Source organism: Populus trichocarpa, chromosome 6, assembly GCF_000002775.5.
Source record: "Populus trichocarpa isolate Nisqually-1 chromosome 6, P.trichocarpa_v4.1, whole genome shotgun sequence".
In the NCBI taxonomy this organism is placed as follows: Eukaryota; Viridiplantae; Streptophyta; class Magnoliopsida; order Malpighiales; family Salicaceae; genus Populus; species Populus trichocarpa.
Window position 1 is genome coordinate 15178966 of NC_037290.2, and position 72089 is coordinate 15251054.

The window sequence follows — 72089 nt, forward strand, 5'->3', positions numbered from 1 at the left end:
TTTTGAGGAGGACGTTGATGATATTGGTAACCGTTTTGAGGATGAGACCATAGGCCATAGGGTAGGTTTTCGGTAGGTTAGAAGCACAAGGGATTTTAGGAATAGAATTAGGGGCCAATTTGGCCAAAGTGGAAATTTCCGTAACTTTAAGGGACATGATGATGTAAATGGTGATTTGGATGTTATCAAACTGAAAATACCTATTTTGCAAAGAAAAAACAATCCTGAGACGTATTTGGAGTGGAAGAAAACGATGGATTGGATTCTTGATTGCAATAACTATTCGGAGGCAAAGAAGGTGAAAGTGGTAGTTATTGAATTAACATATTACGCACTGATTTGGTGGGATCAGAATGTGATTAGTAGGAGGAGTGGAGAAAGGCCAGTAGCGTCGTGGGAGGAGATAAAAGTGTTGATGGACAAGATGGACCTAGAGGAGAATACCTATTTGAAGGAAAAAACAGTCCTGAGATGTATTTGGAATGGGAGAAAAAGATGGATTGGATTCTTGATTGCAATAACTATTTGGAGGCGAAGAAGGTGAAAGTAGTAGTTATTGAATTCACATATTAAGCACTGATTTGGTGGAATTAGAATGTGATTAGTAGGAGTGGAGAAAGGCCAGTAGCGGCGTGGGAGGAGATGAAAGTGTTGATGGACAAGATAGACCTAGAGGAGCTTAAGATACCTAAGAAGCATGAAGGACAACATCTAACTCATCTTATCCAAGTCCAAAAAGAGCCCAATTTGTGTGGATCAAAGGGTTGCCAGATCTGATTTTCTTGGCTAAAAAGAATTAATTAATGATTCTCTTAGTTTAGGAAGTAAATTAAATTGACAGGTGTAAAAAAGAGATTTTCTTAATTAATTGTCCATGCAAAATAAGAAAACCAAGCACAACAAGAAAAGAATACTTCTTAATTAATTCCACATTCAGATCAGATTCCCTAGTCTATTTGGGCCTACTTAGTAGTGGCAAATCTGATTCTAGCATATCTAGGATATTTGATGCGAACCTCATGATCACATGGTCACACGGTCACACAACCCACACGCAAAGACACCAATTCCCGGAAAGCCAAGTAAATCAGGTTTGATAGGAGAGTGACACAAAGATAACTTGTACCTAGGCACCAGCATTATTGGAAACGGAGACCTCCACCCAACGAATATTGATTCCCGAACGAGAGGTATAAGGATGACGCCATGAAGGCCGTTGTTCTTTGATAAGTCATTTTCAGTGCTTTAGAGAACTAAGGAAGGGAGATTATCACACCAACACACAATAAGTGAAGCAAAGAAGTTTATTGATCTGAAAATTGCGTAACCTTACATGTTTGGTTATGCCTTTATTTATACTGACTCTAGACTTAAAGAAACCCTAATGGACCCCCCTTAGGTGGACTTAAATGAATCCCACTTACAGTTGACCCAAATAAGTAATAATAACCCAAAAACTCAGAAAATAATAAAATAATAAAAATCCAAAAATTATCATGCTAAATATGCTAGAATCAGATTTTCCACCCTTAAAAAGTCTTTAATAAACTAGGTAAAATCTGATTTGAAAAATTTGTGTTGCTGCCCCCCTTTGATGTCCTTGATTAGCTTGGATTTTGATGTGGACCAGCCCAGAAACACCAGCAAGGACCCATTACATGTTCCAAATGGTCCAATGACTCGGTCCAAGACAAAGGCATTGAATGCATTGGTTTTGAATGTTTCAACCAAGTCAGAATTGAAAGGTCCATTAGAGTATCAAGAGGAGACCCTAGTACATCTTATCCATGTGCAAGAGGGGTCCAACATAACCTTATTTGGGCCATGAGGTGAGGACAGCAAAGGAAACAAAAGAATCCTTCTACAACTTGGAAACAACATGGGTGGCTACCTTTTCCTTTTGTTTCTAGGATTAAGGGGCTGAATGGAAGGCTATAAATAAGCCTTGAATCAGTTCTATAATATTTTACTTCCTTCTCTTCTTCTCATGACAGAACATGGATTTAATATTATGGGATTTGTTTTATTTTGTTAGCTACAGATCAAGGCTTGTTTGGGCTTAATTAATACTTTGTTTTCAGTTAGGATCCAAGGTTTGTTTGGATTAAGTTATGGGCTTCTCAGTTTAGGGTTTTGGGTCAGTTTTAAGTGGACCTCATTTAAGTCCACATAAGGGGTCCATTAGGGTTAACTTTTCAAGAACTATTTAAACTCCTGTAAGCCAAAATTTCGGCAGCTTGGATGATAATTACTTCTGAATTTTTTAGTTTTAACGTGTGAGAGTGATTCTTGCATTCTTCAGTTCTTGAACGAACTGAATCTGACTTATCGAAGATTAACTGGCTTCGTGGCGTCATTCTACTCAATCCAATAGTGTTGGTGCCTTGGGGCAGGTTTCCATTGTGTCACACTCCTATCAGACCTATTTCGGCTTTCCGGGATCATATCTCAATCTTGATTGTGGGTTGCGTGACCACGTGATCACGAGGTTCGCATCAGTTGGTATCCGAGCTAGGCTCCGAAACAAGGTCACATCCTTCTGTTATTTTCATTTTTTTGTTGTTTTTTTAGTATTATAATACTAAATATTGAAGTTTTGGTCATTTCGAGATCGTCTGGTCTAGGTTTCAATTCTGTTATGTAAAAATTGCGTAACAAGTTAGATTTGCGTCAAGTTTCAAAACGTGATCCTTACTGTTTAGTTTTGTCCAAATCTTTTTGTTTCTATTATATTTGGGTTATCTAGGAGTCAAGTAACTGTTTTTCCTAATATTCGCTTCTGTTTTATTTCGTGTCTTCGTTTCGTAGACAATTCGTACGAATTTGCATTTCTACTCGCAAAATCGTAATCGTAGTTTTGTTTTGCTTTGTTTTCAGTATATTTATTGATTCTTGAGTCTGAAAATTATAATTAGAGTGCGCTGCGACGGCTACTGACTTTGATTTGTTGATTTCAGTTCCTAAAGAACCAAAAGAAAGCAAGTTGTGAGGTAAAAGGCATTGTGAGCTTATTAGAGTGAAAAGCCTTGATTTTTTTGTGTGATACACGAGAGGTGTGAGGATATATTTTGTGCTACTAACCAAATTTTGCAGATTCAAAGAATGTCTGAAAACAACGAATCAGCTACACAAAACGTTGACGCAGCTTTCCAATTGCGAGCCATAGGCCAGCAACTTGAGCTATTGTCTAGAACATACAAGGATCTGAAAGATGAGGTGAATTCAATAAAGCAACAGAATCGTGGGGCTGATCGCCGAGGAAATACGGTCTGTATGGCCGTACGGAATGTCAGATCTGATTTTGAAGAGTTTGTTGATGAAAACGCAGATGTGGGTGAAGATGACTATGATTTTGCATCTGCTAGCCAAGGAATCAGGTCTGGACCAAACAGGGCAAGGGGGAATGTGAATTTCCGTGGCATGGGCACTTATGAAGATATGGATGGGGACTTGGACACCATTAAACTGAAAATTCCTAACTTTCAAGGTAAAAACGATCCTGAGGCTTATTTGGAGTGGGAGAAAAAGGTAGATTGGATTTTTGATTGCCATAGCTATTCTGAACAAAAGAAGGTGAAATTGGTGATAATTGAGTTTACGGAGTATGCATTGATTTGGTGGGATCAAATTGTAATCAGTAGGAGGAGGAATGGGGAGCGACCCGTTCAGACTTGGGGGGAGATGAAAGTCTTAATGAGGAGACGATTTGTGCCAAACCACTATTACAGAGACTTCTATCTGAAGCTCCAAGGTCTGAATCAAGGTTATAAGACAGTAGATGAATATCACAAAGAGATGGAGATAGCAATGATTCGGGCCAATGTTGTTGAGGATAGAGAAGCCACCATGGCTAGGTTTCTTAATGGGTTGAATCAGGACATTACCAATGTGGTTGAGCTACAGCACTATGTGGAGCTAGAGGACATGGTTCACATGGCTACGAAGGTGAAGAGACAACTTCGGAAGGGACATGCTCGACGAGCGTTTAATTCGGGCTCTTCATCATCTTGGAAGCCGAATCTAAAGAGAGAGGCTACTGTCCGGCCAAGATCCTTTGTTCCTTTTAGAACTGAACTACCAAAGGCTAAAGTTGAGGTTCCTCCTGATGCCAAAGGTAAATCTGAAACTCAACCTAAACGTACCCTTGATGTTAAATGTTTCAGGTGTCAAGGACATGGACATTGTGCTTCAGAGTGTCCAAACAAGAGAATCATGATGATTAGAGATAATGGTGATATGGAATCTGAAAGTGACACATCTAATTGTGAAGACATGCCACCATTGGAGGATAGTGATGGGGATGAGTTAGCATTACCGGTTGGAGAGTCCTTGGTTATAAGACGAACACTTCAGGTTCAGGTAAAGGAAGATGAAATTAATCAACAAAGGGAGAACATCTTCCATAGGCGTTGTTATGTACAAAGCAAGGTGTGTGGTTTAATTATAGATAGTGGAAGCTGTGTTAATGTTTGTAGTACCACCCTTGTTAGTAAACTGAATTTGTGTACTGTTAAGCATGCTAAACCATATAGATTGCAATGGCTGAATGATAGTGGTGAAGTGAAAGTGACTAAACAGGTTGTGGTTCCATTTTCGATTGGGAAATATGTTGATGAAGTTCTGTGCGACGTGGTACCAATGCAAGCAAGTCACATCTTGTTGGGGAGACCATGGCAATATGATAGGAAGGCAATTCATGATGGGTTTAAAAATAGGTATACCATTGTAAAAGATGGTAAAACCATCACTCTTGTACCTCTTACACCCAAACAGGTGTATGATGATCAAATAAAGCTAAAAAGTGAGCATGAGGCAATGGGGAGAGAAAATCAAGGTGAGGAACAAGGGGAGAGAAGACCATCAGATTCGGCTAGAACTCAAACCACTACAACCCATTCGGCCACCCATCCAAACACAAACAAATATTCAACCAACACTCCAAACAAATCAAACCATTCGACCACAAGTCAAAAACACCCAAATCTGGCCGAGAGTGGAGGTAAAACAAGACGAGAGAAGAAAGTCAGTAAGGGTGATGAGAATTGTGTGGAAAAAGTAAAGAAACAACCCAATTTTTATGCTAGAGAGGGTGAGGTTAGATCTGCATTTTTCACTAACAAGCCAATGATTTTACTTGTGTACACAGAGGCTTACTTTAATACTAATGATCTTGATCATATTGCGCCTAGTGTTGCTATTGCTTTGTTGCAGGAGTTTGATGATGTGTTCCCCGACGATACTCCTAGCGGATTACCACCATTGAGGGGGATAGAGCATCAGATTGATTTCGTACCCGGAGCTTCAATTCCTAACCGACCAGCCTATAGAAGCAATCCCGAGGAGACGAAGGAGCTTCAAAGGCAAGTTGATGAGCTGATGGAAAAGGGCTACATTCGTGAGAGTATGAGCCCGTGTGCTGTACCCGTGCTACTTGTGCCTAAGAAGGATGGAACATGGAGGATGTGTGTTGATTGCCGAGCCATCAACAACATAACGGTAAAGTATAGACACCCCATTCCTAGGCTTGATGACATGTTAGATGAGTTACATGGATCCTATATTTTCTCTAAAATCGACTTGAAAAGTGGGTACCATCAAATTAGAATGAAAGAAGGTGATGAGTGGAAAACAACATTTAAGACTAAGCATGGTTTGTAATGCCGTTTGGACTTACAAATGCACCTAGTATGTTTATGCATTTAATGAATCATGTGTTGCGTGCATTCATAGGTAAGTTTGTGGTTGTGTATTTTGATGACATTCTGATCTATAGCAAGAACTTAACTGAGCATCTTGATCATTTGCGTAATGTACTTAGTGTGTTGCGTAGTGAGAAATTATATGCTAATCTTAAAAAGTGTGCCTTTTGCATGGAGAAAATTATGTTTCTTGGCTATGTTGTACAGGGTATCGAGATGGATGAGGAGAAAGTTAAGGCCATCCGGGATTGGCCTACACCCAAATCGGTAAGTGAGGTAAGGAGTTTTCACGGGTTAGCTAGTTTTTATAGGCGTTTTGTGAAAGATTTCAGTACAATAGCTGCACCCTTGAATGAAATTGTTAAAAAGTCAGTTGGGTTTAAATGGGGGGGAGGAACAAGAATTGGCTTTTGTTCTTTTGAAAGATAAATTATGTTCTGCACCTGTTTTGGCTTTACCTGACTTTACGAAAGCATTTGAAATAGAATGTGATGCATCTGGAATGGGAATAGGTGCTGTTTTGATGCAGGATCGGAGACCTATTGCATATTTTAGTGAGAAGTTAAGTGGAGCAACCTTGAACTATCCCACTTACGACAAAGAACTCTATGCATTGGTAAGAGCACTTGAGACATGGCAACATTACTTGTGGCCAAAAGAGTTCATAATCCATTCGGATCTTGAGTCTTTGAAACATCTGAAAGGACAAGGTTAGTTGAATAGGAGGCATGCAAAATGGGTTGAATTCATTGAAACTTTTCCTTATGTAATCAAGTATAAGCAAGGCAAAGAGAACATCGTAGCTGATGCACTTTCGCGCAGGTATGTTCTTTTACACACAATGAATACTAGATTGCTAGGCTTTGAATATGTGAAGGAATTGTATGATAATGATTCTGACTTTGCCGAGATTTATAATGCATGTGGACATTCGGCTTTTGGTAAGTTTTATTTGATGGATGGTTATTTGTTCAAAGAGAATAGATTGTGTGTTCCTGCTAGTTCTTTGCGTGAATTGCTTGTTCGTGAAGCACATGAGGGTGGTTTAATGGGTCACTTTGGGGTTGCGAAAACCTTGGATGCATTGCATGAGCATTTTTATTGGCCAAAGATGAAAAGAGATGTGCAAGGAATTTGTGAACAGTACATTGCTTGTAAAAAGGCAAAATCTAGAGTAGAACCGCATGGACTATATACACCATTACCTGTGCCTACTGAACCTTGGGTAGATATCTCTATGGACTTTTTTTTAGGTTTACCTAGGTCAAAGAAAGGTAGAGACTCTATTTTTGTTGTGGTTGATAGGTTTTCTAAAATGACGCATTTCATTGCATGCAATAAAACGGATGATGCATCTCATATCGCAGACTTGTTTTTTAGGGAGACTGTATGTTTGCATGGCATTCGTAAGAGTATAGTGTCAGATCGTGATGTTAAGTTCCTTAGCTACTTTTGGAAGACCTTATGGGGAAAGTTGGGAACTAAACTCTTATTTTCGACAACATGTCATCCTCAAACAGATGGACAAACTGAGGCAGTGAATAGAACATTATCCCAACTTTTGCATGCTATAATTCAAAAGAATTTAAAGAGTTGGGAAGAATGTTTGCCTTTTGTTGAGTTTGCGTATAATAGAACTGTGAATTCGACCACTGGTTTTTCTCCATTTGAAATTGTTTATGGTTTTAATCCACTGACTCCTATGGACTTAATTCCTTTGCCTTTTGAAGAAAAGTAAGTTTAGATGGTGAAAAGAAGGCAAAGATGGTGAGACAACTCCATGAGGGAGTTCGACTGCAAATAGAGAAAAAGAACAGACTTTACGCTTCTAAAGCAAATAAGGGACGTAAACTGGTTGTTTTCCAACCCGGTGATTGGGTTTGAGTGCACATGCGTAAGGAACGATTTCCTAACCAAAGGAAATCAAAATTACAGCCTCGTGGTGATGGTCCATTTCAGGTTTTAGAGAGAATCAATGACAACGCATTCAAAATTGACCTTCCAGGTGAGTATGGTGTTAGTGCTACCTTTAATGTTGCTGATCTTACGTTGTTTGACACAGATTTTGATTCAAGGTCGAATCCTTTCGAGGAGAGAGGGGATGATGTGGACCAGCCCAGAAACACCAGCAAGGACCCATTACATGTTCCAAATGATCCAATGACTCGGTCCAAGACAAAGGCATTGAAAGAGGCATTGAATGCATTGGTTTTGAATGTTTCAACCAAGTCAGAATTGAAAGGTCCATTAGAGTATCAAGAGGAGACCCTAGTACATCTTATCCATGTGCAAGAGGGGTCCAACATAACCTTATTTGGGCCATGAGGTGAGGACAGCAAAGGAAACAAAAGAATCCTTCTACAGTTTGGAAACAGCATGGGTGGCTACCTTTTCCTTTTGTTTCTAGGATTAAGGGGCTGTATGGAAGGCTATAAATAAGCCTTGAATCAGTTCTGTAATATTTTACTTCCTTCTCTTCTTCTCATGACAGAACATGGATTTAATATTATGGGCTTTTTTATCTTGTTAGCTACAGCTCAAGGCTTGTTTGGGCTTAATTAATACTTTGTTTTCAGTTAGGATCCAAGGTTTGTTTGGATTAAGTTATGGGCTTCTCAGTTTAGGGTTTTGGGTCAGTTTTAAGTGGACCTCATTTAAGTCCACATAAGGGGTCCATTAGGGTTAACTTTTCAAGAACTATTTAAACTCATGTAAGCCAAAATTTCGGCAGCTTGGATGATAATTACTTCTGAATTTTTTAGTTTTAATGTGTGAGAGTGATTCTTGCATTCTTCAGTTCTTGAACGAACTGAATCTGACTTATCGAAGATTAACTGGCTTCGTGGCGTCATTCTACTCAATCCAATAGTGTTGGTGCCTTGGGGCAGGTTTTCATTGTGTCACACTCCTATCAGACCTATTTTGGCTTTTCGGGATCAGATCTCAATCTTGATTGTGGGTTGCGTGACCACGTGATCACGAGGTTCGCATCAGATTTCCTTGTTTAACTTGGACAAATAAGAAAACAAATTTCCTCCTTTGTTGCTGATTTAATTACTTTCCTTCCTGAGTTAGGAAAGCATTAAATAGTCCTCCCCTCTTTAGGAATAAGATATGGCCAACTTCCTTACTTAATTAGGAGAATAAATTGTTGACTTTTATCCTTATAGCATTAGGAAAAATAACAAGCCTAACAAGGCTGGTATTGGGCCGGACACATTAACCCCTTGTTCCACACGAATTAGGCTCTTCTTGGTCATGAACTAGATGAATTAAAGGCTGTCCTTCATGCTCCTTAAATGTCCCAAGCCCCTCTTTGTCCATTTTGCTCCATATGTTCTGAACAAGCCCATTCAATGCTTCTTTAAGCTTCTTTTCCCTAGCTCTTGTGATTGGCCCAATTGGCACCTCCAATGGGTCGTTGGCATGATTACGCTTGGTGTTGGGCTGATCCGCATCATCCCCTCTCTCTTCAAAAGGATTCGACCTTGAATCATCACCTACATCAAACAGAGTAAGATCAGAAACATTAAAGGTAGCACTAACACCATACTCACCTGGCAATTCAACTTTATAAGCATTGTCATTGATCCTCTCAAGGATCTGAAATGGCCCATCTCCTCGTGGTTGTAGCTTTGATTTCCTATGGGCCGGAAATCTCTCCTTGCGCATATGCACCCAAACCCAATCGCCGGGCTGAAAGACAACATGTTTGCGCCCCTTATTGGCTTTGGTCGCATAGACACGATTCCTCTTTTCAATCTGTTACCGCACACTCTCATGAAGTGTTTTCACCACCTGTGCATTACAATTAACATCCAAACTAACCCTTTCATCAATAGGCAAAGGAATCAAATCCATTGGAGTTAAAGGGTTAAATCCATACACAATTTCAAATGGTGAAAATTCAGTAGTAGAGTGCGCACTACGATTCTATGCAAACTCTATAAATGACAAACAATCTTCCCAATTCTTTAAGTTCTTTTGAATGACAGCACGCAGAAGTTGTGTTAAGGTCCTATTAACTACTTCGGTTTGTCCATCTGTTTGGGGGTGACAAGTAGTTGAAAACAACAGTTTAGTACCCAATTTGCCCCATAACACCTTCCAAAAATAGCTAAGGAACTTAACATCTCTATCAGAAACAATGCTCTTAGGGACCCCGTGAAGCCGTACTATCTCCCTAAAGAACAAATCAACAATGGTAGTTGCATCATCAGTTTTATGACATGGAATGAAGTGTGCCATCTTTGAAAACCTATCAACAACTACAAAGATGGAATCCCTACCTTGTTTTGACCTAGGTAAACCTAAGATGATGTCCATCGAAATGTCTACCCATGGTTCTTTTGGTACAAGCCATGTGGTTGAGTCCTAGACTTTGCTTTTCCTACAAGTTATGCATTTATCACATATGCGTGGCACATCGTTTTTCAGTTTAGGCCAATAAAAATGCTCATGCAGCACATCCAAAGTCTTAACAACACCAAAATGCCCCATCAACCCGCCTCCATGTGCTTCACGTACAAGCAATTCACACATAGAACTTAATGGAACACACAAATGACTCTCTTTAAACAAATATCCATCAAGTATATAAAACTTTCCAAAAGCCAAAGTTTCGCAAGCATTGTAAACATTAGCAAAATCACTATCATCCTTGTACAATTCTTTTATGTGTTCAAATCCTAGAAATCTAGCATCCAAAGTAGATAAAAGAACATACATACGCGAAAGTGCATCGGCCACAATGTTTTCTTTCCCTTGCTTATACTTGATCACATACGGAAAGGTTTCAATAAATTCAACCCATTTGGCATGTCTCCTACTCAACTTACCTTGCCCTTTCAAGTGCTTCAATGATTCATGATCAGAATGTATCACGAACTCCTTGGGCCACAGGTAATGTTGCCACGTCTCTAAAGTTCTTAACAAGGCATAGAGCTCGTTGTCATATGTAGGGTAATTCAAGGCTGCCCCATTAAGTTTTTCGATGAAATACGCAATGGGCCTCCTATCCTGCATTAACACATCTCCTATACCAATACTTGACGCATCACATTCAACTTCAAAAGCTCTCGGAAAGTCTGGCAAAGCTAAAACAGGCGCCGAACAAAGTTTATCTTTCAACAAATTAAAAGCCTCATCCTGTTCATCATTCCATTTGAATCCAACAGACTTTTTCACAATTTTAGTTAAAGGTGCAGCAATAGTACTAAAATCCTTCACGAACCTTCTATAAAAACTAGCAAGTCCATGAAAACTCCGTACCTCACTTACCGATTTTGGTGTAGGCCAATCCTAGATGGCCTTAACTTTCTCCTCGTCCATCTCAATACCCTGCGCAGTTACGACATCATAGCCAAGAAACACAATTTTTTCCATGCAAAAGGTACTCCTTTTAAGATTAGAATATAATTGCTCACCACGCAACACACTTAGTACATTACGCAAATGATCAAGATGCTCATTTAAGTTGCTATAGATCAAAATGTCATCAAAATACACAACAACAAACTTACCTATAAACATACGAAATACATGATTCATTAAACGCATAAACGTGCTAGGCGCATTTGTAAGTCCAAATGGCATGATTCAATTTCTTCACAAGAGTATCACTAGCAACATTAGCACAACTACCTCCATCAATTATTATGCTACATACCTTGTTTTGGATGTGACATCGAGTGTGAAATATATTTGCCCGTTGCTGAACTACATCATCTTTTTTTATTTGCATGTTCAGCGCACGCCTTATATACAAGGCCTCCCCCTCAACAGGATATGCAATCTTCGGTTTCAGATTTAACCTCTCTATTGTCTCTTGTAAGCATATAACTCTTCGGTTTGGACACTGAGATGCAATGTGCCCCTTCCTTAAACACTTAAAGCATTTAATATCTCTATCACGAGTAGGTTGAGATTTAGATTTACCTTTCCCATCCGTATGAGTATCCTTTTTGGGCTTAGGTGGTTCGGCCCTTTGCATAAGGCTTTGGTTAGACAGCCCCCTCTCTCTTCAAATTGGTTTGAAAACATGTACTCCCACTTCTCTTAATTTGCCTCTCCACCTTCGTTGCCATATGGACCATGTCCTCCAATTCCACACAATGTTGTAATTTTACAACATTCGCAATGTCCCTATTCAGCCCATTTAGAAATCTAGCCATAGTACCTTCCCGATCCTCAATCATATTGGCCCGAATCATGGCGATCTCCATCTCCTTGAAATACTCATCCACGAACCTAGAACCTTGATTCAAACCTTGCAATTTCAAATACAAATCTCTATAATAGTGGTTAGGCACAAATTGCCTTCTCATCAACACTTTCATCTCCTCCCACGACGCTACCAGCCTCTCCCCACTCCTCCTTCTACTAATAATATTCTGATCCCACCAAATCAGTGCATAATCCGTGAATTCGATGACTACCAATTTCACTTTCTTCACCTCCGAATAGTTATGGCAATCAAAAATCCAATCCACCTTTTTCTCCTACTCCAAATATGCCTCGGGATCGTTTTTACCTTTAAAAAAAAGGTATTTTCAGTTTGATAGCATCCAAATCACCATCTAAATCAGCATGTCCCCCAACACTACGAAAAACTTCCCGATGGCCTATGGCCTCATCCTCAAAACCACCATCACCAATATCATCAACAGCCTCCTTAAAATCCTCATAATCAGCCCACCTTGGCCTTTCGGCCCTACTGCCACTATTTGCTTTCGGTTCAGCCCCAAGCTTCCTCACATTTTGGGTGCTTGTACCAGCCTCGTTACCACGTTTCTCCACCCTATCAAGTCTGTCACACACATTTCCCATCACAAAATTCCTCCTCTCCATCATCTGCGTCATAGCTTGCATTTGGAATGTAAGTTCTCACTCGGGATGGGGTGGTGTGTTGTTTTGATCTGACATGATAGTACCTGCAAAAATTGGTTAGTGGTAAAAACAAATTATCCTCATGTCGCTCGTGTTTCGCTCAAACACTCTTAGTATCCTCACACGCTGATGCAAACCTCGTGATCACGTGGTCACGCAACCCACAATCAAGATTGAGATCTGATCCCGGAAAGCCGAAATAGGTCTGATAGGAGTGTGACACAATGGAAACCTGTCCCAAGGCACCAACACTATTAGATTGAGCAGAATGACGCCACGAAGCCAGTTAATCTTCGATAAGTCATATTCAGTTCGTTCAAGAATCACTCTCACACGTTAAAACTGAAAAATTCAGAAGTAATAATCATCAAAGCTACCAAAATTTTGGCTTACATGAGTTTAAATAGTTCTTGAAAAATTGACCCTAATGCACCCCTTATGTAGACTTATATGAGGTCCACTCAAAACTGACCCAAAACCCTAAACTGAAAAGCCCATAACTTAATCCAAACAAGCCTTGGACCCTAACTGAAAATAAAGTATTAATTAAGCCTAAACAAGCCTTGGTTGTAGCTAACAAAATAAAATAAAGCCCCTAATATTAAAGTCATGTTCTGCCATGAAAATAAGAGAAGAAAGTAAAATATTACAAAACTAATTTAGGACTTATTTATAGCCTTCCATGCAGCCCCTTAATCCTATAAACAAAAGGAAAAGGTAGCCACCCATGTTGTTTCCAAGTTGTAGTAGGATTCTTTTGTTTCCTTTGTTGTCCTCACCTCATGGCCCAAATAAGGTTGTCTTAGACCCCTCTTGCACATGGATAAGATGTACTAGGGTCTCCTCTTGATACTCTAATGGACCTTTCAATTCTGACTTGGTTGAAACATTCAAAACCAATGCATTCAATGCTTTTGTCTTGGACCGAGTCATTGGACAATTTGGAACGTGTAATGGGTCCTTGCTGGTGTTTCTAGGCTGGTCCACATCATCCCCTCTCTCCTCGAAAGGATTTGACCTCGAATCAAAATCTGTGTCAAACAACGTAAGATCAGCAACATTAAAGGTAGCACTAACACCATACTCACCTGGAAGGTCAATTTTGTATGTGTGTCATTGATTCTCTATAAAACCTGAAATGGACCATCACCACGAGGCTGTAATTTTGATTTTCTTTGGTTAGGAAATCATTTCTTACGCATGTGCACCCAAACCCAATCACCGGGTTGGAAAACAACCAGTTTACGTCCCTTATTTGCTTTAGAAGCGTAAAGTCTGTTCTTTTTTTTCTATTTGCAGTCGAACTCCCTCATGGAGTTGTCTCACCATCTCTACCTTCTTTTCACCATCTAAACTTACCCTTTCTTCAAAAGGCAAAGGAATTAAGTCCAGAGGAGTTAGTAGATTAAAACCATAAACAATTTCAAAAGGAGAAAAACCAGTGGTCGAATGCACAGTTCTATTATATGCAAACTCAACAAAAGGCAACATTCTTCCCAATTTTTTAAATTCTTTTGAATTATAGCACGCAAAAGTTGGGATAATGTTCTATTCACTACCTCAGTTTGTCCATCTGTTTGAGGATGACATGTTGTCGAAAATAAGAGTTTAGTTCCCAACTTTCCCCATAAGGTCTTCCAAAAGTAGCTTAGGAACTTAACATCACGATCTGACACTATACTCTTAGGAATGCCATGCAAACGTACAATCTCCCTAAAGAACAACTCTGTGATATGAGATGCATCATCCGTTTTATTGCATGCAATGAAATGTGCCATTTTAGAAAACCTATCAACCACAACAAAAATAGAGTCTCTACCTTTCTTTGACCTAAGTAAACCTAAAACAAATTCCATAGAGATATCTACCTTAGGTTCAGTAGGCACAGGTAATGGTGTATATATAGTCCATGCGGTTGTACTCTAGATTTTGCCTTTCTACAAGCAATGCACTATTCACAAATTCGTTGCACATCTCTTTTCATCTTTGCCCAATAGAAATGCTCATACAATACATCCACGGTTTTCGCAACATTAAACCACCTTCATGTGCTTCACGAACAAGCAATTCACGGAAAGAACTAGCAGGAACACACAATCTATTCTCTTTGAACAAATAACCATCCATCAAATAAAACTTACCAAAAGCCGAACACACAATCTATTCTCTTTGAACAAATAACCATCCATCAAATAAAACTTACCAAAAGCCGAACGATCATTATCATACAATTCCTTCATATAGCCTAACAATCTAGTAGTCATGGTGTGTAAAAGAACATACCTGCGTGAAAGTGCATCAGCTATGATGTTCTCTTTGCCTTGCTTATACTTGATTACGTAAGGAAAAGTTTCAATGAATTCAACCCATTTTGCATGCCTCCTATTCAACTTACCTTGTCCTTTCAGATGTTTGAAGGACTCATGATCCGAATGGATTACAAACTCTTTTGGCCACAAGTAATGTTGTCATGTCTCAAGTGTTCTTACCAATGCATAGAGTTGGGATAGTTCAAGGTCGCTCCATTTAACCTCTCACTAAAATACGCAATAGGTCTCCGATCCTGCATCAAAACAGCACCTATTCCCATTCCATACACATCACATTCTATTTCAAATGCTTTCATAAAGTCAGGTAAAGCCAAAACAGGTTCACAACATAATTTCTCTTTCAAAAGAACAAAAGCCAATTCTTGTTCCTCCCCCCATTTAAACTCAAATGACTTTTTAACAACTTTATTCAAGGGTGCAACTATTGTACTGAAATCTTTCATAAAACGCCTGTAAAAACTAGCTAACCCATGAAAACTCCTTGCCTCACTTACCGATTTGGGTGTAGGCCAATCTCGGATGGCCTTAACTTTCTCCTCATCAATCTCGATACCCTATGCAGTTACAACATAGCCAAGAAACACAATTTTCTCCATGCAAAAGGCACACTTTTTAAGATTAGCATACAATTTCTCACTACGCAACACATTAAGTACATTACTGATGTGGACCAGCCCAAAAACACCAGCAAGGACCCATTACATGTTCCAAATGGTCCAATGACTCGGTCCAAGATAAAGGCATTGAATGCATTGGTTTTGAATGTTTCAACCAAGTCAGAATTGAAAGGTCCATTAGAGTATCAAGGGGAGACCCTAGAACATCTTATCCATGTGCAAGAGGGGTCCAACACAACCTTATTTGGGCCATGAGGTGAGGACAGCAAAGGAAACAAAAGAATCCTTCTACAACTTGGAAACAACATGGGTGGCTACCTTTTCCTTTTGTTTCTAGGATTAAGGGGCTGCATGGAAGGCTATAAATAAGCCTTGAATCAATTCTGTAATATTTTACTTCCTTCTCTTCTTCTCATGACAGAACATGGATTTAATATTATGGGCTTTGTTTTATTTTGTTAGCTACAGCCCAAGGCTTGTTTGGGCTTAATTAATACTTTGTTTTCAGGTAGGATCCAAGGCTTGCATTAGTACCACGTCGCACAGAACTTCATCCACATATTTCCCAATAAAAAATGGAACCACAACCTTTTTAGTCACTTTCACTTTACCACTATCATTCAGGCATTGCAATTTATATGGTTTAGCATGCTTAAGAGTTCACAAATTCAGTTTACTAACAAGGGTGGTACTACAAACATTAACACAGCTTCCACTATCTATAATTAAACCACACACCTTGCTTTGTACATAACAACGCGTATGGAAGATGTTCTCTCTTTGTTGATTAGTTTCATCTTCCTTGACCTGAACCTGAAGTGTTCGCCTTATAACCAAGGACTCCTCGACTGGTAATGCTAACTCATCCCCATCACTATCCTCCAATGGTGGCATGCCTTCACAATCAGATCTGTTACTTTCAGATTCCATATCACCATTATCTTAATCGTCATAATTCTCTTGTTTGGACAGTCTGAAGCAAAATGTCCATGCCCCTGACACCTGAAACATTTAACATCACGGGTACGTTTAGGTTGAGTTTTAGATGTACCTTTGGCATCAGGAGCGACATCAACTTTAGCCTTTGGTGGTTCAGTTCTGGAAGGAACAAAGGATCTCGGCCGGACAGTACACTCTCTCTTAAACACTAGTTCGTCTTACATTGAAACTGATTTCGTTTACCAACTACCTGCCACTGAAACTGATTTTGCTTGTTATCCGCAGATTTAGAGTTCACAGCTCCTACATTCCTCTTACCCTCTGCCACCACTTTAAGATTATCAATGTTATTAGTAGCACATATCGCTGTGGTGTGTCTAAAGACATTGCAATTACTACACTTCGACGGTATCCATTCCTAATCAGCTGAAATTGTTATGAATAACCCATTTGGACAGCGAAGGTCGTATTCCTTAACTAGCGTCTTCGAAGCATCTATCTCAACGCAAACTCTTGCGTAACTAAGCCTTTTACGCAACAATGTAGTATGATCAGCATGAATGGGGACCCCAATAGCACTCGCTACACAGCTCAACCCCTTAATAGTCCAATACTCGAGAGGAACATTATACAGCCTAACCCATACCGGAACTCTGGCCAAATCATCTTTCAAAAACTGCATGTTTGGTTGCCAACGTTTAAGCACCAAAGGTCTGTTTGCCATGTGTCATGGGGCTCTTTCCAGCACATTAGTGGCATGATCGAAAGAATCAAAAGTGAAGAGGAAGAAATCATTATCCGAAGATAAAACTTCTGATAGACCGTAAGAGCCCCATATTCTTTTGGCAATAGAATTAACAACGGGATACGGTAATTTCTACCCCACAAAATGACCAACTAGGGTGGATTTCCAAAGTTCACAGCCATCTTCAAACACATCAAGTGGAGGAGCTACTGTCACACGACCATCTGTCATAGTGGGGGGAGCAAAGTGCAGATTACGGATTGGATTAATACCAAGGGTCTTGCTACCCTCATTGTCATCAACATCAGAACCCTTCAAAGCATTTAAAAAATTCAATTTTGGTCTAAGGTTTAGTTGTTCTTGTTGCTGAGACCCTACCTTCACCTCATCAACTTTAGAACCCAACACATGATTCATTTCTGGAACAACATTAGAAGCTTGGACAGTAGAGTGTTTCTCTATGCTAACATTAGAATCAGCTTGAAACTGAGAAATCCTCATCCCATAGCTATTCAACATATCTTATAGTTCTAATCTTAATATATGTCCAGACTAGAGAGACATTATGGCAGCATTAGAAGCTTGGACAGTAGAGTGTTTCTCTATGCTAACATCAGAATCAGCTTGAAACTGTGAAATCCTCATCCCATAGTTCTAATCTTAACTACATTGTGGTGTTCAATGTTAGAGCTAACCGTTGGAACATTTTCCACAGAAGAACATAGAGACATTATGGCAGCATACAAATACTAGAGAGAACAAAATTCTAAGAATCGAAACTGAGTCCAAGAAGTGACCTAAGCTCAAAAATAACAGCAACCTAATCTCATAAACAACAAGATTCAGATTAGTTCATGAAGGAAGAAGAGAATTACAGAATTACGAGGCCAGTATCTCCCAGCACACTGATTGTAACAATGATCCGTTCGGTCAAGATGTAGAGCAGGTTCCGACATACAACATACTAAAAAATGGTAATAATCCAACGGTGAACAAAGGAGATCAAGCTATGACAACACCACTTTGAAACTAGCAAAAAAATGAAACTTTCCAAAGAGCTGTAATTGAATCTTCAAGTATGGCAAGGGCCTTAATGTCTATGACAGCCATAAGAGAACCCATGAAGAAAACCCATTCGCTCTGCTGCAGCTTCACCACTTCTCCATAGTTCCAGAACTGAAATGCAGAACACTAGAAATATTGTGAGAGCAATATCTTCAACCTCGTTGATTGAAACACAGATCCGTTCAGTCAATGTTGAGAGAGGGTTGGAATGAACAACATAGTAAGAAATGAGAACGATCCAACGGTGGACGGAATAGATGTAGCTCCAACAGCACCACACACTCTCTCTTTCTCTTCCTTTGATGCCTGCCCTAATTAGTAACCCTTTCCTTAGAAAACAGGCCAAACTCATGACCCAAGTTATGAGAATCCCACGAGAAAAATTATAAAAAGTACAAAGGCTAGTTCCTAACCAAACCATTGTTGAAGTATCAAAATTGAAAAAAATCAATATTAGGAAAAAAATAAAAATAAAAACCTAAGTCAACCCAAGTCAACCTGTCAAATTTGCAACTTGAGTCATGTGACTGAGAAAAAAAAAGTGGTCAAAAAATTATCTCGCATAATCTAAAAAAATTATTAGTGTGCTTAAATAAAATATTCTTTGATTTTATTTAAATAAAGTTAAATTGTTTTGAAGGAAATCCCTCTAAACAAATTACGAAGCTCCTGGGCCAAAAATTAAGGGCAAACCTGTGCTCCTTCCCATTAAAAAATATTCTTGTAGCATCATCGTTCACCAAGCCAAAAATGTTTTTCAATTCATTCAAACAACGCTTCATCTGCCTCTCCAGTTTCCAACGACCTAAGAGCATCAAAAAATAAAGGCAAAGGTTTTTAACCCTAAAAATTAATTTTCAAACATTTTTCTAATCCAAAACACACATACAAATAAATTAAAGACGTAGATATACCCTTTTATGATTTCAAACAACTTAAAAATTAGTTCAAAAATACAAAATCAACTTGCAACCCAAAAACTTCTTGATGTGAGATCTAACTTAAGTTAAACTCCCCTCATCGAATGAAATTTATGAACACCAAGATCTACCTCTTTAAAGGTCAACATTTGTGTCAACCGAAAACTTTGTATCTGTACCACCAAAATTCAACAACTCTCTCATCAAACTAACTGTTATAACCCAATTTTAAGGCTTCTCCCAAAATTATTTTTTTTCTTTTAAAATTCAAAAGAAAATAATAAAAAAGACTAGCAACTTGGCAAGAGTAAGCTGAAAAGGCTTTCACAAGAATTAAGGAACCGAATTGAGATTTTTAACAAAAATTAGGAACCCAATTATATCCAAGTTTGAAAGACAATGCAGATACAATGTCAAATTAAATTATTATTAGACAAATTTGCATAAAAATTAAGTCATAAAACCAGGAAACCTAATCCATTCAGTGAAATGGATTTTTGCACATTTTTAGTTGATCAATAAAGCAAGTGATTATTTTGGGCTATTGGATCTTAAGAAACATACTTAAGCTGGTGGCATAATCCGTGTTGTTGTTGGTGATGCCCTATGTTCCTTGGAAGATGATTCTGGAAAATATGCTTGTGAGAGGGATAATGACCTGTCTATTTTTCTTTATAGCACGCATGCAGGATTTGCTCATTTTTTTATTTTATCTATATAGATGTTTGATCACATGTATAAATACACTTCCTTATGGTAATCAGGGAGATGAAGAGGTGGGTTTGTGTTCGGCTAGAATCTAGATAATGTGGGACTTGTGGGTGGCTTAGCTTTTGAGTTTTAAAATGGAGACAGACGTATAGCAGATGAAAGGGAAAGTAAAAATGAGAAAAATATTATATGGGCGGCAACTTTTTGTGAGGGCAGGGGGGTTATATTAGGGTTAGATTAACTTCAGTATTTAACTATTTATACCCCTCTTGATTTTTTTATATCTTTTAGGTTTTTTGGTTGGTCCGGTTCGGTTTACTGGTTTCAGTTTTAAAGTGATGTGCATCATGGGAATTATAATCCATCTCGTAAAGTTAAATCTAATATGCAAGGGGATTCAGATGGTCCAATGACAAGAGCGAGAGTGAAACAACTACAAAGGGCCTTGACGAGTCAAATTGGAATGATTGAAGCTGCGTCGGACTTACAATTAGCAATCAGTTTGAAATTGGTTCAAGGGTGCTTATTTGCCTACAATTGGAACTTAGAGATGGGAAAAGCCCTTAATGGTTCTTTTGATGCTGGGCTACTTGAATTTGGGTTGATAATGCAAATAAGTGAAGGAATTGATGCTGTTTACGGTCAGAACAGTAAATGAATTTGAACCCGAATTTGAAGTCATCTATTGCATGTGAAAACAAGACTAATCTAGGTGGATTTCAAGTTCAGAACGTGTTCTTTCTAGATTGTCCAACCATGATTGCATTGGACTGTTGTGCAAGAAGTTATAGCCATTTTAAATTTGGTCTGTTTATGTTTCAATTAAAGTCAGAAAATGTGTGCTAGTTAAATTTGTCTAGTTACTTTATCAAAGTCTAATTTTTGGGCTTGACTTCTGTCATGTTGAATTTTTTCTAACTTTGGAGGGATGTTCCAATTATAAATATAATATCAGAATATGTAATAAAATACTTTTGGCCAAGATTTGAAACTTAATTCACAGAATGAAGAGTTGTTCTTCCAAATTGATTTTGTGAAGAACCCTACCTGACTTATCACTCTTCAATCACAAAGAGTGTGGCGTCGAAATCCTAGATTGATCTCTGTGGCGTCCAGATCGACTTATCAAAGTATCATTCTAGTCTATCCTCCATCATATTTACCTTAAAATCACTATAATCCAACCTAAACACCAAAAGAAAGACAACACAACCAGACCCATCCTTCATCCATTTTCATCAGATTCATTATTGTCGATTTTCGAATCATTCACGGCACATCATAAAGCTGAAACCGAACCGAACCTATTTGAATTTATGGTTTTGAAAATCAGTTTAATCGGTTTTTCATCTCGGTTCAGTTTTTTGAGTTAATTTTTCTTCGGTTTTCTCGGTTGATCTGTTTTTTTAAACACCCCTAATTATGACACTGGAAAATCATCAATGAAAAACAAAGTCATTCTGATACTGAATGTCATAACTCATTTTTAGGTTATTCATAAAATTCATCTTTCCTCAAAATCAAAATAAAAAAAAGTTAAATAATAACCGCCAAAAGACTGGTATTTTGGCAAACACAAGTTAAAAGGATTTCAAATGAAAAAAAAAATCAAAGGAGAGACAATGCATATTCAAGGTCAAGATACATGATTATTGGATGAATCTGCATAAAAATTAAGTCCAAAGACATAATTAGATTTTCAATAGGCTAATTTGATTTAATCATAGCCCAAATAAAAGTTTAATTATGTTTAAGAATTAATTTGGATCCAATTAAAGGATTTAATTAGGTGCAATGACTTAATTACACTTTAAATTGGTTGAATTTTAGATTAATTGAGAAATTAAAATTTGAAAAGACCAAATTTAATTTTTATCAAGTCAATTGATTGAAATCAGGGGTAAAATTGTTAGAAATTCAAAGTTTTGGGGGTCACTTGAGGGCTAAATTCAAGAAAATCACAACCAATGATTATTTTGTAAAAAGCGCTGAACTATGAGAACAAAATTGGATGAAATCAGGGGTGAATTTGAAGGAAACTAAAAGTTTAATAGTCAATTTGCATAAATCCAAGACCAATGACCAAAATGAAGTTCGTTAGGGGAAAAATTGAACAAAATTGAAAGTTTGAAGTCAATCAGGGGTGTAATTGAGAGAAATTATTAATCAAAGGACTAAAATGAACTTTACCAAAACAATGCCGTTTTGGTTACTGTTAATCTCCTTCTTCAAATTTTCGCCTGAAAAGATGCTCGAGTGGACTCTTTCTAAAGGCATTTAATGCTTCATCTCTCTACTAAATTTGACAAAACTTACACGCAAACGATGACCTGACATCTGACTACACCGAAGTGTAGTTCGTTCTGGCCGATTGACCCATAACTGTTGTGGCATCGCCCCAACATGGCCAACCTGACTAGCCCTTTTGCAGTAACTTTGTTAGGCCATGATGGCCACTTTGAGCCAATAGTTAGGATCCTTTGGGGTCAAATCAAGGACAAAGATTTTACATCATCAAATGTCCCTCTTCCACCTTCTATAAATAGGGATGAATTTCATGGCATGAAGGAAGAGAAATCTGAGCCAAATTTGGGAAAAAATCAGTCTTCCCTAGTTCTCCCCTTCACCATCCTCTTTTGTGCTACCATAATCACCGCGTCTCTGCCACAGTCGCTATCACCAACCACGCTCTGGTCTTCTCTGCAACATTAGGAACGCCTCCAACCTCTCTTCAAAATTTCTTTTGCAAGTAAATGGCATCATCCCACTAAATTGGGCGGGCTGGACCTGTCAGATCTGTTGGGCTGTCAAACCTATATGGTCGGGCCAGATCCAACCTACTTAAAAAAAAGAGATAATCTTGTTGTGCCACCAGTTAGACTGGGCCCAGCCCATATAATTTTCAAAAAAACAAAAAACTTTAAAAATTTTCAAAAGTCCTTTCAAAAAATTTGTGATTTTCTAGTATGTTTTTCCAATAATTTTGCATAATATCGGGTTGTATATTTACATTGTAGGATACAAATTTGGTATTAAAATACCCGGTTTTCTCCGAAATGTTTCTAAACAATTTTAAAAATCCAAAAAAAAATTAAATTAATTTTCTCTTTCAAAAAAAGAAAACAAAACAAAAAAATATTTTATTTTCATGCATACGGCCGAATCCTAAAAGTTTTCCAAGAATGTTTTCATAAAAAAAACAAAAAAAAATCATCTTTCTCCTATATTTTTATAAAATGGATATTGTAACTAGTTTATATTAATGTTTAAATGTAAACTTTAATATTTTAGGGTGTAAAAATACACAGTAAGTATACCCTCAGGTATTAAAGATATATAAAGAAATAAAATGTTATGCTAAAATTTAGACCTTAGAATTGTTAGGATTTAACTCAATAAGTTAGAGACTTCCCTACAAAGGTAAATCTACCTTAAACCTTAGATAAGACCAACAAATGGAAACTTAACTTAGAAAACAATCAAACAACAATGCAGCCTACTTAGGTAGGGTGCACTGAGGGTGATATGTTTTCTCTTTGTACAACCAGTCTTTTATCCAGACTTTCGCAGACCATTAAGTTTCCTAATAACCTTAATATATTAGGTGGTGACTCCTGAACGTTAATTATAATTTTATGATTAAACCCAAAATCTCCTTCCACAACATTACCTCCCAGTAGGCATTTTAGGGGGTCGTTCGACGTCACCCCATGACACTGAAAATTATCAATGAAAATCTAAGTCATTCTGATACTAAAAATCATCAACGAAAAACTAAGTTATTTTGATACTGAAAATCTTCAACGAAAAGTAAGCCATTTTCCCTAAGTTCACGCAGATGGTCAATACCAAGTTTTCCTTCTAAAGACCACCATACTTCAACCTAGTTTTGGATATAAACCACAACCAAAATCACTTCCAAAGTTTTTTTTCTTTAGATAAGGTAAATATATAACTAAAAAAAAGAAAAATACAAAGGGACAAGACCCCACAGGCCCCGCTAACCCAAAACAACAAAACAAAAGAACCAGGGGTATACCCCAAATAAAGTCTAATAGAACATGCCCTCAAAAACAGAAGAAGACTCAACTATGAGCAAAAGACATCATTAAAAAATCTCCTAGCAATATTAAGCCTTCTATTAGTATCCGTATTGGCCATATTATGAAGGAAATTAACTTTACATATAATAAAGTTAACAATATTTGTATAAATCGCAATAAAGTTGCGAGGAATCTATCCATGAAGCCGAGCATTCCTCTCTCTCCAAATGTATTAAACCATTGTGGCTAGTATCAATCTGATAGTCACCATGTAAGGGAATGGACCACTATCCAAATTAAAGAGCCATGATGAGATGTTGTTCCATGATTGACTCCTAAATAGGATGAAGCATATGGAACAAAGATCATACCAGATGCGACGAAAGAAAGTGCAATAAAAAACAAGTGGTCAATATCCTCACAATCATCCCCAGACACCATGGAACCTGAATGAGATCGAAGGATATAAGCCTATCCTAAGTCAACAATGCCTTACGGATAACAAGTCATAAGATGAAGGAGAACCGCAGGGATCGCCTGTTTGTGCCAAACAAGTGCCCACCACTCAACATCAAGAACATAGAGAATGGAGAATACACCCTGCAGAGCATCTTTCCAACACACAACATCCCGCCTCCTATAATTAGGGAGGAGAGAATATGAAGTACAACGAATCAGCTCAATCCACTCAGGTGACCTAACAGTCGACCAAATCCACTCTTGACCAGCAATAATAGAACTTAGTCTTGCATCCCAATGTAAACTAGAATCCACAATTGATATGATCCAGGTAAGGTCAAATTCAGATTTTGACGTAAAAAGTGCAACTATCCAGTTTTACAGCAACAGTCATAATTCTCAATCCGACCGTTGGCATGTTGTCTTATCTTGGGTTAAAATTTCAGGTCAATCGGAGTTCGGGTCAACAAAGGCTGTACGAATTTTGTTATTTACTTCCTTTTGACTTATGGTCTTCCTATTTGGCTATGATTCTTTTCCTAAAAGGATGTGGCAACTTATTTTGGAATCTACTAATTCTACAAAGATCTTTAATGGGCTGCAATATAGTTTCCAAGTGTGGCAAAGATTCATAATTATTTCAGAATCCTTTTCTTACAAGGATTCCTTATTCATCCTAGCTACAAAAAGGAAAGAAGACATCATAATAAATTCTACCATCAGATCAGATTTCCTAGTCTATTCGGGACTTTTTAATGGTGACAAATCTGATTCTAGCATATTTAGGATGGTAATTTTAGGATTTTTATTATTGTTATTATTTTCTTCTTAGTATTTGGGTTATTATTACTTATTTGGGTCAATTGTAAGTGGGCTTCATATAAGTCCACCTAAGGGGGGTCCATTAGGGTTTATTTAAGTTTAGAGAAAATATAAATAAAGGCATAACCAGACATGTAAGGTCGTAATTTTCAGATCAATAAAGTTCTATGCTGCACTTATTGTGTGTTGGTGGGATAATCTCCCTTCCTTAGTTCTCTAAAGAACTGAAAAACGACTTATCAAAGAACAACCGACTTCGTGGCGTCATCCTTATACTTCTCGTTCGCGAATCAATATTCGTTGGGTGGGGGTCTCCGTTTCCATTAGTGTTGGTGCCTAGGTACATGTTTTCTTTGTGTCACACTCCTATCAAAACCTGATTTACTTGGCTTTCTGGGAATTAGTGTCATTGCGTGTGGGTTGAATGACCATGTGATCACGAGGTTCACATCAATAATGATCCTATCCCCAAAGAACTCCACCAGGGCTAACAGGGTGCCAGTTATCAAACCATGGGGAAGTAGACTGACCATCATCAACACGAACTGAGATAAATTTACAAATCAAATTTCAAAGACCAAGGATCTTTCGCCAACTCTAAGAGCACCTCCCGGGACAAGGCACCTCCTAAATATTCCTACCCCATAACAAGTAAGAGTGGATCCAAGATGACTAGATTGAATGCCTCAAATTTGTACAAATATCCCAAAGGTGTTTTACCATGCAACCCGATTCCAAGCCTCAATGTTCTTAAAACTTAAACCACCTTCTTCCTTTGTAAGCAAATGTTTTCCCAAGCCACTTGAAGCAAGTTCATAGCCTTTCCATAAAAAAGATCGGGGCAATGAGATAATCTTTTGAAGAACAAGCTTAGGAAGGATGAATAGAGATGACCAATACACTTGAATAAAGAAAAGGATGGACTTGATAAGTTGAAGTCTACCCGCATAAGAAATAGAGCAATGCATGCAACTCCTAGCCTTTGCCATAATACAATCTACAAGGATAACACAATATGAAGATATAAGCTTTGAAGTAATGAGAGCAATGCCAAGGTATTTGACTGGAAGTTTGCCTTCCTTATAATCAAGAACATCAAGAAGCAATTCTTTATTTTGATTTGGCATCAGTCTAGAGAGCTTTTGAAATTGATCAAGAAATGATTTAATGACTGAAACCGTACCCACCTCAACTTGGCAAAAGGTCATTAAATCATCCGTGAAGCACAAATCAGTGAGATGCATCCTTTCACAATGCCAATGAAGCTTGAAGTCATTGTTTTGAACCAGATTGCCCATCAGACCCGACAAAACTTCCATGACAAGGACAAACAAGTAAGGAGACATTGGATCTAGTACCAGCAAAGAAACCATGGAGCTCTCTATTGATGGATACTGAAAATCAAGTAGTGGAAATACCAATTAACCATACTTGAAGGAAAACCAATCGTACTAAAGATTACCAATAAGAAGTCCCACCTTACTGAATCAAAAGCCTTTATTAGATCAACTTTCAAAAAACACCTTTGAGGGCCCCCTTGACGATGGTAATTGTGAAGAAGCTTTTGGGATAAAAGGATGTTGTCACTGATTTTCAATTCTCAAAGAAAGCCGATGATGCAACAATATTATTCGATAGTTTTACCTATGTTTTATACATAAAATGCCTTGATATTTTTTGTTTTATGTTTTGAAGGCCCTTTTGGATGAAAGATTCAAAAGGAAGTAAATTGAAGATAATTGGCATATTTGACCTTCCGTTAATGTTCTGTGTAGAGCTTGAGCTCTAGACGTTGAAACGAAGTGATTCCAGTTGCATTAGAAAGCTAACATCCATACCTTTCTCTATATATATGGCAAAAAAAATAGAAAAAGAAAGAGCATGGAAATTGCAGCCTTCAAAGACAAATCTCGCATTCTGCTAGTGTTGACCTTTGTTGTCCATTCCAACTTGAATATCTTGAGCTACAGAAGTCTATTTGATGCAAAATCAATTTTGTTGGATTCCTGACCCGAAGAACTATCACCATACCACATTTCAGTAGAAAAGGAGCTCATATAAGAGAGATATGATTTTTCTAAAATGACATATGAATTTTGCCAACAGGCAGGTTTTGTGAAGAAACAAGTTCAAAATACTTTTCAAAGCATCCAAATTGACATACAAGTCTTTATTTCGGTAGTTTAGCTCCTCTAAGTCAAAATTCAAAGCTTGAAGATTTTATGCAAGACTATTTCTCTTTTTTTAGGAAAATAGTTATTGGAAACACTTAAGTATAAATTGTCTACTTAAGAAAGGACTATTTTGTAGAAAAGGGATTAGGGTTTTCCTAGGATATAAAAAGAAAGAGAGAAAGGAAAGAGGGGGGCAGCCAGCCAAGAGAGAAAAAATGCACCTTTTTCTAAGAAACCCGAAATCATACATTCCTCCTTTTTGATTAGTTGTTCAATATACATGCAAGGCTAAACTCTTTTTCTTGGTTGCAAGGACACAGAAACCTTCGGATTTTAAGAACTATGAGATTTATTTTACCTTTCCTTTTTAGTTTATATGATGAATGAATATATTTGTTCTCCTATTCTTATTTCCTATTATTGGTTATTTTAATTGCTAGAGCGGACTCTAAGTTATTATTGTGAACAATCTATTGTTAAGTTTCCTATAAAAACTGGAGTTGTGGTATATATATAACTTATGAAGCAATTGAGTTTAATAATTTTGGCAGATCTACGTTATTAATCTTAGGGAGAACATTCGAACAAATCAAACATGAACCCGCAAACACCAAACGGTAGGAAATGAGCTTCTGAACCCGCAAACTCACATTCCCACTTCACACTGACAAGTACTCGATCAAGCTTTTTCAGTATAGGATTGTTACGTTGCCGATTACTCCATATGAATCTGAAACCCGTGAATCTAAGGTCATTCAAATCTGATTGGGTAATGATACGGTTCAGCCTTGTGATACGACCCAAGTAAGGTCAGATTTGGATTTTGGTGTAAAAAGCGCAACAGTCCAGGTTTACGGCAATAGTTATAATTATCAATCCGACCGTTGGATCGAGCTAAAATTTTATGTGGACTCTCCAGACATGTTGTCCTACTATGGGTTAAGATTTCAGGACAATCAAATTTTAGGAAAGCACCACAAAACTGGTCAAAAGAGGTTGTATGAATTTTGTTATTTACTTCCATTTGACTTGTGGACTTCCTATTTGGTTAGGATTCTTTTCCTATAAGGATGTGGCAGCTGGTTATGGGAATTTCCTAGTTCCACAAGGATCTTTAATGAGCTGCAATATAATCTCCAAGTGTGGCAAGGATTCATTAATGTTTCAGAATCCTTTTCTTATAAGGATTCCTTATTCATCTTAGCTACACAAGGAAAGAAGGGTTGGTGGTATTTAATGACAAATTAGTTATTTTTATTATTTTATTTTGTTAGCTACAGCCCAAGGCTTGTTTGGGCTTACTTAATACTTTGTTTTCAGATAGGATCCAAGGCTTGTTTGGATTAAGTTATGGGCTTTTTAGTTTAGGGTTTTGGGTCAGTTATGAGTGGACCTCATATAAGTCCACACAAGGGGTCCGTTACGATTAATTTTTCAAGAACTATTTAAACTCATGTAAGCCAAAATTTTGGCAGCTTGGATGATAATTACTTCTGAATTTCTCAGTTTTAACGTGTGAGAGTGATTCTTGCATTCTTCAGTTCTTGAACAAACTGAATCTAATTTATCGAAGATTAACTAGCTTTGTGGCGTCATTCTACTCAATCCAATAGTGTTGGTGCCTTGGGGCAGGTTTCCATTGTGTCACACTCCTATCAGACCTATTTCGGCTTTCCGGGATTAGATCTCAATCTTGATTGTGGGTTGCGTGACCACGTGATCACAAGGTTCGCATCAGGTAAGGTAGTGATTCAGATCATTCTACCACACCAACCACAATATAACACCACCTCTCTTCTCGTTGAATGAGCGGATAGCATGGATGACCCCCAAACATCGCTTTGCCTAACAATATCAAACCATAAAGCCTCCTATTTAGAAGGCCTGTTATCTTTGTAAATAATGAAAGCATTGAATATCGAATTGGTACCCACTATAAAAACACCAACGTGAGCAATCTGATCCGAACTACCCAAAATATCAACCTTAACCTCATTTGGATCCCAACAAATTCAGATTCAACCACCATTAGCAAATTCATAATTATGCAAGTAAGACCAGATATTAAAAAAAAAGTCTAGAAACATTATGATGCAAACCTCGTGATCACGTGGTCACGCAACCCACAATCAAGATTGAGATCTGATCCCGGAAAGCCGAAATAGGTCTGTTAGAAGTGATACAATGGAAACGCGTCCCAAGGCACCAACACTATTGGAATGAGTAGAATGACGCCACAAAGCCAGTTAATCTTTGATAAGTCAAATTTAGTTTGTTCAAAAACTGAAGAATGCAAGAATCACTCTCACACGTTAAAACTAAAAAATTAAGAAGTAATAATCATCAAAGGCTGTCGAAACTTAGGTTACATGTGTTTAAATAATTCTTAAAGGTAACCCTAATGGATCTACCCTTGTGGGATGAACTGACCCAAAAACCCTAAACTATAAAGCCCATAACTTGATCCAAACAAGCCCTGGATCCTAGCTCAAAACAAAGTTCTATAAGCCCAAACATGAAAGAAAATAATAAAAATAACTGATTTGTCATTAAATATCACCAACCCTTCTTTCCTTGTATAGCTAGGATGGAAAAGGAATCCTTATAAGAAAACGATTCTGAAACATTAATGAATCCTTGCCACACTTGGAGATTATATTGCATGTCATTAAAGATTCTTGTGGAACTAGGAAATTCCCAAAACAAGCTCCCACATCCTTGTAGGAAAAGGATCCTTGCCAAATAGGAAGTCCACAAGTCAAAAGGAAGTAAATAACATAATTCATATAGCCTGTTCCGACCTATATCACAAGTCCTTTCCGAACGTGGATTCACTTGGAAATGTACCCCAACATAAACAAATACCTCTGGAATCTTATGGTAAATTTTCAGCTCGATTCAACGGTTTGATTTGAAGTTATGCTTAATAGCGTAAAACTGAATGGTAGAAACTCTTACGCCAAAATCTGAATCTGACCTTGCTTGGGTTGTATCACAAGGCTAAATCGTATCACATTATCTTTATTTGATTCTCTAACCCGAGTTTCAACCAACCTAAAAAAAGTTGACGCAGTTCTAAATGCTTTAAGGGATCATTCAACCCTCTAATATTCCAACATCCAATATTCATTGGAAAAAAATAGGAAGGTGGAAACAAAAAACATACAATCACCTCGACTTACCCCCCCATCCTAGACTTCCTTTTCTTTTGCTTTGAACCTGGCGAACTCTTTTTCTTTTTTCTCCAAAGAGTTTATAGCCTTAACTGCTAAGTGATTAACCTCTTCATTAATGATCAAGTTCGATGGAGTTTGAAAGGATGGACTCACCGTCTCTGAAAACTCCTGATCACTGCACATTTCATTAGAATCAGTTGTCGCAGGTGGAGCGCCTTGCTCCTCTTAGACTCTATGTACATCATGTACGATCAAGGGAGTCTGAAAAGGAATCTCGTGAATGGTTTTACAAATAGGTCAAAAGAATTATTATTCAATTCATCACCTAAAGTCTCGTGCCCTTTCACTCGATCACCACTGGGAATATTCTCTTTAAAATCTTTCTTCCATTTCACAACTTCTTGCCATTTAAACTGAATTGGCCTGTCATGTGTTGAACTAGTACCTTTAGTCTCTTATTATTGGGACAGGTTGCTAGAGTATGGCCAAAAACATTGCAACCACTACATTTGCATGGAAGCCACTCATACTCGACTGAAATAGCAATTAGCATACCATTTGGACAGAGAAGATTAAATTCTCTAACCAGCATCTTCGAAGCATTTATGTCAATACATACTCTTGTGTAATTCAGCCTTTGGCACATTAGGGTTGTGAGGTCAGCGTGAAGAGGGATCCCTATAGCACTAGCAACGTAACTCACCCAACCCACACACAAAGACACCAATTCCCGGAAAGACAAGTAAATCAAGTTTGATAGAAGTTTGACACAAAGATAACTTATACCTAGGCACCAACACTATAGGAAACGGAAAACTCTCACCCAACGAATATTGATTCGCGAACGAGAAGTATAAGGATGACGCCACGAAGCCAGTTGTCCTTTGATAAGTCATTTTCAGTTCTTTAGAGAACCAAGAAATGGAGATTATCCCACCAACACACAACAAGTGCGGCAAACAATAAGTTTTATTAATATGAATTGTGTAACCCTTCATGTTTAGTTATGCCTTTATTTATACTGACTCTAGACTTAAAGAAACCCTAATGGACCCCCCTAGGTGGACTTATATGAATCCCACTTACAATTAACCAAATAAGTAATAATAACCCAAAGACTAAGAAGAAAATAATAAAAATCCAAAAATCACCATCCTAAATATGCTAGAGTTAGATTTGTCACCCTTAAGAAGTCCCAAATAAACTAGGAGAAATCTTATTTGAAAATTTTGTGTTGTTGCCCCCTTTGATGTCCTTAATTAGCTTGAATTTCATTGTTTAACTTGGACAAATAAGAAAACAAATTTCTTCCTTTATTGCTGATTTAATTACTTTTCTTCCTAGGTTAGGAAAAACATTAAATAATCCTCTCCTCTTTAGGAACTTCCTTACTTAATTAGGAGAATAAATTGCTGACTTTCTATCCTTGTAACATTAGGAAAAAAAAGCCTAATAAGGCCGGTATGGGGCTGGACACATCAGCCCCTTGTTCCACACGAATTGGGCTCTTCTTGGACCTGAATTAGATGAATTAAAGGTTGTGTCCTTCATGCTCCTTAAATGTCCCAAGCCCCTCTAGGTCTATCTTGCTCCATATGTTTTGAACAAGCTCATTCAATGTTTCTTTAAGCTTCTTTGCCCTAGCTCTTGTAATTAGCCCAATTGACACCTCAAATGGGTCGTTGGCATAATTACGCTTGGTGTTGGGCTGATCCTCATCATAAAAAGTGTCCAACAAGGGTTGATTGCCAAAGTTTACAGCCTACTTCAAACACGTCCTAAAGAGGATTTACTATGACACTTCCATATTCTAGAGTCGGGGGTGAGTATTTGCAAGCTTCTATTTAGGCTCTTAGTAACGTCAATTTTTACTACACCCTTAACAGCCTTTAAAAAGTTTAAATTTCCACTGTTTAGAGTGGTGGACATAAGTAGTGTCATGCTGAACATTGTTGTCTAATGAATTAATAGGTGGGAAAGGTTCAGCTGGCATGCTATTATCCACCGAATAATGGGGTTCTAGCTAAGCTGTCTTTTGCTGGCCAATAGACTTATTTCCTTCCTTGGTTAACTAACACTATTGCTTTTCATAAGAATTACTTAACAGAGTAAGATGAGGCATGACAACCTGCAAAGCTAGAGGCTTTCCTGAAGCTTTCATACCTAGGGTTGTCCATAACCTGATCCAAACAAGCCTTGGATCCTAGTTGAAAACAAAGTCTTAATAATCCAATGGACCTTTCATTTCTGACTTGGTCAAAACCTTCAAAACCAATGCATTCAATGCCTCTTTCAATATTGGCCTTTGTCTTGGACCGAGTCATTGGACCTTTGGAAAATGTAATGGGTTAAATTGCCCCACCAATACAAATAAATTTGTTCCAATAGCAATCTGATAATGTGACACTTTCTCTGGACATCTATTTTTCTCAATCTAACAGGAGAGATGCTAAATTGTGCTTTAAAGTTGTCTACATGCGAATATGGGCTTCACTCAACTTGGCTGGGGGAACATTTTTGTGCTACCGAAGGTGTTATACAATTTTGGCCCGTTAGCTCTTGATTTAATTTTACGGGGGTAAACTGTAAATATAAAATATCAAAGATTTATTTCGATAAAAAGTGATTTGTCAGCTTGCGCAAAAATTAGGGACTACAATGTGCTTTTACCATTTTATCTTTATCTTCAAGATAATGATAGTTATCCGCTTTCGAATTTGATTCTTAATCAAATTCAAACTTCAAAGGAGAGAAAACTTTGTTTCTCACACGCGATGGGACTCTTGCACTATAAATATAAATCTTAGTGCATGCACAAAGAGGAGGAGACAATCACAAGAAACCCTAGAAGGATGCCCATTATCAAAAACCCTAAAAGAGAGAAGAAACATAAAAAGAAGAGAGGAGGGGGCAGCGAACCCTATACTAGCCACCGTCGCCCCCCCTCCTCAACCCTTTCCTTTTCTTCTTCCCCGGCCTTCAGAAACGGCTCTCAACTCATTTGTTTTCCCACTCAGCTCATCCCCGTAACCCAGACAGAGCAAAACACAAAAAAGAAAAGACCACATTTCATCTCCCTCATCTCACAGACCCAGCAGAGGGAACCCTTCTGTCCTTTCCTCCCCTCCTAAAGCAGCAACCATCGGTATCAGCTGCACACCCTACAAGTCCAGTAGCAACTTTCTTTTCGGTCCAACACTTGTAGCAACACTAGTGTTGCAGTGCAGCAACAACAACAAATAGCATCGGAAAGCTTCACCATGCTCCTCCTGTTTTCCATTAAAGCAACGTCTGGAAGCCCTCCTTCACACCACCAACGCTATCTCCACCGTGAACAACAAGCTAGATCGTCAACAATTTTTACATAACAGGCTCGGGTAAGTTCTTCTTTCCCTGTTTCGATAATTTAATTACATTGTTACTGTTGCATGCATGCGTGAATTATTCACGCATGCATGCAACAGTGGTAGAACCAATTACTTGTTTGGGCCAGTAACCAGGTTGGGCCTGGCTGGATACAGTCCAGCCCGTACGACTAGGCTAGATCCAGTCCAAAAAAGATTAACAAAAAAGAGTTTCTATTTTGTTTAATACAGAATTTTATGGATTTATTCACTAGCGTCAGAGTCAGGAATACCGCACTTTTTGGGTTGTGTAATATTTACAAACACCAGAGTTGAAAATATTTTTAGTTGATTATTCACTGACGCTAGAGTCAGGAATATCCTAGGCGGACCATGAAAAGCATAATACAACAAACTCTTAGCAATTTTATACAAAACCAGCAATGCAGTCTGCTTCAGGTAAGACGTTTAAAGGGTGATAGCATCTTCTCCTTCGCATAACCAGTCTCGTTCTATAGAATCCATGTTGAGCAGTTAGGGTTCCTAGTGACCATAATACTAGGTGGCGACTCGTTGAATTAGACCTTTCCCCCCAAAGAACAAGATGCCAGCTATCTGTCCTTTTTCCTTTGAGATTAAATTTTAATCGGTCGTCACGATGTCTAGGGTGTGAAAGAATGACGACTCCACTAGGAACTTCTTAGGACTAAACTTTGCTTTTTGTCTTTTTAATGCTAAAAATGTTTGTCGTATTGTGTTTTCGTTGTTGTGTTGTTTGAGTTTATCAGTTTTATTTTTTGCCCTTTTTACTGTTTTAGCATGTATAGTTATTCATGTTTATTATGCATATATATTGGATATGGATCTAAGACCTTCACACATCACTCATCTCATTTTTAAAATACATATGGTATCAACTTTAAGATAAGTGGAGTAACGGCACCCCAATGGCCACTATTCTGTTACTTTACCAAATTCACCTCATCTTTCAGATCCTTGTATGTCTTAGATAACAACTCGAGTTGTTGGCCTATGACTCGCAATTGGAAAGCTACATCAGCGTTTTGTGTCGCTGATTCGTTGTTTTCAGACATTCTTTGAATCTGCAAAATTTGGTTAGTAGCACAAAATATATCATCACACCTCTCGTGTATCACAAAAAAAAAATCAAGGCTTTTCACTCTAATAAGTTCACTACGCCTTTTACCTCACAACTTGCTTTCTTTTGGTTCTTTAGGAACTGAAATTAACAAATCAAAGTCAATAGCCTTCGCAGTGCACTCTAATTAAAATTTTAGACTCAAGAATTAATAAATATACTGAAAACGAAGCAAAACAAAACTATAATTATGATTTTGCAAGTAGCAATGCAAATTCATACGAATTGTGGACGAAACGAAGACACGAAATAAAACAAAACAGAAGCGAATATTAGCAAAAAAATTACTTGACTCCTAGATAAGCCAAAAAATTACTTGATCGCTTTGAAACTTGCCACAAATCTAACGTGTTACACAATTTTTTCATAACAGAATTGAAACCCAGACCAAAAAATCTTGAAATGATCTAAAATTCAATATTTAGTATTGTAATACTAAAAATACCACAAAAAAGAATTTATAGGTCGTTCTCTTATGTCTAGGTACCCAAACCCTTTGTATGATCAGTTTGCGGCAGAATTGAACCTCTAATTTAAAACCTCCAGAAGCCGATTTTAAAATAAGCCCAAATTTAATATATGGTGTGATATCACTCCCAATACACATAATATGAAGTTTCAATTGATTCTAAGGTGGTTTGCTTGTGGTTCACTAAGAGTAGTGTTTCTGCGGCAGAATTGAACCTCAAATTAAAACCTCAAGCAAACGATATCAAAATAAGCCTAAATTTTACATATGTTGCGATCTCACCACTTATAGATAGAATATGAAGTTTGAATTGATTATGAGGTCATTTTCTTATATTTCACTAAGAGTTGTGTTTCTACGGTAGAATTGAACCTCGAATTAAAATCTTAAGCAAACGATATCAGAATGCACCTAAATTTGACATATGATGTGATCACACCCCAAATAGACTGAATATGAATTTTCAATTGATTATGAGGTGGTTTGTTTATAGTTCACTAAGAGTTGTGTTTTTGTGGCAAAATTGAATCATCTTTCAAATCTTCAAATTTCAACTAATATCTCTTATATATGTTAATGATATGATTAGAGATAGTAACAAGATGAAATATAACCATTTTTTCTTTTGCTTAGATGACGCGGACACAAAGAACAAGATGAACAACGCAAACACTAAAAAACTTAAAGGAACACTAAAAAATAAAAATAACAGAAGGATATGATCTTTTTTTGGAGCCTAGCTCTAATATCAACTGATGCAAATCTTGTGATCACGTGGTCACGCAACCCACAATCAAGACTGAGACTTGATCTTGGAAAGCCGAAAAAAACTCAGGAGTGTGGCACATTGGAAACCTGTCTCAAGGCACCGACACTATTGAAATGAAGTAGAATGACGCCACGAAGCCAGTTAATCTTCGATAAGTCAAATTCAGTTCGTTCAAGAACTGAAGAATACAAAAATCACTCTCACACATTAAAACTGAAAAATTCAGAAGTAATATTCATCAATGGCTCCTGAAATTTTGGTTACATGAGTTTAAATAGTTCTTGGAAAATTAACCTTAATAGACCCCTTATGTGGACTTATATGAGGTCTACTCAAAACTGACCCAAAAACCCTAAACTGAAAAGCCCATAACCTGATCCAAACAAGTCTTGGATCCTAGTTAAAAACAAAGTCTTAATTAAGCCCAAACAAGCCATGGACTGTAGCTAACAAAATAAAATAAAGCCTCTAATATTAAATCCATGTTCTTCTATGAGAAGAAGAGAAGGAAATAAAATATTACACAACTGATTCAAGGCTTATTTATAGCCTTCCATGCAGCCCATTAATCGTAGAAACAAAAGGAAAAGATAGCCATCTATGTTATTTCCAAGTTATAGTAAGATTCTTTTGTTTCACTAATGGCCTAAATAAGGTTGTATTGGGGCCCTCTTGCAAATGGATAAAATGTATTAAGACCTTTTCTTGATACTCTTATGGATATTTTATTTCTAACTTGATCGAAATTTTCAAAACCAATATATTCAATGTCTTTTTCAAATATATTTATCTTGAACCGAGTAATTAGATCATTTGAAACAAATAACAGGTTACTGCTGATATTTTTAGGCTGATACACATCAGTTGTTCTCTTGCCTTTAAATTGCCCCCACCAATACAAATAAAGTTGTTCCAGTAGGGATCTGATAACGTGACACTTTCTCTGCTTTTCTCAATCTACGAGGAGAGATGCTAAATTGTGCTTTGAAGTTGCCTACATGCGAATATGGGCTTCACTCAACTTGGCTGGGGGAACATTTTTGTGCTACCAGAGGTAATGTTGCCACACAAATGAGAGGCTAAAGACAGCAGTTGGGCTAGTGGATTGGCCAATGGTGATGGTTGTTGCAATTCCATCTTATCTCAACTCGTGTGAAACAGTAGAGGTAAAGACAGCTCAGATGATCCATGTTGAGAAAAGATGATAAAGGAAATGATCCAATAGCGATCTCATTCAAGCGGCGGGAAACAAGAATGGAAGAAAGGAGTTTTTTGCACCTTTTCAAAGGAAACGCGTGCAAGGGAGGGAATTTAGGAGCGGACACCACTGACCAACATACCATATGATACATAATGATGCACACCTAAAAGTATTAACGGTAAAGAGAGATTTCCAATTTGACTCCACTTTTCATGAGCATATACTACCGTAAAAGATCAACATCCCAGAGTCCAATAGCCCAAGTTTGAAACCATCAAGTGAAGAGGTTAATAATTTCAAAGGTTTTAAATTCAAAATTTCGAAGTCACATAAAGGGAACGGAATGCACACGGGCGATTGGACTGTAGTGTCAAATAGCTATTATTTAAAAAAAAAGGATTAATTTAAAAATATATTAAATAATATTTTTTTATTTTTTAAAACTTATTTTTTATATCAATATATTTAATCAATTTAAAAATAATAAATAAAATTAATTTGAAGTACAAATAAATAAATAATTTTTTGACAAAATGATGTTTTGACTGCAAGCACGCTATTTAATCTAATGAAAAAAAGAAAAGGAAAAAGAGTAAAAATCCAGCACCAATCAAGGGGACTGGATTGGGATTAATAAGAACCTGCAGCTCGTCCCGATCGAAAACAACACAACACAGATGGCCCCCTAATTCACTTTAAAAAGAACACCCACATACTGGAATCGAAGTCCGGAATTGTTTTTTTCTCTGCATAAGCTGGAAAATAGTTGTCAAATGTCCCACAAATATATATTATGTACATGGCAACTGACATTTCTTGATGAATGAAGAGGAGGATATGATCACTGAAACTGAAACGCATGGATTCCCAGAAAGAAATTCATCAAGATCCTTTAGCTACTTAGTTAAACTGCTTCTAAATTCTGTTTATTGATAGCAAAATCTTACTATGAGAGAGAAATTAGGCAAGAGTGATCAAACAAAATGGGCATGAATTGACTGACAGTTTGGGCAAATGTAATTTTCATTCCCACAACAAAACGAAATTACAACATAGTACAAGTGAAATGTTCGTGATTATACTATATATTGAAAAGAAAAATAAGGAAATAAGTATGATAAAAAAAAAAAACCCCACAAACCAGCAGCAATGCTAGCTAAGCTAGCCCTGATTTGGGCCTCCGTTTCATCCCCGATACATTCAACTTTCTCTGCAGCCTACTGATCTTTCTCTGCCATTTTTATTTCGCAACTCAAATATTTCATTACAAATTCAAATAAATATGGAGAGAACGTCTCCTCTTACCTCTCTTTATCCTCTTCTCTGCTTCAATAATCAATAACAATGATGCAATAAAATCTCACTGAGAGACCAATGATTCAATCAAAAGAGGAAAACTGCACAGACCCTTTCTCAATTTTCTCTTAATGAGCGACGAGAATTGCCAGGAAAAAAGAAACCCTGATGACGAATTCCATAGTGTTGCTTTCCTTGTTTGGTTTGATGGAAGGTTAGAGGTAAATTCTCAAAAGAATCAATAGAAGGGTGGGGGTGGGGGTGAAGCGTATGACACCCCTGTGACTGGTGGTAATGGCCCCTCATACACTGGAGTCGGAGGGGGCGGACTTCCATAGATTATCGGTGGGGGTGGGGGTGGGGGTGGGGGTGGGGATGGTGGTGGAGGGTTTTCGCATGGAATTGGCGGTGGAAGCGATGGTGGTGGGGGCGAATGGTAGTTAACTGGTGGAAGCAGTGATGGTCGGGGAGGTGAACGGTAATGAACTGGACGTGGTTGTGGTGGGCTATAATGTATTGGCGGAGGCGGTGATGGTGGAGGCGGTTCTATACAAGGTGGGGGAGGAGGCGGTGGTGGTGGTGAATACACTGGCGGTAGTGGAGGCGGAGAGTATACTGGTGGTGGCGGCGGTGAGTAAACTGGTGGTGGAGGAGCTGGTGGTGACTTTGGAATAACAACCGGTGGTGGAGGTGAAAGTACTGGCACTGGAGGTGAAGGCGGAGGAGGAGCAGGCAACGATGGAACAAAAGGAGCACATCTAAACGAGCTACAATCAACAGGCATAGACAAAAAAGCCTTACATTGTGCTGCAGATCTCTGTTCTGGTCTTCCTGGCAAACAATTTCTCCTGTCACTGAAATCCGGCAGACTCAAGCAAACTGGTGGCTCTCCAGTGAAGAAGTTATAAGAGAAGGTGAAGTTCTCTAAATTCGGCAACTGACAAATGCTTGCCGGAATCTTCCCAGAGAGCATGTTGTGAGCTACATTGAGCTGTTCAAGACTCACCATCCCGCCAACTGTATCAGGTAATGGACCTATCAATTGATTGAAGCTAACATCGAACACTGTCAGGTTTTTAAGCAAACCTATCTCTGCTGGCAAGCAAGATCTAAATCCATTGTTCATGAGGATGATTTCATTGAGATTTGACATGTTACCTAAGCTTGATGGCACACATCCGTGGAACTTGTTGTTTGCCAAAACAATGACTGATACTGGGGAGTTGCCAAAGTTTACAGGCAGATCGAAAACGAACCTATTGTGATTGATAAAGATTGCATCCAAGTCCTTATCAAATAGCTCTTTCGGTACAGTGCCCTCAAATTCGTTGAATCTCAGATCCAAGAATTTGAGTGAAGGTAGCTTGAGCACAACTTGTGGGAATTTCCCAGCAAACCGGTTGTTGCTAAGATCCAGTTCAAAGAGTAACCTCAGTTTCTTGAACTTGTGAGGTATAGTCCCACAAAACCTGTTGGAGTTGATGTGAAACAATGCAAGATCCACCAGGAAGCCAAGCTCCTCTGGCAAGTAGCCGGCAATATCACCATGGTTGAGATCAATGCCGGCAACTGTACGGATTGTTTTGTTGTCTGGAGCTCGAGAACAGAAAACCCCCTCATAGTTGCAAACTTGAGACCCAACCCAATTGGCTGTTAGATTTAGAGGGTCTGAGAAAATGGCTTGTTTCCAAGCTTGTAATGCCATGTAAGCATTTTTAAGTCTTGGATTCTCAAAAACTAGAGATGGGTCTACTGTGACTCTCTCTCCTCTATCACCAAATTCATCTTTGTAGTAAAGAAGCTGCCGCTTGTCGATGTACATAGCTTCAGCATCACTGAGGCCTCCTCCATAGCTCGAGATAGTTGGTGTTTGTTGAGCAACAGAGAGGCATACAACTGTGCCTAGAAAAAAGGCAATGACAAGGGAGAGATGAATAGGGAAGGGGGTCTTATTCTTCATCTCACGTGAGACATCTGATATACTCTTCTTTCGCACCACCTCTCTACTTCCCTCACCCAAGTGTTGCTAGAAGAAAATGGGGTTTTGAAGCAAATGTTATGCAGGTAGAGATCTTAGACATAAAATGTGTGTGTATGAGAGAGAGATACTTTCTAGGGATTTTGGAGACGTGTCAAAGGATAACTAAATCACAGCTCAAAGCCCACCAGATTCATACTAATGCTTTTTTAACTTTTCTCTACCATTACAAGGAGTATTTAAAAACGCAATGTAAATAATGTTTTTAAAATTTTAAAATTTTTTTAATATATTTTTATATAGTTTTGATGTATTGATATTAAAAATAATTTAAAAAAAATAAAAAAAAATTTATTTTGATGTATTTCTAAGTGAAAATCACTTGAAACCGCCACCACTATCACAATCCCAAAGATACCTTTAGAAAGTTATTTTATTTTTTATTTTGAAATTTCATTTTCAATTACTAAATAGTAGTTCAAAATTTTAGACATTTTAGATGTAAGTGTTAATTAAATTATTTTATTATTTGATAGAAAATATATCTTTTATTAGTTTATATATTAATCAAAATCATTTTTTAAAATGATTTTAAAAATATACCTCATTGATATATTGATGCGAATCTCGTGGTCATGCAACCCACAATTAAGATTGAGATTTGATCTTAGAAAGCCAAAAGAGATCTGATAGGAATATAACACAATAAAAACTTGTCTCAACGCATCAACATTGTTGGAATGAAATCGAATAACGTCACGAAGCCAGTTAATCTTTGATAAGTCAGATTCAGTTTGTTCAAGAACAAAAAAAATGCAAGAATCTCTCTCACACATTAAACTGAAAAGTTCAAAAGTATTATTCATCAAAGGTTATGAAATTTAGGTTTCACGTGCATTTAAATAGTTCTGAGAAATTAACCTTAATAGATTTATCTTTGTGGGCTGAATTGACTCACTTACAAAAATTAACTCAAAACCTTAATTAGTAAGCCCAAACCCTGATCCAAACAAGTTTTGGATCCTAACTAAAAATAAAGTATTAATTAAGCTTAAACAAGCCTAGGGTTATATCTGAGATAATAAAAATAAAACTCATAAATCAATCCCTTATGCTGCTGCGAGAAGAGAAGAAAAAAAAAGAAAACAATACAAGTCTGATATAAGGCTTATTTATAGCCTACAATGATGCTCAATTATCCTAGAAACCAATCTGTCATTGAATACCATCAATCCTTCTTTCTTGTGTAGCTGGGATGAATAAGGAATCCTTGTAATAAAAGAATTTTGGAACATTAATGAATCATTGCCACACTTAAAAAATTACGTTGCAGCCCATTAAGATCCTTGTAGAACTAGAAAATTTCCAAAACAAGTTGTCACATCCTTATAGGAAAATGCTCATTGTCATATAAGGAAGTCCACAAGTCAAAAGAAAGTATATAGCGAAATTCATATAGTCTGTTCTGACCTGTATCACAACTCCTTCCTGAACTCTGATTCACTTGAAAATTTACCCCAACATAGACAAATACTTCTAGAATCTTCTAGTAAAGTTTCAGTTTGATCCAACTGTTGGATTTGATGTTATGATTAATAGCGTAAAACTAGATGGTAGGAAATTTTACGCCAAAATCTGAATCTGACATTGTTTTGATCGTACCATTCCTTCTCTCTTCAAGATGATTCATCCTCAAATCACAACAGGTTAAATGGACAATTACTTAGCCTCTTGTATGAAAGTAGTAGCCGATAATAATTTCAAATAAGCACGCCTTACCATCCACTTGCATATATACTTTTTAGTGATAACCATTATTGCCCTTTTTCATTTTTCATCCTTTTGGCGCTGAACTGAAGCTCTCTATTATTCATGTTCTTCATTAGTTTCTTTATAAATCTTTGCAAGTTGTTTAACCTCACACTCTTTATCTAACCTCATAGAAGCATTATAATCATAAATATCTTTGCATGCCCTTTATCTAAAATTTGGAAAAAATCAGGTATTTTTTAATATCGGGTCTATATCTTTTAGTAGAAGTCTACAACTAGATATTAGGTAAAATGTCGACAAAACACGTGAAGGACCCAATAATAATTTCAAAATAGTCCCTGAAATTTTCTAGAACTTTTTGGATTTTTTAAAGCTTTATTTGGCTAAGAGTTAATGATATGATCCGGGCAATGAAAAAACAATTAAATTCGGATTCTGGCATAAAATGCACAACTGTCCAGTTTCACGGCAATAGTTATAATTCCCTAATTCGATCGTTGGATTGGGCTAAAACTGTACGTGGACTTTCCAGACAGGCTGTCCTACCTTGGGTTAAAATTTCAGGTCAATCGGAATTTAGGAAGGCATCACAATACTGGTCAACAGAGGTTGTACGAATTTTGTTATTTATTTCCTTTTGACTTGTGGACTTTCTATTTGGTTAGAATTCTTTTCCTACAAGGATATGACAGCTTGTTTTGGAAATCTCCTAGAGCTACAAGAATCTTTAATGGGCTGCAATATAGTTTTCAAGTGTGGCAAGGATTCATAAATGTTTCAGAATCTTTTTCTTACAAGGATTTCTTATTCATCCTAGCTACAACAAGGAAAGAAGACTTCAAAATTAATTCTACCTTCAGATCAGATTTTCTAGTTTATTTGGAACTTCTTAAGGGTGACAAATCTGATTCTAGCATATTTAGGATATTAATTTTCAGATTTTTATTATGTTCTTCTTAGTGTTTGGGTTATTATTACTCATTTGAGTCAATTGTAAGTGGGCCTCATATAAGTCCACCTAAGGGGGGTCCATTAGGGTTTATTTTAGTTTGGAGTCAGTATAAATAAGAGCATAACCAGACATGTAAGGTTACATAATTTTCAGATCAATAAACTTCTTTCGTTGCACTTGTTGTGTGTTGGTGGGATAATCTCCCTTCATTACTTCTCTAAAGAACTGAAAATGACTTATCGAAGAACAACTGGCTTCGTGGCGTCATCCTTATACTTCTCGTTCGCGAATCAATATTTGTTGGGTGGAGGCTTTCCGTTTCCAATAGTGATAGTGTCTAGGTACAAGTTATCTTTATGTCACAATCCTATCAAACTTGATTTACTTGGCTTTCCGGGAATTGATGTCTTTGCGTGTGAGTTGTGTGATCACAAGGTTCGCATAATTTAATATAAAGATAAATTAAAAACTAGGAGAAAGGCACTAGGGTATGTTTAGCAAAACGCTATTATCTTAAGGGGCAGGGCTGGCTGGGCTCGATGCCCAAGCCCAATCCGATTGGGTTGGGCTGGCTGAAGGCCTGACAATTTTTTTAATATATAAAAAAGATGGGCTAGGCTAAGGATCTAACCCATCTCTCTTTTCTGGCAAAGAGAGGTAGCAGGACGTGAATTAATTCACGTCCTGCATGTATCATAAAAAGAAAAGCAAAATATAGGTTATTGAGGAAGGAAAATTACCTAACGTGGCTGAGAAAAAGACCCTTGCTTACGGCGTGGAAGGCTAGCATTGCTGAGAAGAAGAGTTGTTGGTATTGGCTAGAGTTTATGGGGATGCTACTAGATGTCTGGTGCAAGGCTGGTCACGGTGGAGAAAAGAGATGGAGCAGCATCGATTAAGATATGAAGGAGATGCTGCTAGTGCTGGAAATTGAAGGTTGATGTTGGCTAGTAGGAGGTGTATGGCTAGTGTTGCTGGACAATGCGAAGTGCAGGGTTGGTGATGGTGGAGAAAAGTTGAAGAGGAAGCAAAGCTTGTCACGGTAAAGGATGTCGATTATTGTTAATAATGGATACAAAGGGGTGAGGCTGGTTGAGAGAAGAAGATGAAATGCCAGAATTATATTTTGTAAGGGTGAAAGATGGAAAGACAGATACTTGTGATGTTTTGGCTAAGAAAGGGTCCGGTTTTAGAGGGGCTGCTCTTAGTAAATAAGAAGAAGGGAAATGGCGTTGGGCAGTGAGGTATTAGGTGTTGGCCAAAGGTATGACGTGAGTCCTTTTTTGGTTTTATGAGTAGTGGTTGGATAGTGAGATGTTGTTGTAGGTTTTGAAGGGAGGTTACTAGTAATGGTGACAATAGGCATGAAAAAAGCTGGGTTTGGTCATTGTTTTTAGCCGTGGAGATGAGGGTTATAGATGTGCCTTTGTTTGTGTGGTGGCTGACAACTATGGAGTAACAAAATAAATTTACGGTTTTTTATGAATGGGGAAGAGAATTTGGTGTTTTTTTAAGTTTTCTTAAAGTTTTTATTTGTGTGAGTGGGGGAGATAATGTTTTTTTTTAAAAAAAAAAAAAACTTTAGATAGTAAGCTTATAAAGAAAAAAAAAAGATAAAAGGTTGTGGATTTACCTTTTTTTTTTGGTAAGTTGACGTATGTATTAAAAGAAGAAGATACAAACATTATAAGGGGCAACCACGGATTTACAATGATAACAGAAACATAAAACAACAGATGGCTTCAGGCTAGCCACCGACCATAAAACTGAAACCTCACTAGATTCGTTAGGGAAACCAATACAACTAGCTAACTAACAAATTAAGAATCTATGGTATTCACCCTCCAAGCTCGTTGGATCCTTTTGTTTTCATTTGTTGGTACGACATTCCTCATCAAATCAAGCTTATCACGAATGATACATTCGATTTGATTAAAGACCAAATTCGAAGTTCTAGACAGTCCAGCAAAGATCCTTGCATTCCGTTCTTGCCATATATGATACACTGTAGCTGCAAAACTCAGTTTACGAGAAAAATTGACGAAACTCTTGCCATGCCAAGAGACAGTGGCCCATCGAATCCATTCATCCCAGCCTTTTGTCATTCTTGGAATGTCGCATCTGTCACAAACATCCCACCAGATCGCTTTAGTATAGGAGCATTCAAAGAACAAGTGGTTGTGATCCTCATTGTTGCGGAGACAGAGTGAGCATCTATTGGGACCATGTATACCAAACCGATGAAGTTTATCTTGAGTTGTGAGTTTCTGTTGGACAGCCATCCATAGAAGAAATGAATGTCTTGGAACAGCGTTCTTGAACCACACAATGTCATGCCATTCAACCATCTGACTATGACGTCTTAGTTGTTCCCAAGCTACTTTGACCGAGAATCTGTGATTTGGCGAATCCAACCAAACTATCTCATCCTTTTGCCCCATCTTAGGATTAGAATTGGAAGGAATAGCTTCTATAATGGGGTGCCAACCAATAGCTTGGGTGGTAGGAGTTTTCCATTCTGAGTTCTGAATTAGCAGATTCACCTTCGCGTTCTTGGCCATACCTGAATCATAGATGAATCTTTACCCGTAAGAATCCGCGAGTGGGCTGTAAGGATGCCAATTATCAAACCATAGAGAGGTTGTCATTCCATCTCCTATGATGTACTTCATCTTCGGCCATGCTAAAGTTGTGGATTTACCAAATCAATAAATGGCTAATCTTTCCAAAATTTTGAGATATTCACAGATACATGAAAGATTGACGAATCTTTAACAAGAGTTTTTAGCTGTGAGGTCTTGAAAGCTCACTCAAAGGAAAAGAGATAGAGCTAGAAAATGCACTATCTGATGGTTAAGGGTTCGAAAGCGCACTAAAAAAATGGATGAGGCTAGAAAGCATAATATCTAGCAAGCGAGGTCTAGAGCACACCAAAGGAAAGAGAAAGGGCTAAAAGGCATAGTATCTAGGAGATTATAGCTCAAATGTGCACTTAAAATAGATGCATAAGGCTTGCAGACACTATCTAGTTGTGAGAGCTAGGAAGTGCACTCGGATGATTGAGGCCTGGAAATGGCACTTAAAAGAAAATGGATAGGGTTAGAAAGCGCATTATCCAGTATTCGAGAGCTAGAAAGTAAACACGAAAGGAAAAAGATAGGGCTAGAAAGGGCATTTATCTAGGAGACAAGGGCTCAAAGGCATACTCAAGAGAAAAGTGATAGGGCTTAAAGACGTACTATTTAGAAGATAAGGGCTTGAAAGCGCACTCAAAAGGAAAAGTGATAGGGCTCAAAGGCGTACTATCTATGAGATGAGGGCTCCAAGGTGCACTCAAAAGAAAAGAGATAGGTCTCAAGGGTGCACTATCTAGAAGATGAAGGTTTAAAAACACACTCAATAAAGAAAAGAGATAAGGCTCAAAGGCGTATTATCTAGGAGATGAAAGCTCAAAGACGCACTTAAAAGAAAAAAGATAGGGCTCAAAGGCGTACTATCTAGGAAATGAGGGCTCAAAGACGCACTCAACAAGGAAAGAGATAGGGTTTAAAAGTTCACTATCTAAAAGATAAAGGCTCAAAGACACTATATAGGAGATGAAGACTCAAAGACACATTATTTAGGAGATGAGGGTTCAAAGGCACACTTAACAAGAAAAGAGATGGAGGGCTAAAAGATGTTCTATCTGGGAGATGAGAGCTCGTGCACTCAAAAGGAAAGAGATAAGGCTCAAAGGCATATTATAAAAAAATAGAATTGTAAAGAAAAAGATGATCTTTGTGAAAAAACAAGAGTTTTTGAAATGGTATAGTTGTACCGGGCAACCTGTCTATTGGTAACATTCAAAGATTTTTTAAATGGTCAAATTGTCATGGGCGACCTGCCTAGGTAAAGAATACAAAGATTTTTCTAAATGGTCTCATTGTAATGGGCATTCAAGGATTTTTTTTTTTAAATGGTCAAATTTCACAGGCAAGCCCAAGTGAAAAACACATGACACGATCCAGGAAAGGTCAAATTCAGATTTTGACGTAAAAAGTGCATCTATCCAGTTTTACGGCAACAATCATAATTCTCAATCCGACCGTTGGATCGAGCTGAAAGTTTACATGGAGTACGGGAAGGCATCGCAATACGGGTCAACAAAGGCTGTACAAATTTTGTTATTTGGCTAGGATTCTTTTCCTAAAAGGATGTGGCAGCTTATTTTGGAAATCTACTAATTCTACAAAGATCTTTAATGGGCTCCAACATAGTTTCCAAGTGTGGCAAGGATTCATAATTATTTCAAAATCCTTTTCTTACAAGGATTCCTTATTCATCCTAGCTACAAAAAGAAAAGAAGACTTCAAGATAAATTCTACCTTCAGATCAAATTGCCTAGTCTATTTGGGACTTCTTAATGGTGACAAATCTGATTCTAGCATATTTAGGATGGTAATTTTCGGATTTTTATTATTTTTATTAATTTCTTCTTAGTCTTTGGGTTATTATTACTTATTTGGGTCAATTGTAAGTGGGTTTAATATAAGTCCACCTAAGGGGGGTCCATTAGGGTTTATTTAAGTCTAGAGTTAGTATAAATAAAGGCATAACCAGACATGTAAGTTAGACAATTCAGATTAATAAAATTTCTTGTTTGCCGCACTTTGTGTGTGTGTGTGTGTGTGTTGGTGAGATAATCTCCCTTCCATGGTTCTCTAAAGAACTGAAAAACAACTTATTGAAGAACAACTGTCTTCGTGGCGTCATCCTTATACTTCTCGTTCACGAATCAATATTTGTTGGGTGGGGGTCTCCGTTTTCAATAATGCTGGTGCTTAGGTACAAGTTATCTTTGTGTCACACTCCTATCAAACTTGCTTTACTTGTCTTTCCGGGAATTGGTGTCTTGTGTGGGTTGCGTGACTATGTGATCACGAGGTTTGCATCAACACAAATTTTTCAAAATGGTCTCATTGTAATGGATGACCTATCCAAGTGGGAAAATACAAAGATTTTGTTAAATAGTTTCATTGTAATGGACGACTTGCCTAGGTGAAAAATACAAAGATTTTTCAAAATTGTCTCATTGTAATGGGTGACCTGCTCAAGTGGGAAAATACAAAGATTTTTTTAAATGGTTTCATTGTAATGGGCGACCTGCTTAGGTTAAAAATACAAAGATTTTTCAAAATGATTTCATAGTAATGGGCGACCTCCCTATGTGGAAAAATACAAAGATTTTTCAAAATGACCTTATTGTAATGGGTGACTTGCCTAAGTGGAAAATATAAATATTTTTCAAAATGATCTCATTGTCATGCTCAGGTGAAAAACGACTTACCTCGAGAAAGGTTTTTGCCAGAGATGTCTTAATTACATGGTTGAGTCTAAAACTTCTTGATGGCAGAGTGAGACTTCCTAAATGCAAGGTTGATTTCCTGATAACAAAGTTGAATGGAGATTTCCTTTCCTGATTTTTCCATGCTAGACTTCTTGTTATCTATTGGGAGCCTTGATGGGCTCAGAACCTTGCTTCTTTTCTTATTGGAGTCTTGCTAGACTCCAATTAACTTCAATTAGGATTATTTCTTATGCAATTCTTGCAAAAATATTATGCACTAATTTGGGATTATATGACATGTATGCATCTTTACCTGATTTGAAACATAAATCCCCCATTTCTTGTAAATCATCCTTTGATTGGTGGAAAGGTTTGTTGCTACCGATCTAACCCCTTAGTTGCTTAGCATAAATCTTTAACCCACTTAGGTTTGCCCATGTGATCAATGTGTTTGATTGCCTCTTCATTGCATCAGCCCGTTTGGGTTATGTCCACGTGATCAATTATTCTTGCACCATTGCCCACTCACTTTGATAAAGAAGCGACACTCCATTACTCTCACTTTCTGAAGGAGCTCATCAAATCCTTTGTTGTCAATGACTATTGCAAATTGCCCACAACTAATGTATTCATGTGATGACATTTTTCAGATATCATAGTCATCCTTCAAAGGGTAAACTGGATTTTCAAACATGAAGATGCCCCCTAAATGTAGCATTACTCTCTGATGGAGTTCATTAAATCATAGACTATCATTGAGCAACATTATCCTCATCTAATCTAGTTGTTCTCATTCTTATGCTTATCATCAAAAGGCATTTATCATCATCATTTGATTTGTGTTCGTTTGCCCCCTAACTGATCTAGAGATTGTTTGTTATCTCTCTTATGATCCACTGCATTGCCCCCCAGAGGTTTAATCTCTCTTAGGAAAAAGATGATTTGATCTAGTGAAGGTACAAGATGAGGTGACCTTCTACTTTTGTAGGTTTCAAGGCTAGAATGCTTGAGTAAAAACTCGAGATTTTATTGAAAAACATTTGTTTCTTTTTTAGTACTTATTTTATCAATATGAATAATAATGAGTAGTTTTGTTCTCATTGTCAGGATTCTTGTGAAAAAGTTCTTTCGCATTTTGAGAACGACATTTATTGGTTCAGTTTGCCTTTTTGCTTGATTAGAAATGGCTTTTAAAAGGCACATAATGTAGGTAGGCTATTGCTACTGGTTATGAAAGAAAGGAATTTATAGATTAAAAGAGTGTCTTAAGGTTCTAAAAACTTAGGATCACTGCTATTATAGCTTTCAATCTTCTTTTCTTTCATATTTAGTTGATTTGCCTATTTTGCTTGCTTTATATTGGGGCATCCTTATTTGTTTTCACCTGGACTTGGTCATTTTGTTTTTCATTTAGGCATGCCCCCCAACATCTGGATTTCTCAAGCTTTTTTTGATATTCCACAATATCTCCTCAGTCTTTGATCTTTGAATTTTGTTTCCCCGACCCCCCCTTTTCATTTAGGCATGCCCCCCAACATTTGGATTTCTCAGGCTTTTTTTTATATTCCACAATATCTCCTTGGTCTTTGATCTTTGAATTTTGTTTCCCCACCCCCCCCCCCCCGAAATATGGGATGCGATCCCAATTAGGATCAACCTTTGATTGTTGGAATTTTCATTTGCCTCCTATTGTGGGGTGTGAAGCTAGAGTTTTTACAAAGAAAAACATATTCAAGCTCAAATGAGGATCACAAGGGATATATTTTAGAATGTGAAAGGATAGTTAAGATGGTCTTTCATCATTTCAAACACAAGCGGTTAGAACCTGTCCTTGTTCAGTGTGATTCTTTTTGTGAATCAATGACTAACAAATCAAACTACATGTAATTTATACATATAACTAATATATGGACTAAGAGACATGGGGTGCAATTTTTTTATGCATTTTCATTTTTAGTTTCTTAGTTCAAAATTGTTTGGTGACCTCAAAATAGGAATTACTTGAATGATTTGTTTCCCACCTTATAAAAAGGAGTATAAACACTGTTTTAAGAAAACATCAAATTATTTCTGAAACCAAAAAACAAATTCAATTTTTAGGATTATTTTGGCAAAAGGGATTTTTCAAAATTGATGTGGCTAAAATGTTTTGAATAGAGCCATGGAGTCAATCATAAGGGTCAGTTTTATGAGTTTTATAAAGGTAAGGATTGCCTCTTAGCATCTTGCATAACACACCTTGGAGTTCCAATCATTCTACCATTATATTTATCCAATCGCTGATAACAATATAATGTCAAGTTATTATTTTCGCATAAATATCTTTTGATTTCAAAACAAAAAAGAGACTGAAAAGACATGTTTCATTAAAATATGCGATGCAATCCAAAAACCAAAATGTATAATAGCAAATTTTGGCACATACCACATTCTTCGTTGGGTTAAGTCCTCCGCGACATCTATGTCTTGATAGTATTTACCAACCACTTATTATGTTAATGATGATCTAATGACAATGTGGTAGATGACATTATCCTTCAGAAACTGATACGATCCATGCAAGGTCAAATTCGGATTTTGATGTAAAATGTGCAACTATCCAGTTTTACGCCAATAATCATAATTCTCAATCCGACCGTTGGATCGGGTTGAAATTTCACGTGGAGTCTCCTGACATATTTTCCTACGGGTTAAAATTTCAGGTCAATCGGAGGTCAGGAAGGCATCGCAATATGGGTCAACAGAGGTTGTACGAATTTTGTTATTTACTTCCTTTTAACTTGTGAACTTCCTATTTGGCTAGGATTCTTTGCCTAAAAGGATGTGACAGCTTATTTTGGGAATCTCCTAATTCTCCGAAGATCTTAAATGGGCTGCAACATAGTTTCCATGTGTGGCAAGGATTCATAAATGTTTCAGAATTCTTTTCTTACAAGGATTCCTTATTCATCCTAGCTACAAAAAGGAAAGAAGACTTCAGAATAAATTCTACCTTCAGATCAGATTTCCTAGTCTATTTGGGACTTTTTAATTGTGACAAATCTGATTCTAGCATATTTAGGATGGTAATTTTTGGATTTTTATTATTTTCTTCTCAGTCTTTGGGTTATTATTACTTATTTGGGTTAATTGTAAGTGGACTTCATATAAGTCCACCTAAGAGGTCCATTAGGGTTTATTTAAGTCTAGAGTTAGTATAAACAAAGGCATAACCATACATGTAGGTAAGACAATTCAGATTAATAAAACTTCTTGTTTGTCACACTTTGTGTGTGTGTGTGTGTGTGTTGGTGAGATAATCTCCCTTACATGGTTCTCTAAAGAACTGAAAAACAACTTATCGAAGAACAATTATCTTCGTGGTGTCATCCTTATACTTCTCGTTCGCGAATCCAATAGTGTTGGTGCCTAGGTACAAGTTATCTTTTTCTCACACTCGAGTCTATCAAACCTGATTTACATGGCTTTCCGGGAATTGGTGTATTTACGTGTGGGTTACGTGACCAAATAAGAAGTCCACAAGTCAAATGGAAGTAAATAACAAAATTCGTACAACCTCTGTTGACCAGTATTGTGGTGCCTTCCCGAACTCCAATTGACCTGAAATTTTAACCCAAGGTAGGAAAACATGTTGGAGAGTCCACGAAAAATTTTAGCCCGATCTAACAGTTCATCTGAAAATTTACCCCAATATAGACAAACAACTCTAGAATGTTCTGGTAAAGTTTCAGCTTGATCTAACCTTGCTTGGGTTGTGTCACAAGGCTGAACCGTATCAACAACATTGAGTGGAATTGAAGGACACGGTCCATATGGCAACGAAGGTGGAGAGGCAAATAAACAGAGGGCAATACATGTTTTCAAACAAATTCGGCTTCATCTTCCTCAACTAGAGGCTTCTAAAGAGAGAGGGGGTGTCCAACCAAAGCCTTTTGCAAAAGCCAAACCACCTAAGTCCTAAAAGGATGCTCATACGGATGTGAAGGTAAATCTGAATGTCAACCTACTCGTGATATAGATATTAAATGTTTTAAGTGTTTAGGGAAGGGACACATTGCATCTTAGTGTCCAAACCGAAGAGTTGTGCTTACAAGAGACAATGGAGAGGTTGAATCTGAAAAGGACAAATCTGAAAGTGAAGAGATACCACTTTTAGTGGATTGTAGTGATGAGGAGATTGCATATCATGTTGAGTGGGAGGCCTTGGTTATAAGGTGTGCACTGAACATGCAAATTCAAAGAAGATGATGTAGATCAACGAAGGGGCGATACACGTTTACAGACCGATTCAGCTTCATCTTCCTCAACATGGAGGCCGAATCTGAAGAGAGAGGGGGATGTCCAACCAAAGCCTTATGCAAAAGCCGAACCACCTAAGGCCTAAAAGGATTCCCATGCAGATAGGAAAGGTAAATCTGAATCTCAACCTACTCGTGATAGAGATATTAAATGTTTTAAGTGTTTAGGGAAGGGGCACATTGCTTCTCAGTGTCAAAACCGAAGTGTTATGCTTACAAGAGACAATGGGGAGGTTGAATACGAAAGTGAAGAGATGCCATTTTAAGTGGATTGTAGTGATGAGGAGATTGCATATCTTGTTGAGGGGGAGGCCTTGGTTATAAGGTGTGCGCTGAACATGCAAATCAAAGAAGATGATGTAGATCAGCGTAGGGGCAATACACGTTTCCACACCAATTCGGCTTCATCTTCCTCAACATGGAGGCCAAATCTGAAGAGAGAAAGGTTGTCCAACCAAAGCCTTATGCAAAAGCCGAACCACCTAAGGCCTAAAAGGATGCTCATGCGGATGGGAAAGGTAAATCTAAATCTTAACCTACTCGTGATAGAGATATTAAATGTTTTAAGTGTTTAGGGAAGGGGCATATTGCATCTCAGTGGCCAAACCGAAGAGAAGGTTACAAGAGACAATGGGGAGGTTGAATCTGAAAGTGAAGAGATTCCACTTTTAATGGATTGTAGTGATGAGGAGATTGCATATCCTGTTGAGGGGGAGGCCTTGGTTATATAAGGTGTGCCCTGAACATGCAAATCAAAGAAGATGATGTAGATCATCTAGGGCAATACACGTTTTCAGACCAATTCGGCTTCAACTTCCTCAACATGGAGGCCGAATCTGAAGAGAGAGGGGGATGTCCAACCAAAGCCTTATGCAAAAGCCGAACCACCTAAGGCCTAAAAGGATTCCCATGCAGATAGGAAAGGTAAATCTGAATCTCAACCTACTCGTGATAGAGATATTAAATGTTTTAAGTGTTTAGGGAAGGGGCACATTGCTTCTCAGTGTCAAAACCAAAGTGTTATGCTTACAAGAGACAATGGGGAGGTTGAATACGAAAGTGAAGAGATGCCACTTTAAGTGGATTGTAGTGATGAGGAGATTGCATATCTTGTTGAGGGGGAGGCCTTGGTTATAAGGTGTGCGCTGAACATGCAAATCAAAGAAGATGATGTAGATCAGCGTAGGGGCAATACACGTTTCCACACCAATTCGGCTTCATCTTCCTCAACATGGAGGCCGAATCTGAAGAGAGAAGGGTTGTCCAACCAAAGCCTTATGCAAAAGCCGAACCACCTAAGGCCTAAAAGGATGCTCATGCGGATGGGAAAGGTAAATCTAAATCTTAACCTACTCGTGATAGAGATATTAAATGTTTTAAGTGTTTAGGGAAGGGGCATATTGCATCTCAGTGGCCAAACCGAAGAGAAGGTTACAAGAGACAATGGGGAGGTTGAATCTGAAAGTGAAGAGATTCCACTTTTAGTGGATTGTAGTGATGAGGAGATTGCATATCCTGTTGAGGGGGAGGCCTTGGTTATAAGGTGTGCCCTGAACATGCAAATCAAAGAAGATGATGTAGATCATCTAGGGCAATACACGTTTTCAGACCAATTCGGCTTCATCTTCCTCAATATGGAGGCCGAATCTGAAGAGAGAGGGGGATGTCCAACCAAAGCCTTATGCAAAAGTCGAACCACCTAAGGCCTAAAAGGATTCCCATGCAGATAGGAAAGGTAAATCTGAATCTCAACCTACTCGTGATAGAGATATTAAATGTTTTAAGTGTTTAGGGAAGGGGCACATTGCCTCTTAGTGTCCAAACCGAAGAGTTGTGCTTACAAAAGATAATGGGGAGTTTGAAATCTGAAAGTGAAGAGATGCCACTTTTAGTGGATTATAGTGATGAGGAGATTGATTATCATGTTGATGGGGAGGCCTTGGTTATAAGGTGTGCGCTGAACATGCAAATCAAAGAAGATGATGTAGATCAGGAACGGGAAAACCTATTTCACACTCGATGTCACATCCAAAACAAGGAGTTTGATGATATATTCCTTGAAGACATTTATAGTGGATTACCACCATTAAGAGGAATTGAACATCAGATTGACCTTGTACCCGGAGCTTCGATTCCTAATTGTCCAGCCTATAAAAGCAACCCTGAGGAGAGGAAGGAGTTTCAAAGGCAAGTAGATGAGTTGATGATATGGGGTACATTCGTGAGAGTATGAGCCCTTGTGTTGTGCCAGTGTTACTTGTGCTTAAAAATGATGGAACATTGAGGGTTTGTGTTGGTTGTTGTGCCGTCAACAATATAACGGTAAAGTATCGACATCCTATTCCAAGGCTTGATGACATGCTAGATGAGTTACATGGATCATGTATTTTATCTAAAATTAACTTAAAGAGTGGGTACCATCAGATTAGGATGAAAAAAGGTTTTGAGTGGAAAACTGCATTTAAGACTAAGCATGGTTTGTATGAATGGTTAGTTATGTCGTTTGAACTTACAAATGTGCCTAGTACATTTATACATTTAGTGAATCGTGTATTGCATGCGTTTATAGGTAAGTTTGTTGTGTATTTTGATGAGATTTTGATCTATATCAAGAACTTAAATGAGCATCTTGATCACTTACGTAATGTACTTAGTGTATTGCGAAGTGAGCAATTGTATGCTAATCCTAAAAAGTGTACTTTTGCATGGAGAAAATTGTGTTTTTTGATTATGTTGTAACTATACAGGGTATCGAGATGGATGAGGAGAAAGTTAATGCCATACGGGATTGGCCTACACCAAAATCAATAAGTGAGGTAAGGAGTTTTCATGGATTTTCTAGTTTTTATTGAAGGTTTGTGAAGGATTTTAGTACTATTGCTGCACCTTTAATTGAAATTGTGAAAAAGTCAATTGGATTTAAATGGAATGATGAATAGGATAAGGCTTTTAATTTGTTGAAAGATAAACTTTTGAGCTTTGCTAGACTTTACAAGAGCTTTTGAAGTTGAATGTAATGCTTCAGGTATAGGTACAGGAGCTGTGTTAATGCAGGATAGGAGGCCCATTGCGTATTTCAGCGAAAACAGTAGTGGGGCAACCTTGAATGACCCTACATATGACAAGGAGCTATATGCTTTGTTAAGAACTTTAGAGGTGTGGCAACATTACCTGTGGCCCAAGGAGTTTGTGATACATTCAGATCATGAATCATTGAAGCACTTGAAAGGGCAAGGTAAGTTGAGTAGGAGACATGCTAAATGGGTTGAATTTATTGAAACCTTTTTGTATATGATCAAGTATAAGCAAGGAAAAGAAAACATTATGGCTGATGCACTTTCACGCAAGTATGTTCTTTTATCTACTTTGGATACTAGGTTTCTAGGATTTGAACACATAAAAGAATTGTACAAGGATGATAGTGATTTTGCTAATGTTTACAATGCTTGCGAAACTTTAACTTTTGGGAAGTTCCATAGACTTGATAGATATTTGTTTAAAGAGAGTCGTTTGTGTGTTCTATTAAGTTCTATGCGTGAATTGCTTATACGTGAAGCATATAGGGGCGAGTTGATGGACATTTTGGTGTTGTTAAGACTTTGGATGTGTTGCCTGAGCATTTTTATTGGCCTAAAATGAAAAAAAAAGATGTACAACGTATATGTGAGAAATGCATAACTTGTAGAAAAGCAAAGTCTAGGACTCAACCACATGGCTTGTATATCCCTTTGCCTATACCTAAGGAACCATGGGTAGATATTTTAATGGACTTCATCTTAGGTTTACCTAGGTCAAAATGGGGTAGGGATTCAATTTTTGTAATTGTTGATAGGTTTTCAAAGATGACACACTTTATTCCATGTCATAAAACCAATGATGCAACTAACATTACTGATTTGTTCTTTAGGGAGATAGAATGGCTTCACGGGGTCCCTAAGAGCATTTTGTCTGATAGAGATGCTAAGTTCCTTAGTTATTTTTGGAATGTGTTATGGGGCAAATTGGGTACTAAACTGTTGTTTTCAACTACTTGTCACCACCAAACAGATGGTCAAACCGAAGTAGTTAATATGACCTTAACACAACTTCTGCGTGCTGTCATTCAAAAGAACTTAAAGAATTGGGAAGATTGTTTGCCATTTATAAAGTTTGCATACAATCGTATTGTGCATTCTACTACTGAATTTTCACCATTTGAAATTGTGTATGGATTTAACCCTTCAACTCCCATGGATTTGATTCCTTTACCTATGGATAAAAGGGTTAGTTTGGATGGTAATTGTAAAGCACAGGTGGTGAAGACACTTCATGAGAGTGTGCGGAAACATATTGAAAAGAGGAACCGTGTGTATGCGACCAAAGCGAATAAGGGGCACACACATGTTGTCTTTCAGCCCGTCAATTGGGTTTGGGTGCATATGCACAAGGAGAGATTTGTGGCCCGTAGGAAATCAAAGCTACAACCACGAGGAGATGGGTCATTTGAGATCCTTATGAGGATCCATGACAATGCTTATAAAATTAATTTGCTAGGCGAGTATGGTGTTAGTGTTACCTTTAATGTTTCTAATCTTACTCTATTTGATGTAGGTGATTATTTGAGATCGAATCCTTTTGAATAGAGAGGGGATGATAAGGATCAGTCCAACATCAAGTGTAATCATGCCAACGTCCCATTAGAGATGCCAATTGGGCCAATTATAAGAGTTAAGGAAAAGAAGCTTTAAGATGCATTGAATGAGCTTGTACAGAATATATGGAGCAAGATGGACCTAGAGGAGCTTGGGAGATCTAAGGAGCATGAATGACAACCTCTAATTCATCTAATCCAGGTCCAAGAATAGCTTAATTTTATGCAACCATATTATTCGATAGTTTCACCCGCATTTAACTAGTGTTTTGCCTATGTTTTATATATAAAATGCCTTGATATTCTTTGTTTTATGTTTTGAAGGCATTTTTGGATGAAAGATGCAAAAATGAGGAAATCTAGAGGTTGAAATGAGGTGATTCCAGTGGCATTAAAAAGCTAACATCCATACCTTTCTGGACATCTAAGGTAACAAAATAAAATAAAAAAGAGCATGGAAGTCGCAGCTTTCAAAGTCAAATCTCGCAATTTGCCAGAGTTGACCTTCGGCCATTCCGACTTGAACGCTTAACAGGTAAGTCTTTTTATTGCTTTCTTGATGGATATAGTGGATACAATTAGATTGTTATTAATTATGAGGATCAAGAAAAGACTATATTTACATGTGCATTTGGTACATATGCATATAGGAGAATGTCTTTCGGTCTCTGTAATGCACCTGTAACTTTTCAAAGATGGCATGATGAGTATTTTTTCTGAGTATGTTGAAAGAATAATTGAGGTTTTCATGGATGATTTCACGGTGTATGGTGATTCTTTTTAGAAGTGTTTAGAAAATTTATCTTTGATTTTGAAAAGATGCATTGAAATTAACCTTATCTTGAACTATGAAAAGTGTTATTTTATGATAGAACAAGGAATAGTTCTTGGGCATGTTGTGTCTTCACGTGGATTAGAGGTGATAAAGCTAAAATAGACGTTATTTCATCATTGCCTTACCCCTCATGCGTGAGGGAAGTTCGTTCTTTTTTGGGCCATGCAGGTTTCTATCGACGCTTTATCAAAGATTTCTCGAAGATTACAACACCCTTGTGCAAACTATTAGCCAAAGAAGTGGATTTTGTGTTTGATCAAGCATGTATATCTCTGCCTATGATGAGCTTAAGAGGCATGTCACATCTGCCCCTATCATCTAACCACCAAACTGGGATGAGCCTTTTGAGATAATGTGTGATGCGAGTGACTCTGCAGTAGGGGCTGTCCTTAGGCAAAGAATTAGTAAGAATTTGCATGAAAGCCTATGCTTCCCGCATATTGGATGGAATGCAATGCAATTACCATACAACTGAAAAGGAACCTTTTGTAGTGGTGTTTACTCTAGAAAAATTCAGATTATATTTACTTGGTACAAAAGTCATTGTTTTTACTGACCATGCAGCTTTGAGGTATCTTTTGAAGAAAAGGGAGTCCAAACCAAGATTGATAGGTGGATCTTGCTTTCACAAGAATTTGATCTTGAGATCAAAGACAAAAAAGATGTCGAAAACCATGTGGCTGATCACTTGAGCCGACTGAGGATCGAGGATATACAAATCAAAACAATAAGAGAGACATTCCCTGATGAGCAGTTGTATATGTTACATTCCTCTACAAGACCATGGTATGCTGATTTGATGAATTATTTAGTCACCAAAGAATTCCCTTCAGGTTTGTCTACATCCCAAAAAAATAAGTTACGAGTTGATGTAAAATATTATTTTTGGGATACCCCCCATCTGTGGAAATTTTGTGTAGATCAAGTAGTTAGGATATGTTTGCCACAGGATGAATTTCATTTCATTCTCAGTTTTTGTCATTCCCATTCTTGTGGTGGGCATTTTGGAGCAAAAAGAACGGCCTACAAGGTACTTGAAAGTGATTTTTATTGGCCTTCTATTTTTTAAGGATGCATATCATTTTTGCAAATCATGTGAAAAATGCCAAAGAACAAGTAATATCACTCATAAGAATCAAATGCCTTTAAGGAATTTTCTTGTAAGTGAAATTTTTATGTTTGGAGTATTGATTTTATGGGTCCATTTCCTTCTTCTTCACTCATAATCTTTTATATCATTCTTGCTGTTGATTATGTGTCCAAATGGATTAAGGCGAAAGCCACGCGAACTAATGATGCTAAGTGATGCGAACCTTGTGATCACATGGTCACGCAACCCACACGCAAAGACACCAATTCCTGGAAAGCTAAGTAAATCAAGTTTGATAGGAGGGTGACACAAAGATAACTTGTACCCAGGCACCAGCACTATTGGAAACGAAAACCCTCACCCAACGAATATTGATTCGCGAACAAGAAGTATAAGGATGATGCCACGAAGACAGTTGTTTTTCAGTCCTTTAGCCAAGAAAGGGAGATTATCCCACCAACACACAAGAAGTGCGACAAAGAAGTTTATTGATCTGAAAATTGCGTAACCTTACATGTTTGGTTATGCCTTTATTTATACTAACTCTAAACTTAAAGAAACCCTAATGGACCCCCCTTAGGTGGATTTATATGAAGCCCAGTTACAATTGACCCAAATAAGTAATAATAACCCAAAGACTAAGAAGAAAATAATAAAAATTAATAAAAATCCAAATATTTTCATCCTAAATATGCTAGAATCATATTTGTCACCTTTAAGAAGTCCCGAATAAACTAGGAGAAATCTGATTTGGAAAATTTGTGTTACTGTCTCCTTTGATGTCCTTGATTAGCTTGGATTTCCTTGTTTAAATAAGAAAACAAATTTCCTCCTTTGTTGCTAATTGAATTACTTTCCTTCCTAAGTTAGGAAAATCGTTAAATAATCCTCCCCTCATTAGAAATAAGATCTACCCAACAAGCCTAACAATTGCGAACTTTGTTATGAAAAATTGCTAACTTTCTATCCCTGTAGAATTAGAAAAAAAAAAAACAAGCCTAACAAGGCTGGTATTGGTCCGGACACATCAACCCATTGTTCCACATGAATTGGGCTCTTCTTGGACCTGAATTAGATGAATTAAAGGTTGTCCTTCATGCTCCTTAAATTTCCCAAGCCCCACTAGGTCCAGTTTGCTCCATATGTTCTGAACAAGCTCATTCAATGCTTCTTTAAGCTTCTTTGCCCTAGCTCTTGTAATTAAACCAATTAGCACCTCCAATGAGTCGTTGACATGATTATGCTTTGTGTTGGCTGATCCTCATCACCAAGGTTGTTTTAGATTTTGGCAGGACTCACATATTTGACAGGTTTGGAATCCCTAAAGCTATCATTAGTGATCGTGGCACTTATTTTTGCAATAGTTCAATGGAAGCATTGTTACGCAATTTCATTGATCCTCTCAAGATTGAAATCTCGCATATGCACCCAGACCCAATCGTTAGGCTGAAAGACAACATGTTTGCACCCCTTATTGGCTTTGGTCGAATACACATGATTCCTCTTTTCAATCTGTTGTCGCACGCTCTCATGGAGTGTCTTCACCACCTGTGCTTTACGATTACCATCCAAACTAATCCTTTCATCAACAGGCAAAGCAATCAAATCCATTGGAGTTAAAGGGTTAAATCCATACACAAGTTAAAGGGTTAAAGCAATCACCACTTGTGCTTTACGATTACCATCCAAACAAACCTTGTGGGGCTTCATGTTTGGTTATGCCTTTATTTATACTGACTCTAGACTTAAAGAAATCCTAATGGACCCCCCTTAGGTGGACTTATATGAAGCCCACTTACAATTGACCCAAATAAGTAATAATAACCCAAAAACTAAGAAGAAAATAATAAAAATCCAAAAATTACCATCCTAAATATGCTAGAATCAGATTTGTCACCATTAAAAAGTCCCAAATAGACTAGAAAATCTGATCTGAAGGTAGAATTTATTATGAAGTCTTCTTTCCTTTTTGCAGCTAGGATGAATAAGGAATCCTTGTAAGAAAATGATTCTGAAACATTTATGAATCCCTGCCACACTTGGAAACTATGTTGCAGCCCATTAAAGATCTTTGTAGAAGTGGGAGATTCCCAAAATAAGCTTCCACATCCTTTTAGGGAAGAATCCTAGCCAAATAGGAAGTCGACATGTCAAAAAGAAGTAAATAACAAAATTCATACATCCTCTGTTGACCTGTTTAGCAATGCCTTCCCAAACTCCGATTGACCTAAACTTTTAACCCTAGATAGGAAAACATGTCAGGAGAATCCACGTAAAATTTCAGCCTGATCCAACAGTCAGATTAAGAATTATGATTGTTTCCGTAAAACTGGATAGGTGCACATTTTACATCAAAATCCAAATTTGACCTTGCCTTGATCGTAACAGCGCCTCATATAAGTCCACATAAGAGGTTCATTAGGGTTTGTTTCAGTCTAGAGTCAGTATAAATAAAGGTATGGTTTAACCATACATGTAAGGGTTACGCAATTTTCAGATCAATAAACTTCTTTGCCGCACTTGTTGTTTGTTGGTGGGATAATCTCCCTTCCTTGGTTCTCTAAAGGACTGAAAAACAACTTATCGAAGAACAACTGTCTTCGTGGCATCATCCTTATACTTCTTGTTCGCGAATCAATATTCGTTGGGTGGGGGTTTCCATTTCCAATAGTGCTGGTTTTAGAATTTGGGCATATGCACACAAATAAAAACATATTTTTGTATATTTCAGATAAGATTTTTTTTTGATTTTTTTTTTTTTTCTGAAATTTTAAAGAAACACGATTATATTTAATACCAGGTCAGTATCTTACAGTGTAAGTTTTCAACCCAAATATTAAATGAAAAGGTTGAGAAATATGTGAGGAACCCATAAAAATTTTAAAAATGGTCCCTGATTTTTTCAAAATTTTTGGAAATTATTTGAGGATTTGTTTGGTAAAACCCCAAAAAAAAATGAGAAAATGAGCATTGCTAGAAAATCAGTAGGGCATGTTTTCCAAACATGCTCTTAACAAAAAATCAGGGGCTTAAAAAATAAAAGGTTGTGGATTTACCTTTTTTTTTGGTAAGTTGACGTATGTATTAAAAGAAGAAGATACAAACATTATAAGGGGCAACCACGGATTTACAATGATAACAGAAACATAAAACAATAGATGGCTACAGGCTAGCCATCGACCATAAAACTGAAACCTCACTAGATTCGTTAGGGAAACCAATACAACCCGCTAACTAATAAATTAAGAATCTATGGTATTCACCCTCCAAGCTCGTTGGATCCTTTTGTTTTCATTTGTTGGTACGACATTCCTCATCAAATCAAGCTTATCACGAATGATACATTCGATTTGATTAAAGACCAAATTCGAAGTTCTAGACAGTCCAGCAAAGATCCTTGCATTCCGTTCTTGCCATACATGATACACTGTAGCTGCCAAACTCAGTTTACGAGAAAAATTGACGAAACTCTTGCCATGCCAAGAGACAGTGGCCCATCGAATCCATTCATCCCAGCCTTTTGTCATTCTTGGAATGTCGCATCTGTCACAAACATCCCACCAGATCGCTTTAGTATAGGAGCATTCAAAGAACAAGTGGTTGTGATCCTCATTGTTGCGGAGACAGAGTGAGCATCTATTGGGACCATGTATACCAAACCGATGAAGTTTATCTTGAGTTGTGAGTTTCTGTTGGACAGCCATCCATAGAAGAAATGAATGTCTTGGAACAGCGTTCTTGAACCACACAATGTCATGCCATTCAACCATCTGACTATGACGTCTTAGTTGTTCCCAAGCTACTTTGACCGAGAATCTGTGATTTGGCGAATCCAACCAAACTATCTCATCCTTTTGCCCCATCTTAGGATTAGAATTGGAAGGAATAGCTTCTATAATGGGGTGCCAGCCAATAGCTTGGGTGGTAGGAGTTTTCCATTCCGAGTTCTGAATTAGCACATTCACCTTCGCGTTCTTGGCCATACCTGAATCATAGATGAATCTTTCCCTGTAAGAATCCGCGAGTGGGCTGTGAGGATGCCAATTATCAAACCATAGAGAGGTTGTCATTCCATCTCCTATGATGTACTTCATCTTCGGCCATGCTAAGGATCTGAGCTTTAGAATCTTTCCCCAAGCCCAAGAGCAATTCCGTGGCGTCTTGATTGTCCAGAAATTCCTACCTCGCAACATGTATCCTGAATAATCAGATTCTCAGGACATTGGTTCGACCAAGTATAATGCATACCTGAATACCGAAGATCATCTACTTTCGCTTCTCGAATACATGTATCCAATTTGTCCATAGAACCAGCCCATGTAGTAGACACTCCTAACCTGTCCGACTGGTTGCGGATAGCATTAAAGTCACCCATAAGAATCCACGGGGTTGACTCCCATCCATCACTACGACTCACTATATCAGACCATAATGCCTCACGTAAGGAAGCATTATTGTCTCCATAAATAATTGAAGTATTGAAACTGATATTGGTAGCTAATATAGTGACAGAAACATGAATAGCCTGGTCTGACATTCCAAAAACATCCACCTTCACCGTATCAGCTTTCCAACAAACCCAAATACGCCTACGACAAGAGAAATCATAATTATACAAGAAGGACCAAGAACGCAGAAGAAGTTGAGAAACATTATCTTTATTCTTGTCTTTAACTCGAGTTTCAACCAGACCAAAAAGAGCTATCCTCTCTTGATGGATGAGCCGACGCAATTCTGAATGCTTTATAGGATCATTCAAACCTCTAATATTCCAACATCCAATAATCATAGGAAAATAGAGAGGAGTACAAACAGCAACACAAAGATTACCTTGACGTGCCTCCTGGAGAGGAGCCAGATTTCTTATTCTTCTTTGAAGAGGCTTTTGAACCCTTTTTCTTTTTCTCTAGAGAGTCTCTAGCCTTAATAGCTAACTGATTAACAGTTTCCCTTTCGGTGGAATTCAGGGTTTGAGGGGTTGTCAGGATCGTTGACGTTAACTCCTTATGGGTTTGTTCCCCATCTGTATCACCTCCCATTGCGTCCATATCTTGATCTAAAGCAGTACTTGTAGCCCCTTGCTCCTGTTTCATGTCTTCTCGAAAACTCTTCAAGACAAGAGGAGAGGAAGGATTTTCATCTTCATGACAAGCAGCATTGCGCACATCTGATGCGGCATGATCAATCATATTACAATCAGACATATGTATACCAGATGTTGAACAACCATTCTCATTACAATTACCCACTTTAGATGCCAAGGGAGCATTCTCCCCACTCACAGAACCCTTGTTTCGTTTACCAACTACCTGCCACTGAAACTGATTCTGCTTGTTATCCGCAGATTTAGAGTTCATAGCTCCTAGATTCCTCTTACCCTCTGCCACCACTTTAAGATTATCAATGTTATTAGTAGCACATAGCGTTGTGGTGTGTCCAAAGACATTGCAATTACTGCACTTCGACGGTATCCATTCGTACTCAGCTGAAATTGTTATGAATAACCCATTTGGACAGCGAAGATCATATTCCTTAACCAACGTCTTCGAAGCATCTATCTCAACGCAAACTCTTGCGTAACTAAGCCTTTTACGCAACAATGTCGTATGATCCGCATGAAGGGGGACTCCAATAGCACTCGCTACACAGCTCAACCCCTTAATAGTCCAATACTCGAGAGGGACATTATACAGCCGAACCCATACCGGAACTCTGGCCAAATCATCTTTCAAAAATTGCATGCTCGGTTGCCAACGTTTAAGCACCAAAGGCCTGTTTGCCATGTGCCATGGGGCTCTTTCCAGCACATTAGTGGCATGATCGACAGAATCAAAATTGAAGATGAAGAAACCATTATCCGAAGACAAAACTTCTGATAGACCGTAGGAGCTCCATATTCTTTTGGCAATAGAATTAACCACGGGATACGGTAATTTCTGCCCCACAAAATGACCAACTAGGGTGGATTTCCAAAATTCACAGCCATCTTCAAACACATCAAGTGGAGGAGCTACTGTCACACGACCATCAGTCATAGTAGGGGGAGCAAAGTGCAGATTACGGACTGAACTAATGCCAAGGGTCTTGCTACCCTCATTGTCATCAACATCAGAACCCTTCAAAGCATTTAAAAAATTCAATTTGGGTCTAAGTTTTATTTGTTCTTGTTGATGAGACCCTACCTTCACCTCATCAACTTTAGAACCCAACACATGGTTCATTTCTGGAACAACATTAGAAGCTTGGACAGTAGAGTGTTTCTCTATACTAACATCAGAATCAGCTTGAAACTGAGAAATCCTCATCCCATGGCTATTCAACATATCTTGCAGTTCTAATCTTAATGTATGTCCAGACTTAACTTGATTGTGTTGATCAATGTTAGAGCTAACCATTGGAACATTTTCCACAGAAGAGCATAGAGACATTATGGTAGCATACAAATACTAGAGAGAACAATATTCTAAGAAGATAAACTGAGTCCAAGAAGCAACCTAAGCTCAGAAATAATAGCAACCTAACTCAGAAACTACAAGATGCAGATTAGTTCATGAAGGAAGAAGAGAATTACAGAATTATGAGGCCAATATCTCCCAGCACACTGATTGTAACAATGATTCGTTCGGTCAAGATGTAGAGTAGGTTCCGACGGACAACATACTCAAAAATGGTAACGATCCAACGGTGAACAAATGAGATCAAGCTACGACAAACCACTCTGAAACTAGCAAGAAAAATGAAACTTTTTCCAAAGAACTGTGATTTAATCTTCACATATGGCAAAGGCCTTCATGTCTATGACAGCCATAAGAGAAATCATGAAGAAAATCCATTCACTATGCTGCAACTTCACCACTTCTCCATAGTTCCAGAACTGAAAATGCAGAATAGTAGAAATATTGCGAGATCAATATCTCTTACCTCGTTGATTGGATAACAAATCCGTTCGGTCAATGTAGAGAGAAGGTTGGAAGGAACAACATAGTCTGAAATGAGAACAATCCAACGATGGACGGAGTAGATGTAGCTCCGACAGCACCACACTCTCTCTCTTTCTCTCTTTTTGGGCTCCAATGGCTCTACTAAAACAAAATGGGAGGCAACTTCAACATTACAACCTAACTGTTCTAAGGCCCAAAAATTAAAGATGTATTTATTTCTATTTTGTATCTCTAATACTTGTGTTATACTTTATGGTGTAATTTTGATGAGGATCAGTCCAACACTAAGCGTAATCATGCTAATGACCCATTGGAGATGCCAATTGGGACAATTACAAGAGCTAAGACAAAGAAGCTTAAAGAAGCATTGAATAGGCTTGCACAAAATGTATGGAGCAAGATGGATTAGATGGATCTAGAGGAGCTTGGGAGATCTAAAGAGCATGAAGGACAACCTCTAATTCAGGTCCAAGAAGAGACCAATTCGTGTGGAACAAAGGCCTAATGGTCCAACGGACCAGCCTTGTTAGGCTTGTTTTTCCTAATGATACAAGGATGAAAAGTCAATAATGTATTTTCCTATACAATCAAGGAAGGATTATTTAAAGTTTTTCCTAGCCTACGAAGGAAGGTAATTAAATCAGCAAACAAAAAGGGAAATTTGTTTTCTTATTTGTCCAAGGGAAACAAGGAAATTTATTTAACTAACATTCAAGGGCATTTTCATATTTTTACTTTTTCAAAACATAATTAAATGACTAAATTACTTTTAAAAGTAAAATTTCTTTATTTGACGTTTAGAGGCTTTTATATTTTCATAATGGTTTTTTTAGTAATAATCAAGTTGACAAAGAGGAATTTGGTATTTTAGTAAGAATAAAATATCTAAATTAACTAAAATGGATTTTGTTTTCACACATGCACTAGTGTGTAGTACAACACTTTTTAGGAGGCGCGTACAACGTCGCTTGATAATTACACGTTAGCTTTTGCAATGGTATTTGAATCATCACAACAGCCCTCCTATCCTAGGCTGTGTGTGGCCAATAAACCTCAATTGTGGCCAACAAACCTCGGCTAATAGTTAAACGTCAACCCTTTTTTTCATTTTCTCTCTCTTCCTTGATTTCCACATATAACTCTTCAAAATTTCAAAGCAACTCCTTAATTTGTTTTGCCTTCAGATTGGTCCATGTTACTTTGATTACTATTTGTTTTATTTGAAATAATTTATAAAATTAGATTTTTTTTAATTTCATCCTCCTATTTTTTTCATCTGTTAGATTTAATCTATATATATTCTTTTGATTGCTATTTATTCTATTTGAGATAAATTTTAAAATTGATTTTTTATACATTTCATCCTCCTTCGGTTTTTTTTTTTAGATTTGATCCTCATTCTTTTGGATGCTATGTTTTTTTTTTTACTTTAGTGAATTTTTTAAATTCTTTTTTCTTTTATTTCAATGTTCAACATTAAATTGATTGAGAATTAAACTTCTTGATTGAGCCTAAGTCTAAGATTTATGATTTATAAAATTAACAGATTAACCTATGTTTAGGAGATTTGCTCGGGTTTGCTTGGTTTTCTTCCCCTTTTTTTAAGCTCTTTTTTTCTTAGTTTCTCATAATCCAATTTTATGTTCCCCTAAAATTATCCTTTACTTTTATACAAAAATCCAAAAAGGAAAAAGGTTGAATAATATTATTAATAATAAAAAAAAGGTAGGAAGACAAGTGATATAGTTTGCAAGAATATGCTAAAGAGGGATTTACATGCATAAATGAGAGATGAAGGGACCAAATTAGATCTATGATATTTTTAGAAACTCAATTACACCCTTGAAATACCTAAATATCTAAAGGCAATGCAAATTCAAGGTTAACTTAAAATGAATACTTGATGAATTTGCATAAAAATTATGTTTGGAACTTAAGTAGATTTTTAATAGGCCAATTTGATTTAATCATTAGCCTAATTAAATATTTAATTAAGTTTATGAATTAATTTAGGCAAAAATTAAAAGAATTAATTAAGTGAAAGGACTTAATTAGACTTTTAATAGGTCAAATTAATTTTATTAAGGACTTAAATAGTGAAAAGTTAAGTTTGGAAGCTTAATTTGGGTTTTATTAAGAATATTATAATTTGGAGGACCAGATTTAATTTTTACAAGCTTAATTGGATGAAATAAGGAATGAAATTGCAAGAAAATCAAAGTTTAGAGGTCAATTAAGGGCCAAATTGAAGAATCTCATAATCAATGGCCAAAATGCAAAAGACACGTAAGTTCGGGAACTGTAACAATCAAAATCAGCTGTCAATTTAAGATAAAATGAAAGTTGATGGTTGATAGGGGTCAAATTGAACAAATTGGAAACCAAAGACCAATTAAAAAAAAGTGCTCAAATCAGAGGAGTTAAATCAAAGTTTTCAGGGATGCGATTGCAAAGATTAAGAGTCTTATATACAATGAAATTGAAACAAGAGGGACCAAATTGAAATTTACAGAATCCCAAATTAGAAAATTCTAATTCTTAGGGTTTAAGCAAATGACATGTCACTTATTTTTAATAAAGAAACAAAGTGATGCGAACCTCATGATCACGTGGTCATGGATTCCAAAATTAAGATTGAGATTTGATCTCGGAAAGTCAAAAGAGGTCTGATAGGTGTGTGACACAATACAAACTTGTCTTAAGACACCAACACTATTAGAATGAAGTTAAATGACGTCACGAAGCCTGTTAATCTTTGATAAATTAGATTCAGTTTATTCAGGAACCCAAGAATGCAAGAAGCTTTCTCACACATTAAAACTGAAAAGTTCAAAAATATTATTCATCAATGGCTGTTGAAATTTAGGTTTACATGTGTTTAAATAGTTATGAAAAATTAACTCTAATAGATCTACTATTGTGGGTTATATTGACCCACATACAAGAACTAACTCAAAATTTTAGTAGTAAGCCCAAACCTTGTTCCAAACAAACCTCGGATCCTAACTGAAAACAAAGTATTAATTAAGCCCAACAAGCCTTGGGCTGTAACTAACAAGATAAAAAAAAAATCCTATAATTCCGAAGTCTTTATCTGTCATAAGAAGAGAAGAAGAAGAAAAAACATTGTAGGTCTTATACAATACTTATTTATAGCCTATAATGCTGCCCAATAATCCTAGGAACTAAAGGAGAAGTTGTGGCCCCCTTTGGTTTCCAAGTTATAATAGGATTCTAATCTCGTCATTGTATTTATCCTTCTTTTGGAAAGAAAAGAATGCGGTCTTTAATACTTTTCTTTACCACCTCTTGGTATCCTTCCAAATACTAGGAAACACAATTAAATTTCTGAATTATTCTCTTTGCACAACAAGGAAACTTTGCCACCACATGTATTTTCTAAGTCAGCTTGGATTCCTTTGTTTCTTTTGTTGTGTTTTCTCCCCACCTGACGAGGAAATAAAATAAAAATAACAAATCCTAATACTTAAAGATTTAATCAATGCTCTCATACATAATAGGAAACCAATATTCGTTAGGACTCCACAAAACACATGGAAACATCATATAACAAGTATGGCCGAAACTAATACAAAATTAGCAGCCTTGTTGTCGAAACTTCATGGCCTAAATAAGGGTGGATTGGGCCCCTCTTGCACATGGATTAAATGTACTAAGACCTCCTCTTGATGCTCTAAAGGATCCCCAAGTTCAGCTTGGCTGAAACTTGCACAACCAATCCATTTAATGCTACTTTTAATGCCTTAGCTTTGGACCTTGTGATGGGCCCATTTGGAATGTGTAATGAGTCCTTGGTGTTTGCTGGCTGATCCACATCACAGAGTGACACATCGTCTGTCCTTGTTTTATTATTTTCTTTAGTAAAGAAGACTAATCGAGTTGCCACCTTTAGGTGAATGAAGGTGATATCTCCAGCCACCTTAAAGGCTCCAACCACCTTGTTGATGTTTTTACCCCACTTGCCACGTGGAAGCCCTCACCTTGTCACAATGCAACCTTGTCTAAGTTCAGTAAAATTTGACAGTGTTACACACAACTTTGGATTGATGTTAGGAAAGCATGGTTTGATCCTAGTTGAAGAATAACACCCCTTCTATATGATATAAATGTCTTGGTTGGTTTCAATTGCATCCTTTTTGCCACGATTAATTAATGGAAGGTGCACCCCCAATCAACCATTTTATTATCTTCTTCAACAGAGTGACACGTTGTTTGTTCATGAAGAAGGCTAATCAAGTTACCAACTTCAGGTGAATGAATGTGCCCTCTTTGGCCACCTTAAAGGCTCCAACCACCGTCATTCAACAAAAAAGATTTTCCTCTACAAGTCTATGTCACCCTTTTTTTATGTTTTAACCCCATTTGCCACGTGGAAGCCCTCAACTTCTTGTCTCAATACAGCCTTGTCTAGTTCAATAAAATTTGACAGTCTTACACCCAATTTTGGATTGATTGTGGGAAAGCTACAGGCCAGCAAATCAAACATGGTTTGATTGTTGCGATGTCGCGGTCGCACAAATTAATTACCCTAGCTTAAAACACACAAGATAGTATAGAGCAAGCAAGGGGTCGATCCCACGAGGAAGGTTTAGTTTAGATTTTTATGCTATATGTTATGCAATTGGGGAGTTTTGATTTGTGATGATCTAAACTATGGAAGAAATTAAACTAGCAAACAAAATCAATTGAAACTGAAATATATCAAGAAAACAAACCTTCGTCGCAAGCACACATCCACCTACAGAAATCAGAACCGATCCTTAAAACGAAACTCCAGTTTATATTCTGAATTTTTATCTTTTCTTAACATTGGTTAATTAACGGATCCGCCGTATAACTAGCCCTAACCAACAAACAATCACAGTGTCCGCACTAATGATTTAATCCAATGGCAGCCTTAAGATCTAGATAAATTCATTAATCTTAACAACCAAGTTGTCAGCTTGTGTTGCTTTGATCGAATGTTCTCCCTAAGTTTAATAACATAGTTCCGCTACAATTATCAAGCTTAGTTGCTTCACAAGTTTATATACCATAACTCCGGTTTTGATATCAAACTTAGCAATAGATTGTTCACAATAATAACTTAGAGTCCGCTCTAGCAATTAAAATAAACAATCATAAGATATATGCATAGGAAAACAAACATACTCATTCATAATACAAACTGAAAATAAATGGAAGAATAAATCTCACAGTTCTTGAAATCTGAAGGTGTTTGTGTCCTTGCAACCAAGAAAACGAGCTTAGCCTTGCATATCTATTGAACAACTACTCCTAAAGATGAAAGAATACATGATTTCTGGTTTGTAGAGGGGAGAGTTTGTGTGTCTTCTCTTATGGCTGCCACCCTTCTTTCTTTGATTCTACTGCACTCCCTCTCTCTTGGCTCTCATGGCTCTCTCTTGGCTCTTTTAAT

The 72089-nt window shown here is 37.4% G+C and overlaps 1 protein-coding gene across 1 annotated transcript; it reads right to left on the minus strand.

The window, feature by feature from the left end:
* Positions 1–38535: 38535 nt before the first annotated feature.
* On the minus strand, positions 38536–40987 carry LOC18110998 (leucine-rich repeat extensin-like protein 3). Its single transcript, XM_006389274.3, has one exon. The coding sequence runs from the start codon at positions 40784–40786 to the stop codon at positions 39065–39067; it is 1722 nt and encodes a 573-aa protein (XP_006389336.2). The 5' UTR covers positions 40787–40987; the 3' UTR covers positions 38536–39064.
* Between the last annotated feature and the right edge of the window lie 31102 nt (positions 40988–72089).

Coding starts and splice junctions, on each gene's coding strand:
- LOC18110998 (XM_006389274.3), bottom strand. CDS start 40,786: ATGAAGAATAAGACCCCCTTCCCTATTCATCTCTCCCTTGTCATTGCC.